Here is a 72,089-nt window from a genome sequence, read left to right as displayed (position 1 = left end):
TAAATGCCATTTGCTCTAACTCACCTCCGGAAATACACCTCCTTCAATGGTTCCTTGGGACTGCTTCCATCTTCTCTACCTGGCCAAGTTTCTTCTCATCTTTTTCTATGCTGATCAGCAGTAACTTTCAGACCCCCAAGTCACATCAGAAACCTCAGAACTCCTGCATTCTTCCTCAACACCTGGTTCAAGCAACACCCACCGCCACCCCCACCTCCCCAAATTTCTGAGGTTCTGCTCTCTCCTGACCATATTCCTCTAGAAGAAGAGACTTTGACCCTATCCTTGACTCCTCTCATCCCTGATTTTACCTTACAACCTCAAGTCCAACATTAAGCTAAAGTCAGTATTTACTTTTAGGTGCTTTAGTTGTGTGATATTGAACAATGACATGTAATGTGAGAAAGCTTCAGCCAAGGAAACTCTCACAAACATATTGAAGTCACAAGCCCATTGCTCAGAAGTAAATAAACTTTACATTGGCTGATCAGCCTGTCCCTACGAGTGACTAAATGCAATCCTTGCAGGAGTCTCAGCTTTGAAGTTGCTTCCTCAAGGACGTTTTCACAGATAGCTCCTCCCTTTCCAATAGTGGAGCACCAAATGTTCCATCAGTTTCCTTCCACCGTGCCCTGCGTGACATTTGTCATACAGTAATGTCCTGTTTATGAAGGTGTGTGCATGTGTCCATTAGAACAACTAATGAAGATGTTGTCTTCATTGTCCCAGTTCTACTTTACGCAGGCCCCCTGGATCCTCCCACCCATTCTCCTACAGGTTAAAATTACCATGAGGCCAGGCACAGTGACTTATGCTGTAATCCCAGCACTTTGGGAGGCCAAGGTGGGAGGATTGCTGAAGGCCAGGAGTTTGAGACCAAACTGGACAACACAGGAAGACACTGCCCCTATCAAAAATATATACATATATTTATATTATAAATATTTTATATATTAACATAACGTATATATGTGTGTGTGTATATACACATGAATACCTATATACATGTATATATAGGTATATATGAGTGTATGTGTGCATACATATATCTACATATATATACGCACACACACACTCACATACTCTTATATATTATGACCAGGAGATACTTCCTGAAAGTTGTTCTTCAAAGTTCTGGGGAACGAGAAAGCTTGTACATAAACCATCACTTCTCCTGTCTGATCAGGGTCCACAAAAAATGTGCTAAGTTGTTTAATTAACTAAACTCTACATTTCTTAGCATGGATTTAGCAGTATAGAAGTTCCTGGGCCCTGAATAGTGATATCCCTGCCTCCACAATAAGGCAGACTTTCCTGCCTCTATGTTCCAGGCTCTGCCTCCTCTCTCCCCAACTCCTCCGCTCCTCTTTATTTCTTTTTTTTTTTTAGCCTGAGGCTGAGGTGGGAAGAGTGCTTGAGCCCAAGGGGTTGAGGCTGTAGTGAGCCATAATCACGCCACTGCCTGGGTGACCAAGTGAGACCCCATTTCAAAGATAAAAAGGAAAAGAAACAAAATTTCAAAGTGAAATTTAAAAAAGAACCAAACAAGAGCTATTTATGACAAACGCACAGCTAATATCATACTGAATGGGCAAAAACTGGAAAAATTCCCTTTGAAAACTGGCACAAGACAGGGATGCCCTCTCTCACCACTCCTATTCAACATAGTGTTGGAAGTTCTGGCTAGGGCAATCAGGCAAGAGAAAGAAATAAAGGGTATTCAGTTAGGAAAAGAAGAAGTCAAATTATCCCTGTTTGCAGATGACATGATTGTATATTTAGAAAACCCCATTGTCTCAGCCCAAAATCTCCTTAAGCTGATAAGCAACTTCAGCAAAGTCTCAGGATACAAAATCAATGTGCGAAAATCACAAGCATTCTCATACATCAGTAACAGACAAACAGCCAAATCATGAATGAACTTCCATTCACAACAGCTTCAAAGAGAATAAAATACCTAGGAATCCAACTTACAAGGGATGTAAAGGACCTCTTCAAGGAGAACTACAAACCACTGCTCAGTGAAATAAAAGAGGACACAAACAAATGGAAGAACATACCATGCTCATGGATAGGAAGAATCAATATTGTGAAAATGGCCATACTGCGCAAGGTAATTTATATATTCAATGCCATCCCCATCAAGCTACCAATGAGTTTCTTCATAGAATTGGAGAAAACTGCTTTAAAGTTCATATGGAACCAAAAAAGAGCCCGCATCTCCAAGAAATCCTAAGCCAAAAGAACAAAGCTGGAGGTATCATGCTACCTGACTTCAAACTATACTATAAGGTTACAGTAACCAAAACAGCATGGTACTGGTACCAAAACAGAGATATAGACCAATGGAACAGAACAGAGTCCTCAGAAATAATACCACATATCTGCAGCCATCTGATCTTTGACAAACCTGACAAAAACAAGAAATGGGGAAAGGATTCCCTATTTAATAAATGGTGCTGAGATAATTGGCTAGCCATAAGTAGAAAGCTGAAACCGGATCCTTTCCTTACTCCTTATACGAGAATTAATTCAAGATGGATTAGAGACTTAAATATTAGACCTAGAACCATAAAAACCCTAGAAGAAAACCTAGGTAATACTATTCACGACATAGGCATGGGTAAGGACTTCTTGTCTAAAACACCAAAAGCAATGGCAACAAAAGCCAAAATTCACAAATGGGATCTAATTAAACTAAAGAGCTTCTGCACAGCAAAAGAAACTACCATCAGAGTGAACAGGCAACCTACAGAATGGGAGAAAATTTTTGCAATCTACTCATCTGACAAAGGGCTAATATCCAGAACCTATAAAGAACTCAATCAAATTTACAAGAAAAAATCAAACAACCCCATCAAAAAGTAGGCAAAGGCTATGAACAGACAGTTCTCAAAAGAAGACATTCATACAGCCAACAGATAAATGAAAAAATGCTCATCATCACTCACCATCAGAGAAATGCAAATCAAAACCACAATGAGATACCATCTCACACCAGTTAGAATGGCAATCATTTAAAAAATCAGGAAACAACAGGTGCTGGAGAGGATGTGGAGAAATAGGAACACTTTTACACTGTTGGTGGGACTGTCAACTAGTTTAACCATTGTGGAAAACAGTATGGCGATTCCTCAAGGATCTAGAACTAGAAATACCATTTGACCCAGCTATCTCATTACTGGGGATATACCCAAAGGATTATAAGTCATGCTGCTATAAAGACACATGCATATGTATGTTTATTGCAGCACTATTCACAATAGCAAAGACTTGGAATCAACCCAAATGTCCATCAGTGACAGACTGGATTAAGAAAATGTGGCACATATACACCATGGAATACTATGCAGCCATCAAAAAGGATGAGTTTGTGTCCTTTGTAGGGACATAAATGCAGCTGGAAACCATCATTCTCAGCAAACTATCGCAAGAACAGAAAACCAAATACCGCATGTTCTCGCTCATAGGTGGGAACTAAACAATGAGATCACTTGGACACAGGAAGGGGAGCATCACACACCAGGTCCTATTGTGGGGAGGGGGTAGGGGGAGGGATAGCATTAGGAGATATACCTAATGTAAATGATGAGTTATTGGGTGCAGCACACCAACATGGCACATATATACATATGTAACAAACCTGTGCGTTGTTCACATGTACCCTAGAACTTAAAGTATATATATAAAAAAAAAAGAACCAAACGCTATGTATATTTGTGTGGTTTCTTGTGTATGTTTGTATGTATGTGTGGGTGCTGTCAGAATCTCAGGCTTGGGAGACCCTCTGGAACCCAGCAGTTTCTCCAGCCTTACAAGCTGGCACTCCTTAAACATAGGCTCCATTCTAAATTTTCATTTACATCTACATAGTAGGCCACATTACTCAATAGCAATTCTGGGACTTAGAATATTCTTCTACATGTTGAGAGGAAATTTCTATTCTATAGATCTCATTTGGTAGAATGGGGTATAAAAAATGAAGGATTTGGATTAGATTAGCATTGAAGTTCCATTTTGCCTCTTATTAACAAATAGACCACTGACATCTAAATTTCATTCTTTTCAAATTAGGAAATACATATAGGTAATAACATATTTGAAAACTTCCTACCTTACCAAAATTTAAAATGCAAATTAACATGTTTTAATTCGTTACTAAACGAATATTAAAGAAAAGAGTTAACAATATCTGTGCTGTTAAGAATGTGGTAAAAGAGGTATTTTCACACACTGGAATGAAAACGTGATTTAATTTGCCTTTCAGAAAAAAACAAAATACATCAAAAGACTTGAAAATATTCACTCTCTGTGTCTCAGAAATGCCACTTCTAAAAATCTGTCCTAAATAAAGGATAAATTAAAAATTTAGGATGTAAGCTACTTGTGGCAAAATATTTTTCCTGTTTGCTCACAGTTCTAAATCCAGCTCCTAAGTCAATGATCAATAAATATGTGTTGAACTATTTAATAAGTGAATATTATAATTTAATTGTGTTATTGTCCATAATTTTAAGAATGTAAGCACACAAAATGTCTAGAACAAAAATGTTACATAAATCAAAGCATATTCATTTGATGCACTATTTATTATTAAAATGACATTTAAATGCTTAGGAAACTGTTAGCAAAATATTAAATGAAAAACAATAAGCAAAATTATGTACAGAACAATCACTATGTAAAAGGTTATAAATATTTGTATCAAAAGAAACACAGCTGTGATATATCTTATTTTCTATATGTATTTCTCTAACTTTGCCTTATACCAATTTTCTGAAGAAGATATTTCAGTTTTATAATCTAAAAAGAGCATTTTACAATGACTATAAAAGGTTATATATTATGCTGAAGATGACAGTGAAGATGATAATTGTGATCATGATAAATGCTAATATTTATTAAGCATTTAAGTCACGGTAGAGAGTGCTGAGTACTTTTTTATTTTTATTATTTTTCATTATTTCATTTAATTTTCTCACCAAACCTGTAAAGTAGGGACGTATTATTATTTTCAATGTTTTAAAATTAGGAAACTGAGGTTCAGAGAGGAAAGGAACTTTCCTTAGTTAAATCACTAACATAAGTCAGAACTGAAATTCAATATCAAGCATGTCTGATTTTCTTAAACCATTATGCTGGACCTCCTCTCCAAAAAGGGCCACTCGATTCAGGGCTGTGTTTTCCATGTCATACTGAAGGAAGTCCCATCACCTGGCTTCTCCCTAACTTTTTTGTTCTCTTTCCTAGAATATATTATCTATTTTTCCATTTAGTATCAGGAAAAGATAGCAACAGAAAACAGTAACATAAAATTATTGTATTAAATCCTTTTTAAATAGACTTGACTTTAAGAGTTATAGGTTCACAGAAGAACTCAGTAGAAGGTACTGAGTACCTTCTATTTTGCATATAATAGTTTTTAAAGCATATATTATAACCTAGGTATTATTCTAAGGGCATAATACACTATAAGTCACTTTATCTTGACAATAACCTTATGAAATGGGTACTACTAGATTACCCATTTTACAGATAAGTACACTGAGGCTGAGAGACAAAATATCTTGCCCAGTATTATACCAAGTTTGACAGTTCTCTCTGACTGTGGTGCTTGTAGTTTTAACTATGCTCCACTGATTCAACAACAACAATAAACAAAATAAATAAATAAATAAATAAATAAATAAATAAATAAATAAAATCAGCCAAAGCTATACATATTCCTGCTAATGACAGTATCTGCTTTAAATGGTCTGGTCCATTCCTCAGCACAAGCCTATATTCCTGCAGGCAAAAATCTTTACAACTATCCCCTGTTATTTAATATCCACAAGCCTCTGTAAGCCTTTGAAATTGATATGGCTTATCAATTCAAATACAGATGGCTCATGTAATTGAAGTTCACATAATTTTATGTCTTTGTTTGTGACAACTCTGAGCCTTTGTACATGTTTTCCCCTCTATTTAAAGTGTTCCCTATTTTGAATGATAGTGCAGACATGAGTAAGGAAAGCTTGCTAAATATTTGTATTACCTGGGAAGTCTGTTTTTGCTTCATCAAGGAAAGTTTTTTCACATGAACCTCCTGCAGAAGACAATGCTTTCTGAAAGATAGACTTTGTGTCTTATTATTAATGCTTGCATTCAAATATCCGACCCAAAGCTTGTGATCTTTACATATTTGCTCAGTGAATGACGGTGAACCTGGTTGTAAAGACAGACTCAAGGGGAGTTTTGTCTGGGAAAAGAAAAGAAAGACAAAAAAAAGAGAACTGAGAAGCACCCAATACATTTTCTTACAAAGTTGGCAGCTGAGGAAAGAAGAGAGTGAAAGATCATCTGGCTCACTGAAATCCCTCTTAGGGGTGCTCATGGTTCACGAAATTTCCATTTAAGATAACTGGGCATCTCAAATGCTTTGATCTAAGAGGATGCTAATCCCTCTTTGGCATTCATCAAGCCTGCCTCCATCTAGGGAGACTCCTTTGAGGGCCAAAGACCTAAGGGAGAGAGACAGTTTTATAAGTGCCAGTGCAGCCAGTGTAGAATGGCATCCCCAGAAGAGGCTTAATATCATCGAGTTAAGTAAATAATTAGATGGCATTAATTAAAACAGTGCAGAATTCAGAGAAGGAGTTTAGACTGCTTGTGAAGGCAGTGGATAATTAAGGGGCAACAAAGTCCAGGCAGTACAGAGAGGCTAGACCATCCAGCAGGAGACTGGTGTCCAGTTATAGCAGAAGCCATTGTGCTAACTGCCCTGTTAACCTTCAAACACATTGCCACCTTCCCCAGAGTGAATAGGCCTCTTGAAATTGATGATGCCCTCTCTATCAAGTGTCAACTTGAGCTTCTCTACATTCCTGCTGATGGGCTTCCCAGGCCTGGAGTGGGCTCACCAGTTGATCTCACTGCCCATTTTTGTAGGATACCTTGTGGCCCTTGTGGGTAATGCCACCATCTTGCATCTGGAACTGACCCTTCCCTCCACCAGCCTATGTACTACTTCCTGGCCATCCTGGCTGTGACAGACTTGGGCTTGTGCATGTCCACACTGCCCTCTGTGCTGGGTGTGCTGTGGTTTGATGCTCGCACAGTGAACCTGGTGCCCTGTGTTCTGCAGCAGCATTTCCTCCACTCCTTCTTCATGGAGTCAGCCATGCTCTTTACTACGGCTCTGGACCTCCTAGTGGCCATCTGATTCCCACTGTGCTATGCATCTGGGCTCACAGGTCCCCGCGTAGCATTGATTGGGGTTGTGCTGAGCGTGCGATGTGCTGCTGTCACTGCTGCACCTTCATTGCACCTATTAAAATTTGACTACTGTCGACCTGGGGCACTCTCCCATGCTTACTGTCTTCACCAAAACATGATCCTCCTGGCCTGCTCTGACACACATTTCAACAGACTCTATGGGCTGTGCATCATTATGCTGGCCATGGGCTCTGATGTTCTTTTTATCCTACTCTCCTACACTGTCACCCTCTGCACTATGCTGGCCATCGTCTTTGCAGGGGAGCGGCTGAAGGCCCTCAACACTTGTGTCTCCCACATCCTGGCTGTGTTCTGTTTCTATGTGCCTGTGTTAGGCTTGTCCATTGTCCACAGGCTTGGGCGCCACACCTCACCCTTGGTGCACATCCTCATGGGCACTGTCTCTGTGCTCTTCCCACCCTTGATGAACCCTGTTATCAACAGCATCAAGACCCAGCAGATTCGCAGGGCCATTCTCAAGGTGATTTCACTGGGGAAGATAAAATGACAAATTGGGGATGGACTACAGCAATTCAAAATAAGGAATTAGTTAATAACTCTTTCTAGAACCCTCTTACCACAAAGCAATTTTTATTTACTTCTTTTCATGTGACCAGTTGATTACACATTGTGAACTGACTCTACTGTTAAAATAAAGTTGATACTCATTACTTCTTATGTATATATGTGTAAATATGTCATCACTGTTTTCTTACATGAAAAATAATTAGTTTTTCACATAAATGTTTGCGAGTTCAAAGATGCTGTTTTATTTTTATGAATCCATAATAGGAGTACATAATTTTATAAGGCATATGTGATATTTTGATACAAGTATACAATGTGTAATGATCAAATCAGGGTAACTGGGATATCTATCACCTCAAGCATTTATCATTTCTTTGTGACAGGAACATTCCAATTCTACTTTTTGTTATTTCAAAATATGCAATAAATTATAACTGCAGTTGCCCTGTTGTACTAAAGAACACTAACTTTATTTTTTATTTCTCCATCCTAACTTTATTTTTGTACCCATAACCAAACCTTCTCTATATTCCCCTTTCAGATTCTGGTAACCATCATTCTACTCTCTATCTCCATGAGTTCAATTTTTTTTTTTAATCTCCCACATATGAGTAAGAACATGTGATATTCCTGATTCTGTGCAAGGCCTAGTTCACTTAAACAATGTCCTCTACTTCCATCTATGTTGTTTCAAGTGACAGGATTTCATTATTTCTTATGGCTGAATAATATTTCATTATGTATATGCACCACATTTTATTTATTCATTCATGTGTTGATGGACCCTTAGGTTGATTCTATACCTTGGCTATTGTGAATACTGCTGCAATAAACATGAAAATGTAGATATATCTTTGATAGACTGATTTCTTTTCTTTTGGATATGTACCCAACAGTAGGATCACTGGATTAAATAGTAGTTCTATTTTTAGCTTTTTGAGGAACCTCCATACTGTTCTCCATTGTGGCTATACAGATTTATGCTCCCATTAAGAGTGTATGGGGTTTCTTTATCCACATCCTCACCAACACTCATTATAGCCTGTCTTTTTTTTTTTTTTTTTTTTTCACCTTTTATTTTAGATTCAGCGGGTCATGTGCAGGTTTGTTACGTGGGCAAACTGCATGTTGCTGAGGTTTGATGTATGAATGATTTCATTGCCCAGGTAGTGAGTGTAGTACCTGATGGGTGGTTTTTCACCTTTGCTTCTCTTCCGCCCTCCCCCTCTGGTTATCCTCATTGCCTATTGTTCCCATCTTCATGTCCTGTCCATGTGTACTCAATGTTTAGCTTTCACTTGCAAGTAAGAACAGGTAGTAGTTGGTTTTCTGTTCCTGTATGGTTTTTTTTTTTTTTTTGAGACGGAGTCTTGCTCTGTCGCCCAGGCTGGAGTGCAGTGGCCGGATCTCAGCTCACTGCAAGCTCCGCCTCCTGGATTTATGCCATTCTCTTGCCTCAGCCTCCCGAGTAGCTGGGACTACAGGCGCCTGCCACCACGCCTGGCTAGTTTTTTGTATTTTTTAGTAGAGACGGGGTTTCACCGTGTTAGCCAGGATGGTCTCGATCTCCTGACCTCGTGATTTGCCCGTCTCAGCTTCCCAAAGTGCCGGGATTACAGGCTTGGGCCACCGCTCCCGGCCTCTGTTCCTGTGTTAATTGACTTAGGATAATGGCCTCCAGCTGCACCCATGTTACTGCAGATGACATGATTTTACTGTTTTCTGTGGGTTCATAACATTCCATGGTGTACATGTACCATATTTTCTTTATCTAGTGCACTATTGATGGGCATATCTTTTCCACCATTGATGAGCATTGATGCCATATGTTTACTATTGTAAATACTGTTGGAACAAACATAGGAGTTCATGTGTCTTTTTGGTAGAATGATTTATTTTCCTTTGAGCATATCACCCAGTAGTGGGATGGCTGGGTTGAATGGTATAGTTCTAAGTTCTTTGATAAATCTTCAAACCACTCACCAGAGTGGCTAAACTGATTAATATTCCTGCCAACAATGTATAAGAATTCTGTTTTCTCAGCAACCCCATCAACATTTGCTATTCTTTTTCATAGTGGGCATTCTGGAGGACTCAGGGCAAGATGGCCAACTAGATGCAACCAAGAAGTGCTGCATTCTGACTGGTGGGAGATGGCATCTCATTGTGGTTTGATTTGCATTTCTCTAATAATTAGTGATGTTGAGCATTTTTATGTGTACTTTTGGCCATTTGTATGTCTTTTTCAAGAAGTGTCTCTTCTTGTCCTTGGCCCATTTTGTAATGGGGTTATTTGCTTTTTGTCATTGTTGAGTTGTCTAAGCTCCTTATAGATTCTGGATATTAGACCTTTGTTGTGTATATAGTTTGCTAGTATGTTCTCCCACTCTGTACGTTATCTGTTGATAGTTTCTGTTGCTGTGCAGAAGCTCTTTAGTTTGATTTCCACTTGTCATTTTGTGATTTTGTTGCAATTGCTTTTGGGGACTTATTCATAAAGTCTTTGCCAAGGTTAATGTCCAGAATGGTATTTCCTAGGTTTTCTTTTAGGAGTTTAACAGTTTTGGGTTCTACATTTAAGTTCATAATGCATCTGGAGTTAGTTCTTGTATATGGTGAAATGTATGGGTCCAGTTTCATTCTTCTGCAATTTGCCTATCTTTTGAATAAAAGCCATTTTAACTGGGGTGAGATGATATCTCACTGTAGTTTTGATTTGCATTTCCATAATGATTAGTGATGTTGAGTATTTTTTAATACCTATTGGCCATTTGCATGTCTTCTTTTGAAAAACATTTATTCAGCTTTTTTGCCTACTTCAAATCAAATTATTTAGGTTTTGTTTGGGTTTTGTTTTGTTTTCTGCTGTTGAGTTAGTTGATCTTTTTTGTATATTCTGATTATTAATTCCTTATCAGATGGCTAGTTTGCAAATATTTTTTCTCATTCTGTGAGATATCTCTTCACTTTGTTGATTGTTTTCTTTGCTGTGCAGAAAACAATTTTTTGTTTGATGTGATCTTATTTGTCTAGTTTTGCTTTGGTTGCCTATGCTTTTGTGATCTTACTCAAGAAATCTTTGCCCACAAGAGTCCTGGAGAATTTCTCTGATGTTTCCTTCCAGTAATTTTATAGTTTTTGGTCTTTGATTTAAGTCTTTCATCCATATTTTAATATGGCAAGAGATAAGGGTCTAGTTTCATTATTTTGCATGCAAATACCAGTTTTCACAGCACTATGTTTTGAAGAGACTGTTCTTTCCCCAATATATGTTCTTGGCACCTTTGTCAAAAATCAGTTGAGCGTAAATGAGTGGATTCATTCCTGGGTTATCTATCCTGCCATATTGGTTTATGTATCTGTCTTTATGCCAGTACCATATGGTTTTTGTTACTATGTCACTGTAGTATAATTTGAAATCAGATAATGTGATGTCCCTACCTATGTTCTTTTTGCTCAGGATTGCTTTGACTATTGTGAGTCTTTTGAGGTTCCATATAAATTTTAGAACTTTTTTCTCTCTTTCTGTTAAGAATACCATTAGAATTTTGATATTGCATTGCATCTGTAGACTCAATGAGGGGCCACACTTACACAATTTCCCCTGGTGCACACCCTCATGGGTCCTGTTTCTATGCTCTTTCCACCCCCGATGAACTGTGTTATCTGTAACATCAAGATGCAGAAGATCCATGAGGTCAGTTGACTCCCATAACAAAAACCAAAAAAGTTCTTTTTGATTTTTACCTACAACATATTCAGCAGTTCTTTTTGAAGATAATTTATGCTTTGGGCAGAAAGTTGTCTATTTGCGGTACCAGGCAACTACCAAATGTATTGTCTTGCAAGTGGACAAGTGCCTTTGAACATAAAATCACAGTCCTCTGGATCTACACATAATGACACTGGGATGGATTGTCATGAGTAGTATGCCCTATCAAAGACCTTTCTTTCAGACATTGAATTTCTACATTTATATATCACGAACTTCATAAAGTGGACAATCCTTAACCTAAGGAGTAAATCACTCATCTCTGCCTCAGTTGCCAGCTTCTTCGGGTCTTGCATGCTCCAAATGATCTTTGAAAGTAAGAATCTCTTGTTTCCTTATTCCCAGAAATGGTATTTCCACCTAAGGAATAATAATAAGTAATTCTTTCAAAACTACAGGCTGGGTTCTTTCTTCATGTGCAGTGCACACTAAATATGTCCCCAGCCCTCTTGTAATTCACAGCTATCATGCCCTGGTTCTATACCTGCTTCCTATTAATGCTCATCTGCCAAGTGTCTGCGCTTCAACACCATGTCTCATCTTTGATGATCTGATAAATTCGCCATTTAAGAGATGATTGTGAGTATCAACCCTTATAATTCCAAGACAATTCAGCAGATAAGTGAATTGTTGCTGGAGGGTTGTCTGTGGTTTACTTTTAGTGAAGTAAATGTCACATTGAGATAAAGAGTGATTTTATGCACTTATTTGATATTTTTAAAAAGAATTACCAATCATATATAAAAATAAAAACGTCAAGAATGATTTCATTTTGGCAAATTGTTTATTGATAGATGAATGACTCTACATCATTCCCATTTGGGGATGCAGGGAGTGAAGGCAGCACAAAAACTGAAGAAAAATAAAATAACAGACACTAAACTAAAAACTTTATAGTAAAGAAATCTAAAGGCATGATATGTGTTGCACATATGTAACAGTGATTTAAACTAGGTGCCGTAACTGTTAGGCACTCTGAGTCTATTTCTATCTTATATAACAAAAATATTCCAGTCCTGTTCCAGGTTCCATGCAGTATTATTTGGAGTAGAGAGATGAAACACACTTGTTCTCTGATCCAAGAAGTATCCTGATACAGTAAAAAAGGTAAACAAGCAAACAGACCATTACTACATCCTACATCTTACACATACATCGTACAGTCCAATTATGAGAGGCAGGTCTTTGCTGCTCTCTCCCAAATATTACTTGGGATCATAGTCTTGAGAATGTAGGCCTTTTTAAACTATTGTCTACTCCTACTGAATTGTGGCCTCTTTGTATCAGCCATGGTATCTTAAGTGTGGAAAAAAGAAAAGATGAGCCTATATCTGATTGGTTTCAATATTCAGTGAGTCTTGAATCTTACAGTTCAAAGGTAATACCCCCTTTTCAACTCCTTCCTACACAGATTTTGGTCTCCAGATCCTATCAATTTTTTTAAATAATTTTTTAGATTTGCCTATCATGGGAATTGATCTAAGCCTTCCTTGAGTTCCCTCCATACCTTTCATTTGTAAATTAAATATGAAATAAAGGTGAGTTTCTGCTTACTTGTCAACTATCTCTTGTCCAAAACTTCATATTTTGTAATATACTACCTAATCACTTATGACCCAATTTCTACTCATTATTTAAAGAAGAAATTAATAGATTTCACACAACCAAGCAGCAGCACTATACTTAAAAAACAGAAAGTATGGGCCAGGCGCAGTGGCTCACGCCTGTAATCCCAACACTTTGAGAGGTTGAGGTGGGCAGATCACTTGAGGTCAGGAATTCAAGACCAGCCTGACTAACATGGAGAAACCCTGTCTCTACCAAAGAAATACAAAAATTAGCTGGGCGTGGTAGCACATACCTGTAATCCTAGCTACTCGGGAGACTGAGGTAGGAGAATCACTTGAACCTGGGAGGCGGAGGTTGTGGTGAGCTGAGATCACACCATTGCCCTCCAGCCTGGGCAACAAGTGAAATTCCATCTCAAAAAAAAAAAAAAAAATTATGCTTTTTCTGAATCTTATGTGCTCAACTAGTTTCTAAGAGATTAGTAATCTTTTAATATCTAGCAACGATTTTATGTGATAGTTGTGTGTAATAACTGATATTTGAATAAATAAAATTTCTTACTACCAGAACTCAAACAAGGTTAAGAAAATCACCAAAAATGAGGTGAACAAATGTTCTATGACTTTTCTGGTGCCATATATATTTCCTGAGTTGTGAAAACAAGAATGCATGTCACATTATCCATGAAAAAAAACTAAAAGAGTAATAGTTTATATGAATTTCAAACTGTTTTCATTATTAATGTTACTACATCAAAATGTGATCCAGCTATGAAAGCATAAAGAATTCTGCAAATCATCCTCCAAAATATAAAGAATAAAATGGGATAAAAATGTCAAAAGCAACCATCTCAGGAATCAAAAATTGAAAGTCAAACAACAAACTGAGAAGTATCTATTCCTGAGAAACTGTTAGAACATTTAGTAAGATCAGTGAGAGTCTGTGCCATCTTGTCAGGGCTCCTTCTACATCCCCAGCATTCAGGGTGGTTTGTGAGAACTATTGTTTCACTAGCATTGAGCTTGGGATTCTCCTTGGCTGAAAAAGCAAGTATGATTTAAGTGGAAGGTGAAAATCTGCATTAGCATTCTCAGTAAAAAGTAGCACAGTAAATGTTAAATGATAAATTAATGGGGAAAACCCACAGACCTGATTTTCTAAAACTATGGTCCATGTTGGGGTAAGTAGCACACTAGGCTACATTTACAGAGAGATCCTGGAATTGGTAGAGCCAGAAAAAGCCTATTCCCCACACCTTCACGTCTCGCCAGAAAATTATAAGCATGTGCAAGAGAGATGCAAGGAGGCCCAGCATAAAGTAAAAGTCAAGGCAGATTTGAGAGCTGGCTCATCTTTTAATGCAATCCCCACCCCACAAAGAAATGCATTGCCAAAGAGTAGAAACCTTACTGAGTCAAGGTGTTTGAGCACAACCTATGCCAACATAAATTGCTAACTACTAAAATATGCCAACACAAGGGTGACACCACAGAAAGACATGCTAAAAAATAAGAACTAAGGTAATCTGAGCAGAGACATTAGTACCAATATGTATTACAAGAGACACAATTTTTAACAAAATTTTAAGTTTAGACAAGTTATTTAAAAATAATAAATAATAGCACTCCAGGAAAAAATAATAAAATTCAGACGTGCTGCAACATATTACTTTAAATGACCAGTTTTCAGCAAAAATAATTACAAAACATGCCAAGAAATATGAATGTGTTTAAGTCATGCTTAAGAAAAAAGTCAAAGGAAATTTATTTGAAGTGAGAACAGAATAATTTAATAATGTAAATTGCTACAATTACTTTATTTCAATGTGTAAATAATGCAATACAATAAATTGACAGTTTGGTTGTGATATTGGTTACCATTGTGAGAGTAAATTAAAATGATTTTAATTTACCTATTCTCTCTAAGACCCATGCGCCTCATTCAAAAATCAAATTAAATGGTAAATATAGTGGGAATTAAAGAAGAAAATGCACGTAAAACACATAACAACTTAATGGCAACTGCCAAATATTTCTAATTGCTTTTTTCACTTATATAAATAAGCATTGTTAAGTCTACAGAAGTAATAATGGCTCCCTCCAGCCAGGCCCCTCAAATGTGATGATTGGAAAGCAGCCAGATAAATAAAATAAATTAAAATGCCTTGTTATTATGAAATGTGTTTGCTTCCTCTCCTACCATGGTCTTTCACCCATGACATATTTATCCTTTCTTGATTCCCATTTACAAAACATATGTTCTAATTTGACAGTTTTTCCTGTTTACATAAAGAAGGTGGGCAGAGTCAGGACAGGACTATAAGCCATCTCTGGAACATAAGGGCTCGGCACATATAGACTGTCGTAAAAACTGAGATCACTTAATCCCTGTTAATTTCAGAGAAAATAGAAAGAAATTCTTCTGGGGTACAAGTTAAGGTAGTTATGGCACAGAAGCAGGAAATCTTATCTTTAAATATTATTAGAGAACTTGAATGTTGACCAAGTATTTGAATATTGACCAATTCGTATTTACTAATTTTGCCAAGAGATTTCCTCACCCCAATGTGGTTGCTTAGCCATCACTTTCTCCATATTTGGGAAACAAGGGATCACACACGACACACAGAGCTTGGAAAGCCTATGGGAAGTGTGGCTGATCTACATGCAACCAGCGTGCTTATGTCGGAAGAATCTCTGGGTATTTCCTGTGGCAACTGGACTGGGTCAGGGATCCTACTCATGAGCCTTTAGAGGACAAAGTGATCACAGGAACACTGTCAAATAATGAGTGTTTCTATGGTCAAGTTTATCATTATGTAATGAGAATTCAAAAGATGGGAGCAACTGAGCAGCTGAAAATGAAGGAATCACCCTGGCGACTCTGGACTGGAAAACCTCCCAGATCTATATATGGCAGATACTGCTCAGGGCAGGCTGGGGAGATGATCATCTTTGGAGAATGTGGTTAAGACTACAATTCAGGCTGATGGCTGAGGGGCCACCAGGGTAGTGCCTGGTACAAAACAAAGTATCAATGGTGAGTCTCGGGGCAAGAGCAAGAGGAAGAAGAGAGCCAGAGAAGGCCAAGGGCTGCTTTGTTAAGGTAACTGTTGCAATGATTTCTTTTGGAGTGGAATTCTGCTTGCAATGAAGTACAGTCAAATAACATTTTAAATATCTACTGTTTTTTTGGAGTTCAGACACCATTCATATACTCACAACTAAAAAGTAAAGTTAGGAGAAGCAGAGAGCAAAATCAGGTGCTTTGACTTCCTGTTCTGTGAGTGATTCAGGAAAGGTCAATGCAGAGGGTAACATGACATGGATTCTGAGCTAGAATAATGCAGTGAACAAGGATCCAGCTTCTTCTTGAGCCCATATACCAAAGAAAACATACTCGGGAGAAACATAGAAGCTTAGATTAAAATCACAGAGCAAAAAAATTGATATTAAAAGTATGTCAAAACTGTATGTGGTAATATGATTGAGGTATAACCTTGAGTCACTAATATAAGAAAAAAAAACAGCTCTAAGCAAAAGGTGTAAATTTAAAGAGTTTCTTAGGTTACACTTTACCAGATTCAGCACAACATAGTTTCTGCCTATGCCCATAGGACACAAGAATGTTCCTGACCAACAAGATTCAGCATATTAGAATGAGTAGGGAACAAGCATTAGGATATTAAGAAGGATCTATAAAAAATACATATCATACAAACATATGTGTGTATAGAAAAACGAAATGTGTGCATACACAAAGACATGAATACACACACATTCAATTGGTGCATGTATACATGGGCTCATAGATTCATGGAAACTTGCAAACAAAATTCTACATAAAGGAGCATGGTTATGCATATACCTGCATATAGATACATGCATACACATGTGTTCATGTGTATATTTATATAAATTTACAAATGTGCACATGCACATGACATATGCTTACCCAGAAACACACACACACACACACACACACAGACACACACACGTTCTGTATTTTCTCAGAATTTGACTTAGGATTCCCTAGAGAGTACTTCGGAGAGCCTCTGGTTTTGGTCCAATTTTTCCTGCAGGCCCAGAAGCAGCACATCCTTCTAAGACTAATTTGTCTGTGTCTCCCAGAGGACTGGCAGCAAAACTGGAGGGACTGGTTCTAGAGTCATAGTAAATATGAAAACCAGTTGGCCCCTGCCTTCAGTTGGGGCACTGGAGAACAGGTCTGAGACAAACTAGATTGAAAGGTAGGTGATTAACTACATACATGAGTGGGAAAAAAAAACATCACCGAAGAGTTGACATCTGAGCTTGGTAAGATTCACAGAGGAGGGGTTGGGTTCACCCTTAGAAGCCCAGGCTTTGGAATCAGTGGGACAGAAAATCTGTTCGGGTAAACAAAACCTACCTAGGGTTTTTGTTCTGAGTTGTAGCTCATTTCTAATATACATTTTGTTTTCTTTTCCTTGTGTCATGAGAGCCCTTCTCCTTTGAGGCACAGACAAGTTGTGCGTGGCAGAAATTCTTATGGTAAAAGAGGAACACTTAAAACCTGGGGTAGGGAAGCTTCTTATTTGTCTTCAAACCCAGTTCTTTTTCATCTAAACACTTGATTTTGTTTTTAAATGTCTTTCTTTTATAGGTCTGTTTACCCTCCACTTGTTTGCTTTTTGTAGCAAAGTCCTTGGCCCCTTCATCCCATGCAGGCAACTACATTACTTTGACCTGCTCACCCTCAAACCCAACTCTCCTGACGACCGACACGTCTCACTTCTTCCTCATTTCTCTCTTTCTGACCCAGTGTCACCTCCACCTTCACCTCTCATTTGCTGTTACTGCTTCCCCTGTATGGCTTTTGCTCAGACTCTTTCTCTCCTAACCTTAACTTCAGTTTTGCCACAGAGTAGTTCTGTGACTTTGGTAAGTCACTTGAACTGCCAATTTCTGATGCTTCCAAGTTTTAAAATGGTGTGATTAGATCATTTTGAGAAGTTTGAGGATGAAAAAGATGACATATACAATGATAATATACTCAAATCACCCTTTTGAAGTGCCTAATACATAGCACTAAATTAATTCGTTCTATTTCCTCTTCTCCTTGCCTCCTTCCCAACCAAACACCAGTTTTAACCTCTCCTTATGATACTTCCAAGTCTAGTCTCACACCTCATTCATTAGCATTCATTCCTGACTTTCTACAATAACAACTCCTCATTTATAGTGAAGTAAAAATATATATATTATTTTTATGTCCTCAAAGAGGTCCTCATTCGATAAAGGAAGACAGTCTTATTTTCATCAAACTCCCAGCTTAGACTAACATCACTATATATAAGTGTTCACCTTCCTTCCTGTTACCTTCCTTCCCTTTCTCCCTTCTCATGTATTAACGCTCAGTGTTATGCTGAAAATATAGGCTCTAGGTCTTCTCTAGAAGAAAATCACATAAATAACTAAACTGCAATTGCTGAGGGAGGTTGCTATTGAAAGTGATTCACTACATGCATGGTTGAGGAAAGACATCACAAAAAAAGTTAACATTTGAGCTGGATTTCATCAAATAAAGAAGGTTGCATTTGCCTTAAAATGTAATTTTTAGTTGAACTGAATTCCACAGCGCTAAGGAAAGAAAAAGAAAAATAACTAATAATAACAGCAATCAAGAAACAAACAACCAGAGAAGTAAACAAACAGAATATCCAAGAAAATTAGGAAAGGAAAGATAATCCTGTGTTGGGATTTATAGAGTAGTCAAGTTAGAGAGTTAAATATCCTCAGCAACATTTCACAGGCATTAAGAAGTGTAATTCAAAGAAGATGTGCATATGAGAATTTTCCTTTCATCTTAAACAGTGGCATAGAACAAAAAAATTACTGTTCTCCTTAATTCAAATTTATGGATTATGTTCAGATGACACTAACTTCTCCTCCACCAGACCATCCTGAAATGCCAGAAGATGCATATTTTAAAATCAGTTTTATTCACTTTTTATTGGTGTTCCTAAAATGAACATACCAGCAAACAGTCTATAAAGATGACAAGCCCAAGTTTAGGCTGGATTCCAGACACTTCTGCCTCCCCTTTATCCCTGTCATGAACAGGCATATTGTCCCTCAAATATTTTCTACTCCCTTTTACATGGCAGTTGATACTCAGTACTCTGACAGTTCTACACAGTTACTAATTTCTTATGCAAATGTTTTGTTTGTTGTTAATTCTCATAAAAAATAGTGAAACTTTTTAATATGTGTGAGAACCAGTGTCTTCTCTTCAGGAAGCAGGGTCAAATTATTTCTTGGAGTCATTCTAGATACTTGAAAGGTATTAGTATCATAAGGCTAGGTTAAGGATCAACACTGATATCATCAATCCAGAACATTTTAAACAATTAAGAAATTGCTTAATTTCAAAAAAACTGAATGTTATCTACAAAGATGGAGATAAAATGCCTAAATATTTAAAAACTTGTATACAAATTAAATGTTTGACTTATAGTGATATTATTAATACTATTATTTCAACTAACAATAAGTGCATAGAGTGAAAGTATTGTATGCTGACTGTGCCATATATATTAGCTTGTTTAAGCTTCAAGCATGCTTACAGGGCTAGATATTGTAACCCTGCTCTACAGATGGAGAAATCATGAGCCAGACACAAAGTGACTGAATCAGGGTTTCCCTGAGGCAGTATGATGTAATAGCCTGCAATGCTACTTCTTAAGCATACTGCTCTGAAATCTAAAACTTCAAGACATAAAATCTGGTAATGTATACCACTAAAATATTTACTAATATGCTGAATTGAGGCATGGGAGGATGGAGTTGGAAGAGAGGATGTACACCCAATATTAATTAGAGAAGAGCAAGACCTGAAGTATTAGAGTGGTTCCAAGTTAAGGGACCCCTTTTATTAATCCCTCAGTGAGATGTCATGGGACCACCCTGAAGACTCAATGTCTCTCACAATAGACAATATTACTCTCTTGTAACTAGTGACTACTGTATAGCATATAAGGCTCTTTTGTACATGTTTTTATATTCACTACCCTTAATTTTTATTATAGATATTATCATCCCCATTTTATATATTTAAAAGGTCAAGCTCCAATATTTAGTCCACTAGAAAGTAGAGATGGGGGATTTAATGCCAATTCTGTAGATTCCATTCTATCCCACAGCTTAATACCTTCAGCTTTTTCATCTCCAATAAGTTTTCCCCATGTCATGTGTTTTAATTGTTTCCAGCAAGGAGTTCGATGTTTCCTTCATATAGTAAGAGAGATATGATTTACTTTTCTCTATAATTTTTTTTCTAACACAGAGATTTTGAATAACCTCCCATCCTGAGGTGTGGAGGTTTCCTCACAGATACATCTTGATATACAGAGGTCTCTCCCTCTCTCGACAGGTATATTTATCTTGAGTGATGTAAAGAGATCCAGATTGCCTTCCCAGGTGGGGTTACAGAAGGCATCCACACTTCTGCTATCATAGATTAAAGTTATATGATGGATTAAGCTTTTGGGACCATCATGAACTTTTCAAGAAGTCATCATTTTTGCAGTTTTAGAAACATAGTCTGTAGGGTTCCATACTCCTGTCCATTATGCCACACACACAGTAAACATGGGTTAAGTATACTCCAATATGTGAATTGGAAATTTGAGAGGAATTTTCCAAAGGACAGAACATTGCTTACCATTAACAAGAATTCCAGTGGGGGAAAAAAAAACTTCTTTCCATTAACCTTTGTTATCATAAACTCATTTCTACTCCTTCCCCTCCATGTGTAAAAACCAGTGTGATTATCCAAGGGGTTGTGAAATGAACATGGAGAACTGAGCCCTTTTTAGAGATGTTTTATCTAGGTAAAACCTGATAATTCTATCCTCCAATGAAGAGAGGTATTTGATGTTGTTTGGAGTGGCAGGGATGGACATTTAGAGTCTTTATCTCTTGGGCAATTCTACACTAACTTTGAGGTAAAGTTACTCTTTAATTATTGTCCCTATCAGTCACTGAAAATTCACCATGCTCTAATCGGGATGTGTAGAATGTCGGATAGATTACAGTTTTTTTATGCCAGTATCTTTCCAACCATGTCTTTTTTATTTATTTATTTATTTTTATTTATTTATTTTTGAGATAGGGTGTGGCCCTGTCACCCAGGCTGGAGTGCAGTGGCACCATCTCGGCTCATTGCAACCTCCACCTCCCAGGCTCAAGATGTCCTCTGTCCTCAACCTCCTGAGTAGTTGGGACTACAGGCATGGACCACCACACCTGGCTAATTTTTGTATTTTTTGGAGAGACAGGGTTCTGCCATGTTGCCCAGGCTGGTCTCAAACTCCTGAGCTCAAACGATCTGCCTGCTTCACGGCCTTCCAAAGTGTTGGGATTACAGGTGTGAACCGCTGTGCCCCGCCTTATCTTCTTTTTTTTTTTTTTTTATTTTAATTATTATTATTATACTTTAAGTTGTAGGGTACATGTGCATAACGTGCAGGTTTGTTACATATGTATACTTGTGCCTTGTTGGTGTGCTGCACCCATCAACTCGTCATTTACATCAGGTATAACTCCCAATGCAATCCCTCCCCCCTCCCCCCTCCCCCCTCCCCCCTCCCCATGATAGGCCCCGGTGTGTGATGTTCCCCTTCCTGAGTCCGAGTCATCTCATTGTTCAGTTCCCACCTATGAGTGAGAACATGCGGTGTTTGGTTTTCTGTTCTTGTGATAGTTTGCTAAGAATGATGGTTTCCAGCTGCATCCATGTCCCTACAAAGGACACAAACTCATCCTTTTTGATGGCTGCATAGTATTCCATGGTGTATATGTGCCACATTTTCTTAATCCAAGCCTTATCTTCTTTAAATTACTCAGCCCTATCTTTTGCTAGAGAAATGGGAAACATTAACCATACATATGTACTTTGAAGTCATTATGGGAATTAGTTTAAATTGTGATAGTACAATTTGTTATATTATTTTATTTTAGTCATATACATATCTGTAAGTCATGTCTCCACACTCTCTTGTTGTATTGAAGACCAAATTGAACTAGTCATGGAATGGGAAAAGATAAATTACTTGGTTGATAGTACTAGGCAGATGAATTTACAGTCATTCTCAGTCAACAGTCTATTAATTTGAGGTTTTTCACCACAGGTTATGTTTGTGTCATTTGCCTAAGCCAAAGTCCTCAGACTCCAGACACGAGAGAATGTTCAGCAGCAGTCAATTCACCCCAGAATATTTTCTGCTGACTGGTTTCCCTGGTCTGGAGGAACAGTATCCCTGGTTCATCTTTTTATTCTGTTCCATATATCTTGTGGCCCTCATGGGCAACAGCCTGATCCTGACTGTGATCAAGAAAAACATCTCTCTGCACCAGCCAATGTACTTGTTCCTAGCTATGCTGGCCTTTGCAGAGCTTGGTGTCTCTGCCTCTACACTGCCCACTGTGCTGGGCATCTTCCTTTTTAGTGCCAAAAAGATCTGCTTTGCAGCCTGCCTTTTGCAGATGTTCTCCATACATTTGTTTTCCATCATGGAGTCAGGAGTTCTGCTGGCCATGTCTGTGGACCGCTTTGTGGCCATCTACAACCCACTGCAGTACACTGCTATCCTGACCTTGCCCCGTATTGCTGGTACTGGTGCTACCCTTGGACTGAAGAGTGTGATGCTCATGTTCCCATTGCCCTTTCTCCTGAAGCGTCTGCTTTTCTGTGGCAACATCACCCTCTCTCACTCCTATTGTCTGCACCCAGATTTAATTCAGCTGCCCTGTGGGGCCACTCGTCCCAACAGCATTCTGGGGCTCTGTATCATCACTTTCACTTTTGGACTGGACTCACGGCTCCTCACAGTCTCCTATGTGCTGATTCTCTACACGGTGCTGGGCATTACTTCTGGAGAGGGGCAGTGGAAAGCCCTCAACACATGTGTATCACACATCTGTGCAGTCCTTGTGTATTATGTGCCCATGATCAGTGTGGCTATACTGCACCTGCTGTTTGCCTCCTCCTGGCCAGTGTCTACTTCTGGTACCACCTGTGCTCAACCCCATAATCTATAGTGTTAAGACCAAGCAGATTCGCCAGGGGTTGATCCAACTCTTTCTTCAAAGAAAATAATAATGGAGTTAGGGTTGATGAGATGGTGTTCCTCAAGCCAATCAGTTTCATTACCAAAGGCAATCTAGGGAGGGAGAATGTGCTCATCGCCTTGTCAACGTTAAAGAGCATTGAAAATGCTGCATATCAGGAGAATCGTCTGAGCCCGGGAGGTGGAGGTTGCCGTGAGCCAAGATCATGCCACTGCCCTCCAGCCTGGGCAACACAGCGAGACTCTGTCTCAAAAAGATTTTAAAAATGCTGCATATTGATGAATGTGTGGGGAACACTTTCATAAGTTGCAATCTAAATTAGTCTTTTGTACATATGCTATTTAGTCCAGAAATTCCAAATCTTAGCACCGCACTAGTTTCATACTCTAACGTTTGTTGATGGTCACAGAGACTCAAATGAGAATTTTCACTTCAGAAATATTTGAAATAGAGCTAAAAAAAAAACACAAAAAATTTAACAACTAGCAATTATTATATAAATAAGTAAATAAACTAGAATTTATCTGTACTATGGAATATGCTTTAGTGGTTTAAAAACGATATAGATTAATAGGTGTCCAAGGCTTAAATAGCAAATTATTGAATTATATTTATGTGACTTATATATGTATGTGTATAGAAATACCTACGACAATGATTTTTTGTAAGATTGTTTAAGCACATAATAACTAATTTGTTTATGCATGCAAAAACAGACCAAAAATTAATAAAAATAAAGGTTCTTTTGGAGAATTCTTTGATGGTGAAGAGAAAAACAAAAGGAATTCTCATTAACCTGTATTTAAAACTTTTCAAAAATCATACATTCAATACTATCTTTTGTAATTAAAATTTTATATTTTATTATGGGTTTATATATGTGTGTTACAGATATTTATCTGTGTGTTACAGATATATGTGTATGTTACAGATATACATACATATATGTGTGTATATCTCCATATATACATATATATCTGTAACACACACATATATGTAATACATACACATCTATATATGCACAATAAAATATAAAATTTTAATAACAGAAGGCTTTAATAGGTTTTCAGTATATATTGAAAACTTTGGAAAATTAGAAGAAAGCTAGGTATTGAGAGCAAAACCCTATACCTGAGAACATACACTGAGAATAAGCCCAGAGGGAAGAATTTTAGAAATTAGCAATTTATATCTACAGGAATGCTGGCTTTGGGAAATAACACTAACTCCTCCTGCTAAGACCTTATGGAAAGAACTTATTGTAGATAGCCTTTGAGATGAAGAAGTGGAGGGCAGGGAAGATATGTTGTTCATAATAGATATCCTTAATCACTTGAGAATTTAAAATTTGAGGTTTCACAAATTGTACTGAATTGAATCCACTGTAACACAACAGACTGAATGTTAGTAGGATAAGATAGGAGGGGCAAATTTTTTGAGAGCCTTGTTTTCCTTGGATTTGCAGGGGCCTGAATTTACAAGTGTCCCTGTCTCCCTCCTAGTAGTCTTCAATGTCTCTGAAGACTAGATTGTCCCTCCATCTCCATTCCATTATGCATTCTAACAATACTTTTTGCTTGTCTCATATCACATGATATCTGTATTAAGATAATTATCTGCATACTGCCTTTTCTTGTCTTGTCTTGCCTTTTTTTCACTGCATACACCAATTGACCTCTATAGTGCCTAAATCAGTCTAGGTACTCAATAAATATTTGGGAAATGAAGAAATGAATTACTGAGTGTATAAATCCAGGCAGGCCTACTTCCCCAGACCCTTGTGTTTATTTCATAAAAGTCTAATATTAACCATTAACCTCTTCTATTGTGTCCATTAACCCCACTTGATGATACTGTGGGTATCCCTTATTCTTTCTCTCCCCTCTGTTTCTATGATGACTACAATTTTATTTTCATTCTCTGACTTCTTCTGGTTCACATTTTAAGGATATCCTCAAAACCTTAGAAGAGTCTCCTAGAAAATATTAAACTCTAAAGTTCTCAGTAACACAGATTGTCTTAATACAAACCTCATCCTCAGGGTCAGTACCTGTGCTAGGGTTAAACATTCCCAGTGACAGATGGGAGACTTTTAGAAAAACATGTGCACGTTTTAATGTTAACCATTATATAGAAAATCTATAGTAATAGTTTAGGTGTGGTATGAGTTGAAAGAGTACATTTGGAAAAAAGTTTGAAACTAGAAAGAGGATGTGCGAGGCTGTTGCCAAAGTTACAATGGTTTGAATATAATAATTTATACAATCTTTGTATCTCTATGAAGTGTATTGTTCACATTATAAAGGAAGTGGTAAGTCATGAAAATAGACTCGAATTCACATATCTATAACTTTAAATTCCTCACCCTAAAATGACTTGATACTTCCCTCAAAATTTAATAGAGACAAATTCAGACTGAAGATTTGAATATGGGTTCCCTTCTCCTTACAGAGTTTTATATTATTTTAACAAGTTTTTCATACATGTAGTTTCTTTTTCCTATGGGAATATCTCCCTGTTGCTCATAATTCTACTTCTTTCCTTCATAAGCACATCAATTCTGCCTAGTAATCATCCTCTCTTCCATCTTCATCCCACCCACTAGTATCTCTCCGTAGGGGAGAGAATCTGATAACTGGTAACACTCCAGCTCTTTTCTCTTTTTCTCAGGCTTATTGAAATTCAGGTTAGCATTTCATGATGTAAATGTGTTTTACCCTGCACAAAATAGGGAGCTTCTGAAAGGGATAGGAATAAAAATTTTGTCTGTCTTTCCGTTCTGTAACCTACAATCTATTTGTACCATCCCCTACCTTATAGATGTAATTTTATTTTTTGTTATTTTTTTTATTTTTTTTTCAAATGGATATTTGTTTTTTATTATTTTTCTTTTTTTTAAATTTATTTATTATTATTATACTTTAAGTTGTAGGGTACATGTGCATAACGTGCACGTTTGTTACATATGTATACTTGTGCCATGTTAGTGTGCTGCACCCATCACCTTGTCATTTACATCAGGTATAACTCCCAATGCAATCCCTCCCCCCTCCCGCTTCCCCATGACAGGCCCCTGTGTGTGATGTTCCCCTTCCTGAGTCCAAGCGATCTCATTGTTCAGTTCCCAACTATGAGTGACAACATGCGGTGTTTGGTTTTCTGTTCTTGTGATAGATTGCTAAGAATGATGGTTTCCAGCTGCATCCATGTCCCTACAAAGGACACAAACTCATCCTTTTTGATGGCTGCATAGTATTCCATGGTGTATATGTGCCACATTTTCTTAATCCAATCTGTCACTGATGGACATTTGGGTTGATTCCAAGTCTTTGCTGTTGCGAATAGTGCTGCAATAAACATACGTGTGCATGTGTCTTTATAGCAGCATAATTTATAATCCTTTGGGTATATACCCAGTAATGGGATGGCTGGGTCATATGGTACATCTAATTCTAGATCCTTGAGGAATCGCCATACTGTTTTCCATAATGGTTGAACTAGTTTACAATCCCACCAAGAGTGTAAAAGTGTTCCTATTTCTCCACATCCTTTCCAGCACCTGTTGTTTCCTGACTTTTTAATGATCGCCATTCTAACTGGTGTGAGATGGTATCTCATTGTGGTTTTGATTTGCATTTCTCTGATGGCCAGTGATGATGAGCATTTTTTCATGTGTCTGTTGGCTGTATGAATGTCTTCTTTTGAGAAATGTCTGTTCATATCCTTTGCCCACTGTTTGATGGGGTTGTTTGTTTTTTTCTTGTAAATTTGTTTGAGTTCTATGTAGGTTCTGGATATTAGCCCTTTGTCAGATGAGTAGATTGCAAAAATTTTCTCCCATTCTGTAGGTTGCCTGTTCACTCTGATGGTAGTTTCTTTTGCTGTGCAGAAGCTCTTTAGTTTAATGAGATCCCATTTGTCAATTTTGGCTTTTGCTGCCGTTGCTTTTGGTGTTATAGACATGAAGTCTTTGCCCATGCCTATGTCCTGAATGGTACTACCTAGGTTTTCCTCTAGGATTTTTATGGTATTAGGTCTAACATTTAAGTCTCTAATCCATCTTGAATTAATTTTCATATAAGGAGTAAGGAAAGGATCCAGTTTCAACTTTCTACTTATGGCTAGCCAATTTTCCCAGCACCATTTATTAAATAGGGAATCCTTTCCCCATTTCTTGTTTCTCTCAGGTTTGTCAAAGATCAGATGGCTGTAGATGTGTGGTATTATTTCTGAGGACTCTGTTCTGTTCCATTGGTCTATATCTCTGTTTTGGTACCAGTACCATGCTGTTTTGGTTACTGTAGCCTTGTAGTAGAGTTTGAAGTCAGGTAGCGTGATGCCTCCAGCTTTGTTCTTTTGACTTAGGATTGTCTTGGAGATGCGGGCTCTTTTCTGGTTCCATATGAACTTTAAAGCAGTTTTTTCCAATTCTGTGAAGAAACTCATTGGTAGCTTGATGGGGATGGCATTGAATCTATAAATTACCTTGGGCAGTATGGCCATTTTCACGATATTGATTCTTCCTATCCATGAGCATGGTATGTTCTTCCATTTGTTTGTGTCCTCTTTTATTTCACTGAGCAGTGGTTTGTAGTTCTCCTTGAAGAGGTCCTTTACATCCCTTGTAAGTTGGATTCCTAGGTATTTGATTCTCTTTGAAGCAATTGTGAATGGAAGTTCATTCCTGATTTGGCTCTCTGTTTGTCTGTTACTGGTGTATAAGAATGCTTGTTATTTTTGCACATTAATTTTGTATCCTGAGACTTTGCTGAAGTTGCTTATCAGCTTAAGGAGATTTTGGGCTGAGACAATGGGGTTTTCTAAATATACAATCATGTCATCTGCAAAGAGGGACAATTTGACTTCTTCTTTTCCTAACTGAATACCCTTGATTTCTTTCTCTTGCCTAATTGCCCTAGCCAGAACTTCCAACACTATGTTGAATAGGAGTGGTGAGAGAGGGCATCCCTGTCTTGTGCCAGTTTTCAAAGGGATTTTTTCCAGTTTTTGCCCATTCAGTATGATATTGGCTGTGGGTTTGTCATAAATAGCTCTTATGATTTTGAGGTACGTTCCATCAATACTGAATTTATTGAGCGTTTTTAGCATGAAGGGCTGTTGAATTTTGTCAAAAGCCTTTTCTGCATCTATTGAGATAATCATGTGGTTCTTGTCTTTGGTTCTGTTTATATGCTGGATTATGTTTATTGATTTGCGAATGTTGAACCAGCCTTGCATCCCAGGGATGAAGCCCACGTGATCATGGTGGATAAGCTTTTTCATGTGTTGCTGAATCCGGTTTGCCAGTATTTTATTGAGGATTTTTGCATCGATGTTCATCAGGGATATTGGTCTAAAATTCTCTTTTTTTGTTGTGTCTCTGCCAGGCTTTGGTATCAGGATGATGTTGGCCTCATAAAATGAGTTAGAGAGGATTCCCTCTTTTTCTATTGATTGGAATAGTTTCAGAAGGAATGGTACCAACTCCTCCTTGTACCTCTGGTAGAATTCAGCTGTGAATCCATCTGGTCCTGGACTTTTTTTGGTTGGTAGGCTATTAATTATTGCCTCAATTTCAGAGCCTGCTATTGGCCTATTCAGGGATTCAACTTCTTCTTGGTTTAGTCTTGGAAGAGTGTAAGTGTCCAGGAAATTATCCATTTCTTCTAGATTTTCCAGTTTATTTGCGTAGAGGTGTTTATAGTATTCTCTGATGGTAGTTTGTATTTCTGTGGGGTCGGTGGTGATATCCCCTTTATCATTTTTAATTGCGTCGATTTGATTCTTCTCTCTTTTCTTCTTTATTAGTCTTGCTAGTGGTCTGTCAATTTTGTTGATCTTTTCAAAAAACCAACTCCTGGATTCATTGATTTTTTGGAGAGTTTTTTGTGTCTCTATCTCCTTCAGTTCTGCTCTGATCTTAGTTATTTCTTGCCTTCTGCTAGCTTTCGAATGTGTTTGCTCTTTCTTCTCTAGTTCTTTTAATTGCGATGTTAGAGTGTCAATTTTAGATCTTTCCTGCTTTCTCTTGTGGTAATTTAGTGCTATAAATTTCCCTCTACACACTGCTTTAAATGTGTCCCAGAGATTCTGGTATGTTGTATCTTTGTCCTCATTGGTTTCAAAGGACATCTTTATTTCTGCCTTCATTTCGTTAGGTACCCAGTAGTCATTCAGGAGCAGGTTGTTCAGTTTCCATGTAGTTGAGCGGTTTTGATTGAGTTTCTTAGTCCTGAGTTCTAGTTTGATTGCACTGTGGTCTGAGAGACAGTTTGTTATAATTTCTGTTCTTGTACATTTGCTGAGGAGTGCTTTACTTCCAATTACGTGGTCGATTTTGGAGTAAGTACGATGTGGTGCTGAGAAGAATGTATATTCTGTTGATTTGGGGTGGAGAGTTCTATAGATGTCTATTAGGTCTGCTTGCTGCAGAGATGAGTTCAATTCCTGGATATCCTTGTTAACTTTTTGTCTCGTTGATCTGTCTAATGTTGACAGTGGAGTGTTGAAGTCTCCCATTATTATTGTATGGGAGTCTAAGTCTCTTTGTAAGTCTCTAAGGACTTGCTTTATGAATCTGAGTGCTCCTGTTTTGGGTGCATATATATTTAGGATAGTTAGCTCTTCCTGTTGAATTGATCCCTTTACCATTATGTAATGGCCTTCTTTGTCTCTTTTGATCTTTGATGGTTTAAAGTCTGTTTTATCAGAGACTAGTATTGCAACCCCTGCTTTTTTTGGTTCTCCATTTGCTTGATAAATCTTCCTCTATCCCTTTATTTTGAGCCTATGTATGTCTCTGCATGTGAGATGGGTCTCCTGAATACAGCAGACTGATAGGTCTTGACTCTTTATCCAGTTTGCCAGTCTGTGTCTTTTAATTGGAGCATTTAGTCCATTTACATTTAAGGTTAAGATTGTTATGTGTGAACTTGATCCTGCCATTATGATATTAACTGGTTATTTTGCTCGTTAGTTGATGTAGTTTCTTCCTAGCCTCGATGGTCTTTACATTTTGGCATGTTTTTGCAATCGCTGGTACCGGTTGTTCCTTTCCATGTTTAGTGCTTCCTTCAGGGTGTCTTGTAAGGCAGGCCTAGTGGTGACAAAATCTCTAAGCATTTGCTTATTTGTAAAGGATTTTATTTCTCCTTCACTTATGAAACTTAGTTTGGCTGGATATGAAATTCTGGGTTTAAAATTCTTTTCTTTAAGAATGTTGAATATTGGCCCCCACTCTCTTCTGGCTTGGAGAGTTTCTGCTGAGAGATCTGCTGTCAGTCTGATGGGCTTCCCTTTGTGGGTAACCCGACCTTTCTCTCTGGCTGCCCTTAAGATTTTTTCCTTCATTTCAACTTTGGTGAATCTGGCAATTATGTGTCTTGGAGTTGCTCTTCTCGAGGAGTATCTTTGTGGCGTTCTCTGTATTTCCTGGATTTGAATGTTGGCCTGCCCTACTAGGTTGGGGAAGTTCTCCTGGATGATATCCTGAAGAGTGTTTTCCAACTTGGTTCCATTTTCCCCCTCACTTTCCGGCACCCCAATCAGACGTAGATTTGGTCTTTTTACATAATCCCATACTTCTTGCAGGCTTTGTTCATTTCTTTTTCTTTTTTTTTCTTTTGGTTTCTCTTCTCGCTTCATTTCATTCATTTGATCCTCAATCGCAGATACTCTTTCTTCCAGTTGATCGAGTCGGTTACTGAAGCTTGTGCATTTTTCACGTATTTCTCGTGTCATGGTTTTCATCTCTTTTATTTCGTTTGGGTCCTTCTCTGCATTAATTACTCTAGCCATCAATTCTTCCAGTTTTTTTTCAAGATTTTTAGTTTCTTTGCGCTGGGTACATAATTCCTCCTTTAGCTCTGAGAAATTTGATGGACTGAAGCCTTCTTCTCTCATCTCGTCAAAGTCATTCTCCGTCCAGCTTTGATCCGTTGCTGGCGATGAGCTGCGCTCCTTTGCCGGGGGAGATGCGCTCTTATTTTTTGAATTTCCAGCTTTTCTGCCCTGCTTTTTCCCCATCTTTGTGGTTTTATCTGCCTCTGGTCTTTGATGATGGTGATGTACTGATGGGGTTTTGGTGTAGGTGTCCTTCCTGTTTGATAGTTTTCCTTCTAACGGTCAGGACCCTCAGCTGTAGGTCTGTTGGAGATTGCTTGAGGTCCACTCCAGACCCTGTTTGCCTGGGTATCAGCAGCAGAGGCTGCAGAAGATAGAATATTTCTGAACAGCCAGTGTACCTGTCTGATTCTTGCTTTGGAAGCTTCCTCTCAGGGGTGTACTCCACCCTGTGAGGTGTGGGGTGTCAGACTGCCCCTAGTGGGGGATGTCTCCCAGTTAGGCTACTCAGGGGTCAGGGACCCACTTGAGCAGGGAGTCTGTCCCTTCTCAGATCTCAACCTCCGTGTTGGGAGATCCACTGCTCTCTTCAAAGCTGTCAGACAGAGTCGTTTGCATCTGCAGAGGTGTCTACTGTGTTTGTTATTGCCCTTTCCCCAGAGGTGGAGTCTACAGAGACAGGCAGGTTTCCTTGAGCTGCTGTGAGCTCCACCCAGTTCGAGCTTCCCAGCAGCTTTGTTTACCTACTTAAGCCTCAGCAATGGCAGGCGCCCCTCCCCCAGCCTCGCTGCTGCCTTGCAGGTAGATCACAGACTGCTGTGCTAGCAATGAGGGAGGCTCCGTGGGTGTGGGACCCTCCCCGCCAGGTGTGGGATATGATCTCCTGGTGTGCCTGTTTGCTTAAAGCGCAGTATTGGGGTGGGAGTTACCCGAGTTTCCAGGTGTTGTGTGTCTCAGTTCCCCTGGCTAGGAAAAGGGATTCCCTTCCCCCTTGCGCTTCCCAGGTGAGGCAATGCCTCGCCCTGCTTCAGCTCTCGCTGGTCGGGCTGCAGCATCTGACCAGCACCGATCGTCCGGCACTCCCCAGTGAGATGAACCCAGTACCTCAGTTGAAAATGCAGAAATCACCGGTCTTCTGTGTCGCTCGCGCTGGGAGTTGGAGACTGGAGCTGTTCCTATTCGGCCATCTTGCTCCGCCCCTAGATGTAATTTTAATCAGTGGCTCATAACCCAAATGATAACTTCATGCCTCTAATTTGTCTCAAATATCTGTTTATATGACTGTCTTGCAAAAATGGCTTTACCTCAATAAATTTGTGAGATCTCACCTGAGATATTCACGCAGGTGGATGTCCCAGTTGGAAGACAGCATGTCTGGATCTCCAGGCCTGTACACCATAATTTTCTTCACTTCACCTGGAGTGACCATGCCTATATAAATTCACATGCCTCATCCTGAATATTTCGCCATTCGGTGAGATTAAGGTTTTTCTCCCCACCTATTTACTGTGCCAGATAACTTTCTGTTTATCATACTGAGATCAGTATTGATTTTTTTTTTCTAGGTATTCTCTAGGTTCTCTTTCCCGCATGGGTTTAATTAATCTGATAGCCATTTTAGTGGATCACTTCTGGATATTTTATAACCCACTCTTTTGCAAAAACATCCCAACATTCCCTTGAATTGTTAAATAGACATTGCCTTTGGGACTCAGGGATTTGATGCTAATGTTCCTACTTACTTTAATGACAAGTATTTATATCCACTTCTGCAGTAGCATCTGTTACATAATCTTTATTATCACCTTCACCTACAGGCTGGACTCAGTGCTCACTGTGGTCCTTGCATACTCATTTTTTGCATGATGCTAGACATTGTGCCTACAGTAAAATGAAAAAAGGCCCTCCAAATGTTTGTTTATGCTCTTGTACTTAGTGTCGACAATCATTCTCTTCCAGTTGCACTACATTGAACAGCCTGTGCAGTCCCTGCACTTCTGAAGACTGTTATTTCCAATGCCTTCTTCTCTTTTCCTACCTGCAATCAATTCAATACCTAGAGCATAAAAATGCAAGAGAGATGAAAGAGGATTTGTGCTCACTGCCTTTCCATAAAAGTATTAACAAACATCAGATTAGCAAGGGACTTTGGACTATAGACTTCTGAATCACTCTGAGCTACATTGATGCCGCATCAGGTATTCAAGCCATTGCATGGTTTTATGCTGTTACTGCTAAGCTATGAGCCATATTGAATGGAGAATGAGTGAAAGGAAGAAGGTTCCCCCTCACACGAAAAAAAAGCAAATGAAGATATTAAAACAAAAGAGAAGGTGGAATGGAATAAAAATCTGAGCTAAGATTTTTCCAGGTAGAGAGAGCAGCATCCTTGACGTTAAACCCTTCAGAAACAAATCAAATATCTCTGGAGAAGTTGTTTGTCATGTTCCCATGAGGCTTTATGACACTATATATATATATAATTGGGTTTCCCGGGTCAACCTAGGCTAATAGCTAATAATCCTAGGTTAAACCCTTTCTCCTTTAAATATTCTACCTTACTCCACAAATTAGATGAATCCACAATGTTAATGTAGATTAATGTCAACAAAAGTAGATGTGGATTGTTTTTTACTACTGCATCAAGCTGTACTTGGGTTCTGTTTGTAATCAAAATTATTGTTTTTTAATACATTCCATCTATGAGTCAGGTCACTTCATGATTCTAATCTGAATCTGATATAATATAACATATAATTTATTTAAAACTGAAATTACACTAGACTCTTTGCCTATATGCAATTTAACGTTTCATTTTATTTTAAGTTCCAGTGTATATCTGCAGGATGTGCAGGTTTGTCACATCGGTAAATGTGTGCCGTGGTTTTTTGCTGTACCTTTCAATCATCTAGGTATTAAATTCAGTATGTATTAGCTATATTTCCTGATGCTCTCCCTCGCCTGACTCCCACCCCGACAGGCCCCAGTGTGTGTTGTTCCCATCCCTGTGTCCATGTGTCTCATTGTTCAGCTCCCACTTCTAAGTGAGAACATACGGTGTTTGCTTTTCAGTTCTTGGGTTAGTTTGTGGAGGATAATGGCTTCCATCTCCATTCATGTCCCAGCAAAGCACATTATCTCCTATTTTATGGCCGCATAGTATTCTGTGGTGAATATGTGCCACATTTTCCTTATCCAGTCTATGCCATTAATGGGCATTTGGGTTAATTCCACATCTTTGCTATTGTAAATAGTGCTGCAATGAACATACGCATGCATGTATCTTTATAATAGAATGATTTATATTCCTTTGGGTATATACCCAGTAGTGAGATTGCTGGGTCAAATGGTATTTCTAGTTCTAGGTCTTTGAGGAATCACTGCGCTGTCTTCCACAATGGTTGAACTAATTTACATTCCCACCAACACTGTAAAAGCTTTCTTATTTCTCCACAGCCTTGCCAGCATCTTTTGTTTCTTGGCTTTCTAATAATCGTCATTCTAACTGGTGTGAGATACTATCTCATTGTGGTTTTGATTTGCATTTCTCTAATGATCAGTGATGTTGGGCTTTATTTCATGTTTGTTGGCTGCAAAAAAAAAAAAGTCTTCTTTTGAGAATTATCTGTTCATGTCCTTTGCCCACTTTTTAATGGGGTTGTTTGTTATTTTTCTTGTAAATTTGTTTAAATTCCTTGTAGACTCTGGATATTAGACCTTTGTTAGATGGAGAGATTGCAAAATTTTTTATCATTCTGTAAATTGTCTGTTCACACTCATGATAGTTTCTGTTGCTGTGCAGAAGCTCTTTGGTTTAGTTAGATCCCATTTGTCAATTTTAGCTTTTATTGCAATTGCTTTTGATGTTTTCATCATGAAATCTTTGCCTATGCCTATGTCCCAAATTATATTGCCTAGATATTCTTCTAGAGTTTTTATAGTTTGGGGTTTTACATTTAAGTCTTTAATTCATTTTGGACTAATTTTTGTATAAGGGGTAAGGAAGAGATCCGGTTTCAATTTTCTGCATATGGCTAGCCAGTTCTCTCAGCATCATTTATTAAATAGGGAATCCTTTCCCTATTGGTTGTTTTTGTCAGGTTTGTCAAAGATCAGATGGTTGTAGATATGCCGTCTTAATTCTTAGCTCTCTATTCTGTTCCACTGTTCTATGTGTCTGTTTTTGTAACAGTACCATGCTGTTTTGGTGGCCTTATAGTATAGTTTGAAGTTGGGTAGAGTGATGCGTTCAGCTTTGTTCTTTTTGCTTAGGGTTGTCTTGGCTATACAGGCTCCAAAATGGTTCCACACGAATTTTAATAGTTTTTTTTTTTTCTAATTCTGTGATGAATGTCAATGGTAGTTTAATGTGAATGCATTGAATTTATCAATCACTTTGGGCAGAATGGCATTTTCATGATATTGATTCTTTCTATCCATGACCATGGAAGTTTGTAAATTTGTTTTTGTCCTCTCTGATTTCATTGAGCAGTGGTTTGTAGTTCTTGAAGAGGTCCTTCACTTCCCTTATTAGCTGTATTCCTAAGTATTTTATTCTCTTTGTAGCAATTGTGAATGAAAGTTCATTCATAATTTGGCTCTCTGCTTGTCTCTTGGTGTATAGGAATGCTTCTGATTTTTGCACATTGATTTTGTGTCCTGAGACTTTGTTGAAATTGCTTATCAGCTTAAGAAACTTTTGGGCTGAAACAATGGGTTTTTCTAGATATAGGATCATGTCATCTTCAAACAGAGACAATTAGACTTCCTCCCTTCCTTTGTGAATACCTTTATTTCTTTCTCTTGTCTGATTGCCCTGGTCAGAACTTCCAATACTATGTTTAATAGGAGTGGTGAGAGAGGTTATTCTTGTCTTGTGCTGGTTTCCAAGAGGAATGCTTCCAGCTTTTGCCTACTCAGTATGATACTGGCTGTGGATTTGTCAAAGATGACTTACTATTTTGAGGTATGTTCCTTCAATACCTAGTTTATTGAGAGTTTTTTTTTTTTTTTTAACATGAAGGCATGTTGAAGTTTATCAAAAGCCTTTTCTGCACCTATTGAGATAATCATGTGGTTTTTGTCTTTAGTTCTATTTATGCAATGAATTACATTTGTTGATTTGTGTATGTTGAACCAGCCTTGCATCCCAGGTATAAAGTCAACTTGATCATGGTGGATAAGCTTTTGATGTGCTGCTGGATTCGGTTTGCCAGTATTTTATTGAGGATTTTCTCATTGATGTTCATCAGGGATATTGGTTTGAAGTTTTCTTTTTTGTTGTATCTCTGCCAGGTATTGGTATCAGAATAATGCTGGCCTCATAAAATGAGTTAGAGAGGAGACCCTCCTCTTTGATTCTTTGGAATAATTGCAGAAGGAATGGCACTAGCTCCTCTTTGTACCTGCGGTAGAATTCAACTATAAATCCATCCAGTTTGGGACTTTCTTTGGTTGGTAGGGTGTTTATTACTGTCTCAGTGTTAGAACTCGTTACTGGTCTGTTCAGGCTTTCAACTTCTTCCTGGTTCAGTCTTGGGAGGATGTATGTTTCCAGGAATTTATCCATTTCTTCTAGATTCTCTAGTTGATTTGCATAGAAGTATCTATCTCTGACAGTTGTTTGTATTTCTGTGATGTCAGTGGTGATATTCCCTTTATCCTTTTTTATTGTGTCTATTTGATTCTTCTCTCTTTTCTTCTTCATTAGTCGAGTAGTGGGCTATTTTATTCATTTATTCAAAAAACAGGTCCTAGATTTGTGGATTTTGTAAAGGGTTTTTCATGTCTCTATCACCCTCAGTTCTGATCTGATCTTGGTTATTTCTTGTCTTCTGTTAGCTTTGGGATTTGATTGCTCTTGGTTTCTCTAGTTCTTTTTGCTGTGATGTTAGGATGTCGATTTGAGATCTTTGTAGCTTTATGATGTGGGCATTTAGTGCTATAAATTTCCCTCAACACTGTTTTAGCTACATCTCAGAGATTTTGGTATGTTGTCTCTTTGTTCTTATTAGTTTCAAAAAACTGCTTAATTTCTGCCTTAATTTTACTATTTTCGCAGGTGTCAGTCAGCAACAGGTTGTTCAATTTCCATTTAGTTGTGTAGTTTTGAGTGAATTTCTCTTTTTTTCACTTTAATTACTTATTTTATCAGTGCTTTTGTTCCAAATTCTTTTAGAAATATATACTAGATTTTTTTAAATTATACTTTAAGTTCTGGGGTACATGTGCACAACGTGCAGGTTTGTTACATATGTATACATGTGCCATGTTGGTGTGCTGCACCCATTAACTCGTCATTTACATTAGGTATATCTCCTAATGCTATCCCTCCCCCTTCCCCACACCTCATGACAGGCCCTGGTGTGTGCTGTTCCCCTTCCTGTGTCCAAGTGTTCTCATTGTTCACTTCTCATCTATGAGTGAGAAGATATGGTGTTTGGTTTTTTTGTCCTTGTGATAGTTTGCTGAGAATGATGGTTTCCAGCTTCATCCATGTCCCTACAAAGGGCATAAACTCATCCTTTTTATGGCTTCACGGTATTTCATGGGGTACATGTGCCACATTTTCTTAATTGAGTCTATTGATGGACATTTGGGTTGATTCCAAGTCTTTGTTATTGTGAATAGTGTCACAGTAAACATATGTGTGTATGTGTCTTTATAACAGCATGATGTGTAATCCTTTGGGTATATACCCAGTAACAGGATGGCTGGGTCAAATGGTATTTCTAGTTCTAGATCCCTGAGGAATCGCCACAATGTCTTCCAAAATGGTTGAACAAGTTTACAGCCGCACCAACAGTGTAAAAGTGTTCCTATTTCTCCACATCCTCTCCAGCACCTGTTGTTTCCTGACTTTTTAATGATTGCCATTCTAACCCATGTGAGATGGTATCTCATTGTGGTTTTGATTTGCATTTCTCTGATGGCAAGTGATGATGAGCATTTTTTCATTTGTCTGCTGGCTGCATAAATGTCTTCTTTTGAGAACTGTCTGTTCATATCCTTTGCCCACTTTTTGATGGGGTTGTTTTTTTCTTATAAGTTTGTTTGAGTTCTTTGTAGATTCTGGATATTAGACTTTGTCAGATGAGTAGATTGCAAAATTTTTCTCCCATTCTGTAGGTTGCCTGTTCACTCTGATGGTAGTTTCCTTTGCTGTGCAGAAGCTCTTTAGTTTAATTAGATCCCATTTGTGAATTCTGGCTTTTGTTGCCGTTGCTTTTGGTGTTTTACACATGAAGTTCTTGCCCATGCCTATGTTCTCAATGGTGTTGCCTAGGTTTTCTTCTAGGGTTTTTATGGTTTTTAAGTCTAACATTTAAGTCTTTAATCCATCTTGAATTAATTTTTGTATAAGGTGTAAGGAAGGGATCCAGTTTCAGCTTTCTACATAAGACTAGTCAGTTTTTCCAGCACCATTTATTAAATAGGGAATCCTTTCCCCATTTCTTGTTTTTGTCAGGTTTGTCAAAGATCAGATGGTTGTAGATGTGTGGTGTTATTTCCGAAGCCTCTGTTCTGTTCCATTGGTCTCTATTTCTGTTTTGGTACCAGTACCATGCTGTTTTGGTTACTGTAGCCTTGTAGTATAGTTTGAAGTCAGGTAGCATAATGCCTCCAGCTTTGTTCTTTTGGTTTAGGATTGTCTTGGCAATGTGGGCTCTTTTTTGGTTCCATATGAACTTTAAAGTAGTTTTTTCCAATTCTGTGAAGAAATTCATTGGTAGCTTGATGGGGATGGCATTGAATCTATAAATTACCTTGGGCAGTATGACCATTTTCACGATATTGATTCTTCCTACCCATGAGCATGGAATGTTCTTCCATTTGTTTGTGTCCTCTTTTATTTTGTTGAGCAGTGGTTTGTAGTTGTCCTTGAAGAGGTCCTTCACATCCCTTGTAAATTGGATTCCTAGGTATTTTATTCTATTTGAAGCAACTGTGAATGGGAGTTCACTCATGATTTGGCTCTCTGTTTGTCTGTTATTGGTGTGTAAGAATACTTGTGATTTTTGCACATTGATTTTGTATCCTGAGACTTTGCTGAAGTTGCTTATCAGCTTAAGGAGATTTTGGGCTGAGACCATGGGGTTTTCCAAATGTACAATCATGCCATCTGCAAACAGGGACAATTTGACTTCCTCTTTTCCCTATAGAATACCCTTTATTTTTTTCTCCTGCCTGATTGCCCTGGCCAGAACTTCCAACACTATGTTGAATAGGAGTGTTGAGAGAGGACCTCCATGTTTCATGCCAGTTTTCAAAGGGAATGCTTCCAGTTTTTGCCCATTCAGTATGATATTGGCTGTGTGTTTGTCATAAATGGCTCTGATTATTTTGAGATACATCCCATCAATACCTAATTTATTGAGAGTTTTTAGTATGAAGGGCTGTAGAATTTTGTCAGAGGCCTTTTCTGTATCTATTGAGATAATCATGTGGTTTTTGTCTTTGGTTCCGTTTATATGCTGGATTACATTTGTTGATTTGTGTATGTTGAACCATCCCAGGGATGAAGCCCACCTGATCATGGTGAATAAGCTTTTTGATGTGCTGCTGGATTCGGTTTGCCAGTATTTTATTGAGGATTTTTGCATTGAAGTTCATCAGGGCTATTGGTCTAAAATTATCTTTTTTTGTTGTGTCTCTGCCAGGCTTTGGTATCAGGATGATTCTGGCCTCATAAAATGAGCTAGGGAGGATTCCCTCCTTTTCTATTGATTGGAATAGTTTCAGAAGGAATGGTACCAGCTCCTCCTTGTACCTCTAGTAGAATTTGGCTGTGAATCCCTCTGGTCCTGGACTTTTTGGTTGTTAGGCTATTAACTGTGTATGTGTACTGGAATTTATCCCTTTCTTCTAGGTTTTCTAGTTTATTTGCGTAGAGATTTTTATACCATTCTCTGATGGTAGTTTGTATTTCTGTGGGGTCGATGGTGATATCCCCTTTATCGTTTTTGATTGCATCTATTTGATTCTTCTCTCTTTTCTTCTTTATTAGTCTTGCTAGTGGTCTGTCAATTTTGTTGATCTTTTCAAAAAATCAACTCCTGGATTCATTGACTTTTTGAAGGGTTTTTTTGTGTCTCTATCTCCTTCAGTTCTGCTCTGATCTTAGTTATTTCTTGCCTTCTGCTGGCTTTTGAAGTGTTTGCTCTTCCTTCTCTAGTTGTTTTAATTGTGATGTTAGGATGTCCATTTTAGATCTTTCCTGCTTTCTCTTGTGGGCATTTAGTGCTATAAATTTCTCTCTACACACTGCTTTAAATGTGTCCCAGAGATTCTGGTATGTTCAGTCTTTGTTCTCATTGGTTTCAAAGAACATCTTTATTTCTGCCTTCATTTCGTTATGTACTCAGTAGTCATTCAGGAGAAGGCTGTTCAGTTTCCATGTAGTTGAACAGTTTTGATAGAGTTTCTTAATCCTGAGTTCTAGTTTGATTGCACTGTGGTCTGAGAGACAGTTTGTTATAATTTCTGTTCTTTTATATTTGCTGAGGAGTGCTTTACTTCCAATTATGTGGTCAATTTGGGAATAAGTGTGATGTGGTTGTGAGAAGAATGTATATTCTGTTGATTTGGGGTGGAGAATTCTGTAGATGTCTATTAGGTCTGCTTGGTGCAGAGCTGAGTTCAATTCCTGGATATCCTTGTTAACTTTCTGTCTTGTTGATCTGTCTAATGTTGACAGTGGGGTGTTAAAGTCCCCCATTATTATTGTGTGGGACTCTAAGTCTCTTTGTAAGTCTCTAGGGACTTGCTTTATGAATCTGGGTGCTCCTGCATTGGGTGCATATATATTTAGGATAGTTCGCTTTTCTTGTTGAATTGATTCCTTTACCATTATGTAACGGCCTTCTTTGTCTTTTTTGATCTTTGTTGGTTTAAAGTCTGTTTTTTCAGAGATTAGGATTGCAACCCCTGCCTTCTTTTTGTTTTCCATTTTCTTGGTAGATCTTTCTCCATTCCTTTATTTTGAGCCTACGTGTGTCTCTGCACGTGAGATGGGTCTCCTGAATACAACACATGGATGGGTCTTGACCCTTTATCCAATTTGCCAGTCTGTGTCTTTCAATTGGAGCAGTTAGCCCATTTACATTTAAGGTTAATATTGTTATGTGTGAACTTGATCCTGTCATTATGATGTTAGCTGGTTATTTTGCTTGTTAGTTGATGCAGTTCTTCCTAGCATCAGTGGTCTTTACGTTCTGGCATATTTTTGCAGTGGTTGGTACCAGTCGTTCCTTTCCATGTTTAGTGCTTCCTTCAGGATCTCTTGTAGGGCAGGCCTGGTGGTGACAAAATCTCTCAGCATTTGCTTGTCTGTAAAGGATTTTATTTCTCCTTCACTTATGAAGCTTAATTGGCTGGATATGAAATTCTGGGTTGTAAATTCTTTTCTTCAAGAATGTTGAATATTGGCCCCCACTCTCTTGTGGCTTGGAGAGTTTCTGCTGAGAGATACACTCTTAGTCTGAAGGGCTTCCCTCTGTGGGTAACCCAACCTTTCTCTTTGACTGCCCTTAACATTTTTTCCTTCATTTCAACTTTGGTGAATCTGACAATTATGTGTCTTGGAGTTGCTCTTCTCAAGGAGTATCTTTGTGGTGTTCACTGTAGTTCCTGAATTTGAATGTTGGCCTGCCTTGCTAGGTTGGGGAAGTTCTCCTGGAGAATATCCTGCAGAGTGTTTTCCAACTTGGTTCCATTCTCCCCATCTCTTTCAGGTACACCAATCAGATGTAGATTTGGTCTTTTCACATAGTCCCATATTTCTTGGAGGCTTTGTTTGTTTCTTTTTACTCTTTTTTCTTTAAACTTCTCTTCTTGCTTCATTTCATTCATTTGATCTTCAATCACTGATACTCTTTCTTCCAGTCGATCAAATCGGCTACTGAAGCTTGTGCATTCATCACGTAGTTCTCATGCCATGGTTTTCAGCTCCATCAGGTCATTTAAAGACTTCTCTACACTGGTATTCTAGCTAGCCATTCATTTAATCTTTTTTCAAGGTTTTTAGCTTCTTTGCAATGGGTTCGAACTTCCTCCTTTAGCTTGGAGAAGTTTGATCATCTGAAGCCTTTTTCTCTCAACTTGTCAAAGTCATTCTCTGTCCAGCTTTTTTCCATTGCTGGCAACGAGCTGCATTCCTTTGGAGGGGGAGAGGCACTCTGATTTTTAGAATTTTCAGCTTTTCTCCTGTTTTTTTCTCCATCTTTGTGGTTTTATCTACCTTTGGTCTTTGATGATGGTGATATACAGATGGGGTTTTGGTGTGGATGTCCTTTTTGTTTGTTAGTTTGCCTTCTAACAGTCAGGACCCTCAGTTGCAGGTCTGGTGGAGTTTGCTGGAGGTCCACTGCAGACCCTGTTGCCTGGGTATCAGCAGCAGAGGCTGCAGAACAGCGAATATTGCTGAACAGCAAATGTTGCTGCCTGACTGTTCCTCTGGAAGCTTCATCTCAGAGAGGTACCCAGCCATGTGAGGTGTCAGTCTGCCCCTACTGGGGAGTGCCTCCCAGTTAGGTTTCTCGGGGTTCAGGGACCCACTTGAGGAGGCAGTCTGTCTGTTCTCAGATCTCAAGCTCCGTGCTGGGAAAACCACTACTCTCTTCAAAACTGTCAGACAGGGACATTTAAGTCTGCAGAGGTTTCTGTTGCCTTTTGTTTAGCTATGCCCCACTCCCGGAAGTGAAGTCTACAGAGCAGGCAGACCTCCTTGAGCTGCAGTGGGCTCCACCCAGTTCGAGCTTCCCAGCTGCTTTGTTTACCTACTCAAGCCTCAGCAATGGCAGGCACCCCTCCCCCAGCCTCACTGCCACCTTGCATTCAGATCTCAGACTGCTGTGCTAGCAATGAGTGAGGCTCTGTGGGTGTGGGACCCTCCGAGCCAGGTGTGGGATATAATCTCCAGGTGTGCCATTTGCTAAGACCATTGGAAAAGCACATATTAGGGTGGGAGTGACCCAGTTTTCCAGGTGCCATCTGTCACAGCTTCCCTTGGCTAGAAAAGGGAGTTCTCTGATCCTTTGCACTTCCCAGGTGAGGCGATGCCTCACCCTGCTTCAGCTCACACTCGGTGGGCTGCACCCCCGTCTTGCACCCACTGTCTGACAAGCCCCAGTGAGATGAACCTAGTACCTCAGTTGGAAATGCAGAAATTTACCCGCCTTCTGCCTCACTCACGCTTGGAGCTGTAGACTGGAGCTGTTCCTATTCGGCCATCTTGGAACCTATATCTTGAGTGAGTGTCTTAGTTTTGAGTTCAAATTTGATTGTACTGTAGTCTGAGAAACTATTTGTTATGATTTCAGATCTTTTGCATTTGCTGAGGAGTGTTTTACTTCCAATTATGAGATCAATTTTAGAGAAAGTGCCATGTGCAGAAGTTGCAGTGAGCTGAGACCATGTCACTGCACTGCAGCCTGGGCAATAAAGCAAGACTCCATCTCAGAAAAAAAAAAAAAAAAAGAATAAGTGCCATGTGGCACCAAGAAGAATGTGTAGTCTGTTGTCCATTGTTCTTGGGTGGAGAGTTCTGTAGTTAGCTATTAGGTCCCCTTGGTCCAAAGCTGGGTTCAAGTCCTAAATATCTTTGTTAATTTTCTGTCTTGATCTGTCTAATATTGACAGCGGGGTGTTAAAGTCTCCCACTATTATTGTGTGGGAGTCTAAGTCTCTTTGTAGGTCTCTAGGAACTTATTTTATGAACCTGGGTGCTCCTGTATTGGGTGCATATATATTTAGGATAGTTAGCTCTTTTGTTGAATTGATCCCTTTACCATTATGTAATGCCCTTCTTTGTCTTTTTTTATCTTTGTTAGTTTAAAGTCTGTTTTGTCAGAAACTAGGAATGCAACCCCTGCTTTTTCTGCTTTTCATTTGCTTAGGAAATTTTCTTCCATTCCTTTATTTTGCACTGTGTGTGTTTTTGCATGTGAGATGGGTCTCTTGAATACAGCACACTAATGGGTCTTGACTCTTTATCCAGCTTGTCATTCTATGTCTTTTAATTGGGGCATTTAGCCCATTTACATTTAAGGTTAATATTGTTATGTGTGAATTTGATCCTGTCATCATGATGCTAGCTGGTTATTTTGCAGACTTGTTAATGTAGTTGCTTCATAGTGTCATTGGTCTGTGTACTTCAGTAGGCTTTTGTAGTGGGTGGTAAAAGTTTTTTTTTTCCTTTCCATATTTAGTGCTTACTTGAGGAGATCTTGCACAGCAGAACTGGTGGTGACAAATTCCCTCAGAATTTGCTTTTCTGAAAAGGATTTTATTTCTCCTTTGCTTATAAAGTTTAGATTGACTGGATAAGAAATTTTAGATTGGAAATTCTTTTCTTTAAGAATGTTGAATATTGTTTCCAAATCTCTTCTGTCTTGTAGGGGTTCTGCTGAGAGGTCCACTGTTAGTCTGATAAGCTTCCCTTAGTTGGCAACCTGGCCTTTCTCTCTGGCTGCCCCTAATATTTTTTTCTTCATTTCAACCTTGTGGAATCTGATGATTATGTGTCTTGGGGTTAATCTTCTCATGGAGTATCTTACTGGGGTTTTTTGGATTTCCTGAATTTGAATGTTGGCCTGCATGGTTAGGTTGGGGAAGTTCTCCTGGATCACATCCTGAAGTATGTTTTCCAACTTGGTTCCATTCTCCCCATCTCTTTCACATACCCCAGTCAGTCATAGGTTTGTTCTTTTTCATAATCCCATAGTTCTCAGAGGTTTGGTTTGTTCCTTTTCATTCTTTATTGTCTAAACTTGTCTCCCTGTCTTATTTCAGTAAGATAGTCTTCAGGTTCTGAGATTTCTTTCTCTGCTTGGTCTATTCAGCTATTGACACTTGTGGTTGTATTGTTAAGTTATCATGTTGTATTTTTCAGCTCCATCAGGTCATTTATGTTTCTCTCTAAACTGATTATTCTGGTTAACAGCTTTCAGTAATGTTTTATCATAGTTCTTAGCTTCTTTGCATTAGGACAGCACGTACTCCTTTAGCTCCGCAAAGTTCATTATTACCCACCTTCTGAAGCCTACTTCTGTCAGTTCATCTATCTCAACACAGTTCTGTGCCCTTGCTGGAGAGGTGTTGCAATCATTTGGAGGAGAAGAGGATCTCTGGCTCTTTGAGTTTTCAGCATTTTTACATTGGTTCTCATCTTCATGAGCTTATCTATCTTTGATCTTTGAGGCTGCTGACACTGGGATGGGGTTTTGTGGTGTCTTTTTTGTTGATGTTGTTGCCGTTTTCTGTTTGTTTTTCCTTTAACAATCAAGCCCCCTTCTATAGAGCTGCTGCAATTTGCTGGGGGTCCACTCAAACCCTATTCATTTGGGCCCCTCCTGCACCTGGAGGTGTCACCACTGGAGACCACAGACCAGAAAAAGATGGCTGCTGCTCCTTCCTCTAGGAGCTCCATCCCAGAGGGGCACCAACCTAATGTCAGTGGGAACATTCCTGTGTAAAGTGTCTGTTGACCCTAGATGGAGGGCGTCTTACCTAGTCAGAAGGCACAAGATCCAGGACCTGCTTAATGAAGCAGTCTGGCTGACCCTTGGTAGATCCAGTGTGGTGCCCTCTTGTCTGGACTGCCCTGACTCTTCAGAGCCCTGAATCCCTCTTGTGTGGACTGCCGTGACTCTTCAGAGCCAGGAGGCAGGAAAGACTAAGTCTGCTGATCCATGAAGACTCCAGCTGCCCCTCCCTCCAGAGACTCTGTCTCAGGGAAATCAGAGTTCTATCCATAAACCTCTGGTTGGAGTTCCTAATATTCCTTTTTTTTTTTTTTTTTTTTTTTTTTTTAAGACAGAGTTTCACTCTTGTTGCCTAGGCTGGAGTGCAATAGCAAGATCTTGGCTCACTGCAACCTCTACCTCCTGGGTTCAAGCAATTCTCCTGCCTCAGCCTCCCAAGTAGCTGGGATTACAGGTGCCTGCCACCACACCCAGCTAATTTTTTGTATTTTTAGTAGAGACTGGGTATCACCATGTTGGCCAGGCTGGTCTTGAACTCCTGACCTCAGGTGATCTGCCCATCTCAGCCTCCCAAAATGTTGAGAGTACAGGTGTGAGCCACCGCACCCAGCTCGAGTTGCTGATATTCTTACAGGCAGGCCTTGCTTGGTGATGAGGGATGAATCTGGGATCCACCTAAAGAAGGAGTCTGGCTGTGATCTGTCACAGCTGCTGTGCTGCGCTGTGGAGAATTTTTCTTGGTTCAAATCATCCAGTCTTCCCAGCACTGGCAGGGGAAAACAGCCAACTACTGCTGCAGTGATGGCAGACACCCCTCCCTCCAGGAACGTGGTTTTTTTAGGCAGTGTCCAGCCTGCTTCCACTAGCCACAGCCTGAGTGGCTGCCAAGAGTCTGCACAGCTCTGTGCTTGTGTCCCAAGGCCCTGGTGGCATGGGCTCACAAGGGGATCTCCTGATCCACAGGTTGCACAGGTGTGTGGAAAAAGCATGATTTCCCCGGTGGGGGAGCACAATCCCCTTCTCCCTTGGCTGGGGGTGGCAGCTCCCCTTCCCCCCTCTGGCTACTGGGTGGGCTGTCACTCCACCCTATTTTCCTTGCTCTCTGTGGGTCAAACCAACCACCTAGTCAGTCCCAGTGAGAGAACCGGGATACCTCAGTTGAAGGTGCAGGATTCACTCACTATTTTCATTCTCAGTGGAACCCACTAATCAGCCATCTTGGCCCCTCCCTCAAACATTTCTTAAATTTTTTTTTAAATTATTGATCTTGGAGATAAAGACTTGGGGAAAATTAGTTTTCAAGTGTGATAGAGAATGTTTCCATTTAATATTAAAATTTTCTTCTTTTGCAAAAAAAAAATACATGCAACTGTCATACTAAGTATATTTCAGTTAGATATAGAAAACATGGTTTTTGTTTTAATTCTGTAATGCTATGCAAAATAAGAGAAATGTCTTCTAACACTGGCCAAACTCTATCTTAGTCTATTTGGATTGCTATGCAAAAATACCATAAAATGAGTAGCTCATAAACAACAGATATTTATTTCCTATAGTTCTAGAGGCTGAGAAGTTCAAGATCAAAGCACTGACAGATATGGTTTCTGGTGAAGGCCTACTTTCTGGTTAGTAGTTGATGTCTTCCCACTGGGTCCTCACATGGCAGAAGGATCAAGGTGGCTTTCTGGAGCTCCTTTTATAAAGGCTTAGTCCCATTCATGAAGTGTCTGTCCTCATAACCTATTCAGTTCCCAAAGGCCCCACCTCCTCATACTGTCACATTGGTGATTCGATTTCTGCATATGAATTAGAAGAGGGGAAGAAACATTAAGATCATAGCAATCTTCTTTATTTTTATTTAGTTATAAGAAAAGGTCTAGGATTGGTTTTTGTCTTTGAATCATGATTGGTTTCAGAAGTGGGTGACAATATGGAATTGGGCTTTTTTACTCATCATTCAGAAAACCAACAGGTTTAAATGAGCATTGCATATCTGCTTTTTTACTCATCCTGAGACATATCTGTAATAGCAGTTAGATTGAGAACCAGGAACATTTTTTTTCTATTATAAAGACGCACTTACTAGATAATGTCAGGATACATTATACGTTTCTTTGCTAAGACTCAGATATGACATCCCTCTCTAGACTATGCCTAATTTCTAACATGCTTTTAATAAGCAGAAATTTTTGTACAACAGGAGCCCTAGACAACGTTTTTGTTTGTTTGCTTGGTATTGCCTCTTAATTCTCCACTTAATGGCCCACTAAACAAAATTATTAAATCACTTTGTATCCAGCCCTCTGCTTATACAAATTCTGTTTTTCTCCTATATATTCAAGCAGATCTATGCCCTCATGTTTTAGCAATAAACACAAATAATTTGGTTCACATCTAAGCATCTGCTTTAAAGGGGAGGAGTATGAGCTTTGCTAATCTATTTTATAATTCTCTTGGTACACAGATGATTATCAATGATAATAATCATATGATACATTCATTATCTTATTGAGCAAGTTCTCCTGTCCTCCTAGTACAAACTTTTATTTGTGGGCAAACTTTTCTCATGAAAATATGGCAAACATTCTTTGTTTCATTAGCTGCAATGATATGAAATATGTCTTTCTGAGAAAGGTGTGCAGTTTTTCTGGAATGACTTACTTGAGAACAATAATTAATGAACAAAACTCTAATTTTCATTTATACGTCAAAGATTATTAAATTATTGTCAAACTCAATGAATGTATAATGGTAATGGTAATAGGGCCGAAGACTGAAAAAGGAAAATATGACCAAAGTCTCCCAGAACACGATCCCAGTTTATAACAAAAATGACAACCTCTTTTATGCGTGTATTTATGCTAAATGTTTGAAGCAAGCACTGACATTTGGGAAAAAATATACCAACAGCCGAAATTCAACTTGGTGTTCATATGAATCATCCATCCATTGATCTTTCATCACAAGTTCTGATCTTTTTCAATTCCAATGAAGTTTATTTCAATACGACTTTTGCCACTCACTCCATAGTCATATTCTGTACCTCATGATCAACCAGAAGTACTTTTCTTCTCTTTTTAAACTCTAATACCCCATTTCCTAATCACAGGTATGTGTGTGTGTGTGTGTATACACACATATATTAGATCCAGATATATATATACACACATATATAATCCATACCACATGTGATATAGATCTAATCCATGTGATCTAATCTAATCTAATCTATAGATCTAATCTGTACCACATAAGCTATCATTTAAAGCATTTTCTCACCAATTCACAAAAGTCCTCTCTTGTTAAGCCAGTGGCTCAAAAAATAAGTATTTTCAAAGCAGTTTTATTAAGTCTTATAAATGGATCATAGTGGACTTTCAAGACAAATCACATTTTTTTCCTCTTTTCAGTCAGACAATTATCCAATGGACCAACCATATACAAACAATCAAAACTCATTGGTTCCACATTTTTAATTCTTCTTAACATTGAGCTGTGGAAGTACCCACTTTCTGCTAGCTCTCTCTAGCCATCATATGCTGGGAAGCTCTATTCATCACAGCTTTTTGATTAATCTTTCCCCCATCCGTATGCCAACCTAATCTAGAAACTTTTCTCACTATAGCTTAACCCCTTACATTCTGTCATCTCCTGAAATTAAACATTCTTGATGTTCTCTGGATACTAACAATTCTGTGACCTTCTCCTTTCTTAATAAATACACATTCATAAAAGTGAGAGTTGATGACACAATAGACTAATGTTTCGTTTCTTTAGGATACAATTGCCCAATAATACTTATATCAGCTAATATTTCTACTGCACTTTTTATAAGACACTTTTTAAGCAATTTACATATATTAGTTATTTAAATATACTAGATAAATACTATTATTACACTCATTTCACAAAGACATTGACTCTATATCTTTGCTTGTTTCCCTTAGGTTCTCTAGATATTGAGAGAGGGTGATGTTATTACCTAGGTAATTGCTCCTCAGGGAACCTAACTTTCTCCCTATTACTCTACTCCCAGGGACTCTTATCAGCTTTTTAAAAAAATAAGGCAGCATTCCAGCCCCAGGACTAAGAAGATATGAATGCCACAGTGGCTGGGACTTGTTGAACTGAGCTTCCCCATCCCATCTGAGGCTCAGAGGCCAGTTCTACTTGAGGTGAGTGCACAAGCCCATGATCCCTGACATGTCTTGGCTCTGTGTCCCCACTAAAATTTCATATTGAACTGTAATCCCCACAATCCCCATGTGTCAGGAGAGGGACCACGTGGGAGATTATTGGATCATGGGGTCAGTTTCCCCTATGCAGTTCTCGTGATACTGAGTCTTCATGAGATCTGATGGTTTTATAAGGCAGTTTTCCCTCTTCTTGCTAGCTCTCTCTTGCCTGCCACCATGTAAGGTGTGCCTGGTTCCCCTTCTGCCATAATTGTAAGTTCTCTGAGGCCTCCCCAGCTATGTGGAAATGTGAGTCAATTAAACCTCCTTTGTTTATAAATTACCCAGTCTCAGGTAGTATCTTTATAGCAGTGTGAGAATGAACTAATACAATCCCCAAGCCCTGCCTTCTGAAGCAGCATTCAGGAGTCCCAACCCCATGTCACAGTGTGAAGCCCTTAGCATTTTTCCTAAGACAGTAGTCAACTCCCTAGCTTCTTGAACCTGTCTGGTAGAATGAGAGGAATCATGTCCTAAATTGGTGGCAGGTGGAAAACAAAACAAAAACACCAGAGAACATCATGAATTCTTGAAATAGTTTTGCCATCATATTATCTTGGGTTACTCATGAAATGCATATGTCTGGTTTATATGCTCATCTACTAAGTGGGAAATTCTTGTCTCCTTGTTTACCTCGTAGATGTGGTCTGAGTATCAGTGAGCCAATAACAAGGAAAGACAATTTTTAATAAAAAGTTGGAAATAAGCTGACTGTGATTGACTCCTTCTGAGAATGTCTGAAAGAGAGAGAAAGTGGAGAGAATATTAACATTCACTGGTTGCTAAAGGCTCACATTAAATATTTAGAGCCAGTCCCTGAGGTAAATATTAACATCTTTATCTTTAAAAATAAAGATATGAATGTGCACAAAGGTAAAGTATGCAAAGTTATGCTGCACATAAGATTCACCTCCAATTCTGTCCAGCACCAGGGGTATAGTCGTTGCTGTCCCACATTCTATTTTTTTCTGCTGATTTGTTGTGTCCTATTATACTGGGGTATAGACTACATGATCTATTTTGTAAACTTTCAAGCTAAAATGCTCTTGTCAAACAAATCCTAAACTCAGGAGAATGATTGTTTTAAGATCTATTTCAAGTCTCTTATCTGGCAGTAGAGACTCCGGAGATGGAAACTGAGAAAGATGCAAAAAAAAAAAAAAAAAATGCAAGAAAGAAAAAAAAGAGACCACAGAGGGGCAGAGAAGGCAGAGGAGGAGAAACTCTAGTCTCAAGTGTCAGTCAAGATTTGTTTCTTCCAATATCCGTTTATTTGAGGTGTGGCAGGCAAGATAGAGGGTGCAGTGGGATCAAGGATTCAGCAAGGCAGCACACGGGAAGAACAGCTGCTCAATCCAGAGGCAGATCAATATTTGATCTATTTAAAGAAATAAGAAGGCTATATTGAGCTTTTGGAGGTGAGAAAGGAACATAAGGGCATAAGAATGGGGAAGACAAATGTTTCTCATTTTCGGCCATAAGATGTTCTGACATGTGTGATCATTCGTTAAGGTCAATAATTTGTCCCTGAATTTCCCTGCCCTACATTTTAACATAGCCCACAGCACAGAGCTTTTCCTAAACTGATAATCTACTCTGTTACATTGTATCAGAGCATGATAAGTGTCCAGAGATCTTGTATTTAGTCTATTTAGCCAGGCAATTAATTTTTTTCTTTCCATATTTTTATGATAGGAAAAATACGAAAACATCAATTATTTTAATATCCTATTACATCTACAGTATTTATTTTCCCATATTTTATTTTAGCTTTTGTCAAAGTGCCATCTTATATACCCACTGCCATGGTAATCTCCTTTTTTTTTCCTGCACCACATTGCATACAACCTAGCCTGGAAATTTTCTACTAATTCTTAGGTCTTAGCTGAAATGCCACTTTCCAAGGAAAACTTTTCCTGACTTTTAAGAATAAATTGGGTTTTTCCCTTTAGGACCCACTCAAAGTATCTTGAACATTTCCTTTGTAGTACTCAATATAATTGTGACTAGCTTGGAGATAAGACTTCAGCATAGGTGACGACTATTTGAATATTTGTGGAAGAAGATTTGTTCTTCATGAGCTGTGGTTGAAAGTTGCAGAGATTTTCTGAGTAGGTCTAGGACTCTGCGTTGCCTAGGTCCTGCATGGTCCGTGACATAGAGGTGCGCTGACTGGTCCTAGATCTGCAGAGCAAAGAACTTAATAATAACCATCATGGAATAGTGAGGTCCCTGTTGATGTGTAAGTTCAGCAGTGGCTGAATGGAAAGTTCATAGAAGAATCAGATTTTCAGCACATGTGGGAAGCATGTTTGCTCATGTGTGAATAGGTAAGCAAGTGTGTCTGTGTGTGTTTGTGTGCATCTGGGTGAACGACTTGAAAACAATCTTCAGAGGTCCTTCCTACTATGCTCGTCCAGGATTCTAATGTAACTGCTGACCTAGACAATGCTTATCTCAAAACACACCCAATTCAGGCAGGTGGTTTTCTCTTTCCCTCGACTGCCTTCCTCTCCTCCCCAGGAGAATATCCCTTGAAAATCTGTTTAGATTTCCAGTGTTGTTGCTGTAGTGTATTCAGCAGTGTGTCTGAGCTAGAAAGAAAAGGTCCCAATGGATAAGGTAAGTTTCTTTGAGAACTGTTGAGTCAACAAATTGTGGATGTCATCATTGACAGAATATTTTCATGAACCTTAAAGTCTGCACACACATCCACAAATGTAGGTTCCTTCTCCTTCCTGAATCTTCCATGCCTTTGCACATAATCTTTCTAGTTGACTCCTAGAACTTTCAAAACATGGGACGGCTAACCCAGTGTGGGTCCAAATTTCTTGCTTTTCTATTTTAATTCTCTGCCACTTGCTCCAGACTCTGGCCACTGCCACTATCTCAGCCTTGCTTAATTATTCATACAATTATATTCATTCATCAGGTAATTTTTAGCTCTTTTTATATACCATGCTATGGACCTCATCTTTATATATTTACCAATAAAATATTTTCACCTATTCCTGACATTATTCCATCTCTCATTTTGGGATTGCTTACATTTGTCTCTTTCCCCAGCAGCTTTTTACGGCCACACATCTCCACACCAATGCAAGGCAGTCATTTCTCTCTGAGTTGATCCAAGGTGCACTACACCTTAAATGCATAATCTTTCTTTTCTTTCTTTCTTCCTTTCTTTCCTTTTTCTTTCTTATCCTTCCTTCCTTCCCTCCTTTTCTTCTTCTTCTCCTTTTCTTTTCTATTTCCTTCCTTCCTTCCTTTACTTCCTTCCTTTCCTTCCTTCCTTTACTTCCTTCCTTCCCTTCCCTTCTTTTCTTTCTCTCTCTCTTCCTTCTTTTTCTTCCTTCCTTCTTTCCTCACCTTTCCTTCCTTCTTTACTCTCTTCTTTCCTTCCTTCTTTCCTCTCTTCTTTCCTTCCTTCTTCCCTCCTTCCTTCTTTCCCTCCCTCCCTCTTCTTTTATTTTCTTTTTTCCTTCTTTTCTCTTCTTTTTTCTTTTCTTTTATCTCATGTTGTTGCCCAGGCATAAGTGTAGGGGTGCAATCTTGGCTCACTGCAATCTTTGCCTTCTGGGCCCAAGTGATCCTCCCGCCTCAGTTTCTCAAATAGCTAGGACTACAGGCACACTCCACCAAGTCTGGGTAATTTTTGTCTTTTTTTATTAGAGACAGAGTTTTGCCATGTTGCCTAAGCTGGTCTCAAACTCCTGGGCTCAAGTGATCTGCCTACATTGGCCTCCCAAAGTGCTGGGATTACAGGCATAAGCCACTGCATCTGATCAGAGGCATAATTTTCTTTCTGTCTATAACATAATGTCATTTTCTATAACATAATTTTCTATCTGCCTATGACAGAGGCTGTAGCACTCTCCATATTGGAAATTTCTTGATGGTGGTCATTTGTCAGTTTTTAGAAATAAATTCGGCCACATAAATCTGTGAGTTTGCTTTTTTCTTCCCTTCCCTCAGCGCCGTTATCTTTCTTCATAATGATGTCATCTCACTAATTTGTTTCTAATTTTCAAGGTGGCACTGATACCAGGGGATGATATGTCAACATGAAAAATTCCAATAACTCTTCAGGGTTTTTACCTACGACATTCATTTTGGTTGGCATCCCAGGGTTGGAGGCAGAGCACCTCTGGGTATCCGTCCCCTTCTGCCTGATATACATCATCATTTTCCTTGGGAATGGAATCATTCTTCATGTCATCAGAACAGATGTTGCCCTACATCAACCCATGTACCTCTTTCTTGCCATGTTGGCACTGGCCGAGGTTGGTGTCTCTGCATCCACCCTGCCTACAGTGTTAGGCATATTCCTTTTTGGAAATACTGAAATTAGTTTTGAAGCTTGTCTTCTCCAGATGTTCTCCATCCATTCTTTATCTATTATGGAGTCAGCTGTGCTGCTGGCCATGTCTTTGGACCGCTTTGTAGCCATCTACAGCCCACTGCGTTATACAGCTATCCTGACACTGCCCAGGGTCTTTGGCACAGGAGCTATTATCGTACTGAAAAGCATTATGCTCATGACTCCATTGCCCATTCTCTTACAGCGTCTGTCCTTCTGTGGCCACAATGCTCTCTCACATTCCTATTGTCTGCACCCAAATCTTATCTATCTATCTTGTGGGAACATTTCTGTTAATAATATCTATGGGATTTTCATTGTTACCTCTACTTTTGGGCTGGATTTGTTGCTGATTGTGATCTCCTATGGGCTCATACTCCACACTGTACTGGGTATTGCCACTGGAGAAGGGCGGAAGAAGGCATTCAACACATGTGGCTCACATACCTGTGCTGTGCTTGCTTACTATGTGCCTATGATTAGCTTGTCTATAGTGCACCGCCTTAGACATCGTGTGTCCCCTCTGCTGCAAGCCATGATGGCCAGTGCCTACCTCTTCTTCCCACCTGTTGTCAATCCTATTGTCTATAGCATTAAGACCAAGGAGATCCGTGGTGCCATTTTCCGAATGCTATCAGAAAAAAGACCCAGAGTGTAGCCAAAAACCATAGTAGGAAGAAATGTTTTTGTTTGTTTGCTTGCTTTCTATAATAACAGGTGGCCCTAGATTGCATGTTATGTAATTGATATCACCTTAAAACATGGCGTCTAACAGGAGGTTCTCTACAGTCTGACCATGAACTGAGGTGAGGGTGCAGGTAGAGGTGAATTATGTGTGACAGAACAGTACACGAAAGTGAGGCTATTTTAAAACATGTGGTATGAGGTTTTCTTCATTACCTTGTATACCTGGAGCAGGAATGCAGAAAAGATTGTAACACAGCACTCCTCATAAGGAAAAGGCACCTGGGAGTTGGAAGGTATAATGGGAACTCTATTGAGCCCTCTGTGCTAGGGAGAGAGGAAGTAAAGTGTATTATATTGTCTTCAGTTATTGCTCTCTGAATTCAATAGGAGAGAAACATACCAGCTAGTTCAAAGGAGGCTTCCACTACAGGCTATGATGTGGCATTCACCCAACCTTACCAAGGCCCCAAGTTGGAAGTCTCAAAGATTAAAAATCCTGTTTATTATGCAAACTTGAGACTCTCTCATCCAGGTTGCAGAAACTTTTAGAGGCAAACATCCTCTTTGTAGATATTCATACTTTCTACCTCGTTGGATGCTCTTTTGCAGGCGTTTAAAATGATACAGTTTATACTTACATTTTCAGGGAAAGAAATTAAGATTTTTAACATAAAATATATACTAAGAATTTTATTATTTTCATCACTTCCTATAGCAACCCTAAGAAATAGGATTAATGGGCCGGGCGCAGTGGCTCAAGCCTGTAATCCCAGCACTTTGGGAGGCCGAGACGGGCGGATCACGAGGTCAGGAGATCGAGACCATCCTGGCTAACACGGTGAAACCCCGTCTCTACTAAAAAATACAAAAAACTAGCCGGGCGAGGTGGCGGGCGCCTGTAGTCCCAGCTACTCCGGAGGCTGAGGCAGGAGAATGGCGTGAACCCAGGAGGCGGAGCTTGCAGTGAGCTGGGATCTGGCCACTGCACTCCAGCCTGGGCGACAGAGCGAGACTCTGTCTCAAAAAAAAAAAAAAAAAAAAAAAAAAAAAAGAAAGAAATAGGATTAATGTAATTATTACTTTTCAGATGAAAAACTGATGTTTACATACAGTAAACATCGTGCTTAAATCTATGCCTCTAAGACCTAGCATTGGAATGTACCTGGGTAAGACTTCAGAGTCTGAGCTCTTAACCCCTAAATTGTGTCAACGAAGCAAGAAATAAAGCTCTTTGATCTCATTAGTAGTCAGCCAAGTAGAATTTATTGAGGTTACTCAATGGGTCAGGTATACTTCTAGGCCCTAGAGATAAAGCAGTGACAAAAGACACAAGGTTTCTTCCACTAAAAGAACTTAGAAAGAACTTTTTCTTCTACATTCTCCATCTCTGCTGTACATTTCACTTCCTGGAATGATGTTTAGAAACAACTTTTAAATTGACCTTATAATGATCCTTTTACAAATAAGCACACACTGATAAAGCTTATGAATATAAATTTTAAACATTTTAAATAGTTTGCTTGCATTTTGCATTGTAAAGATGTCAATAATTGACAAAGAGTGCTTTTACAAGAAGTCTTAATTTCTTGCACAGTTAATAGTGTGAGACTGCCTCCAAGTTTCCATATACTCTGTTTCTAGAGATTCTGACCTGGGGATCTGCAGTTGCCTATAGCCATACCCTAAATTAATAGCCTGCTGATAGATGACACAACTCTGTAGAGGACAATGCCTCAAAATTATCAATGGAAACCAAGCAAGTAAATCCACAAGAAGAATCATTTCATCAGTGGCCAGATAAATAAGACAGTGATTATTTCCTGGGATGAGAAGAGAAGAAGGAACATCTGAGTAACATTAGAGTATCTGTAAAAAGACATCCCACAACCAGGTAGGTACAGGAAAAGATGTTAGGACCAGATTGTTAAATGACTTAACATAAAATGAGAATCTTAGGAAGTCACTTCCATTTTCCCTCTGAGATTGCATAGTGAATTATCAGCCTTCTTAAATATTATTACCATATTATATTTAGTAAATGTAAGGCCATTGGAAATACTGAAGCTCTGTAAAGATAACTTGTCCTTAGATGTTTCTCAGATTATAGCCAATTTACTGAATATCTTCGGCTTCATTCTAGAATGGATTTCTTTACATGTAATGCTCCTTCTAGTTCTATTTTTTCCAATCTTTACCCTGAAGTCCAGTCTCAGAGACAACATCAGGTTCAGGAAGAATCCTAGAAAATCACACAGTGAAAAGAATCTTGGAAACTCTTGGTGTCTATGAAATTGTGTAATAAGCAGAATCTCAAGACTCTCTGGGATTTTCTACCTTTATATTCTGCTATTTTAACTTAAAATTTATACTTTTGGAACTATCTTTTATGTTCTCAACAAGACAAAGTTACAAGTCATTATATTCAGCTATGCATGGAGCTAAATTAAAAATTAGGACACTAAATAAACACTTTCACATTTATCAAGGGAATACGAGTTTGCTTCAAGCCAATTCTCCTGCCAAGAACAATTAGAAAAGATATAGAAATAGTTTTAAATGACTTCAGAGAGCACTCAAGGCAATGAGGATGTAAAGATCAAGATTCCAAACAGAAGTGAAGCCTAGAGAAGTATGCCTGATATTTATGGAGATTTTTCCCCTGAACAATGAGATCACTTGGACTCGGGAAGGGGAACATCACACACCAGGTCCTATTATGGGGAGGGGGGAGGGGGGAGGGATTGCATTGGGAGTTATACGTGATGTAAATGACGAGTTGATGGGTGCTGACGAGTTGATGGGTGCAGCACAGCAACATGGCACAAGTATACATATGTAACAAACCTGCACATTATGCACATGTACCCTAGAACTTAAAGTATAATAAAAAAATAAATAAATAAATAAATATATCAATTTAAAAGTAATAGATGAGGAAGTAAGAAGAGTTTACAGCAAACTCAGAGAGTTGGAGTACAAGAAGACAATTGTCAGAGCTACAAAAATAAGCAGTCAAATGCATAATGACAATGAAAAATTTTATTACAGCTTTTCTAGGAAATAACACAACTAGGCCAAAACCACAAAATTAATTATTTAAAATATTTGAAAAACATCATTAAAAATATCGATCTTATTAATAATTAAAAAACAAGAAAATAACAATTATGTACTACCCATTTTTTAACTGCATGTGGAACACCTACCAAAACTGACATTACTGTGGGGCATATTTCCTGATCTGTATTGAGGGAACAGGATGTATTCATTTTGCAATAATTTTTGAGCTATACACTTATAAGATGGACACTTTTATCTCTTAATATTATATGCACATAAAAAAGTATATAATAATAATCACCTGCCTTTGTGGTGATGAGGAGTGAATCTCTGCACATTGACTTTCAAGAAATCTCCTGTTTTGAGTTCCACACGATATCATCCCCTCTTCCTGAGTTTCAGCTGCCTTAAATACATGAAACTTTCTGACTTAGCAGAATTGCATGGTTTCTTGTTCACTTCTTCCTCTGTAATCAGTTGGGTTCTATATCTCTTTGCTTTGCAAAATCAGTTGTCATACACATCCATGTGCTTCCTATTTTCATTTTTTGAAAATTTCTCACCCGCTTTTGCTTTCTCACACATTATACTATTCACCATGAGTTAATAGTTGTATTAATATTAATACTTAAATAAATACATGTGTTCAGTTTACCTGCTTTACATATTTTGATTTACACAGTTTTTCTCCCTTTCTGTCTCCCATCAGATTTTTTTTTTATTATTCCCCCTGTTTATTCTAGAGTTATAAACTGTACTTCTATTCTCATGGGTAAAGTTTTAATATCTGTACTTTATAAATTTCAATGATATTCAAAATATCCTTCATTCTCTTCAAATAAGCAAATAATTTAATATATTTTTAATTACCATATATTTCCTCCTCTGCCATTTTTTCTATCAATAATGATTAATTTTGTATCCACATTTTAATAAAATATTATTGACAAAGATTAAACATTCACATGATTGAAATTTCAAAAGATTTGAGAGAATATATATTGAAAATATTCACCTTGTCTACATTTCAATAATTCTGGCTTCTCTCCCCAAAAACATATTTTCACAGGCTTATGATACTATCTTTTCAATTTTTCACTGATCTTCCCTGAAACTACATCTTACATCACTCTTTTTCTCTCTGAACTACAGCAATATCAAATATCTTTCATTTTCTGCAGTTCCAAATTAGCTGTTTATAACAAGCTGCTTCATCCATCTGTAATGATTATTACCCTTCCTTGCTCACTGCAGTCCCTTCCTCCTCATCCTTTAATTTTATCCCAATAATTGCTTCCTAAGTGATACCTTATTTTATCCCATGTATTAGGAAAAACCTCCTAGCTTAACACTGTCAAAATTCTTTCCTTCCTTCCTTTCCTCCCTTGTTCCCTCCCTCCCTCCCTTCCTCCCTCCCTTCCTCCCTTCTTTCCTTCCTTTCTTCCTTTTCTTTCTTTGCTCTTTTCCTGCAATGGCCTTGGATATGTACTAATAAATTTGGAAAAAATGTAGCAGTCAGAGCAACTGTTCTAATTCCTCATATTCTCCATCTATTTGTTAAAACAAGAAAAGTCATTCATGACATCCAATTGCTGATCTGGTGCTATTTGCTAGAGACTGGTCTGGCACTCACAGCTGAAGTTTGGTGCTCTTTTGTTACATACAAACCATTCAGAATGTCGTTTACAAGACCAGCCTGTGATCACAATGTATCCAGAAAAAAAAAGACCATTTTATAATCCAAACATAAACATTGTCCAAGCCTCAAACTACCGAGCAATCCCCCTCAGTTAATTAGAGTGACTCCAGGTTTATTATCAACTCAGACTTAATCTCACTTTCTATAGATAAGATTTGTGAATTTATCAAAGGAAAATTAAATGCTACTTCCTGGAAGCATTTAATTCATAGAAAAGCATCAAATCCTTAAGCCTTCTTCAAAATCACCTAAAACAAGCCCATAACCTATAATAATATTTTTGTAACACCCTCCTAATTCCAAATGTTGTGCATTCTTTATCACTACAAGTAATAAACCCAACTTGTTCATCTATAGGTATGTTCTTGGTGGTATTAGCCTTTTTTAAAAAGGATGCCCTGACTTCTAAGCAGGATGTAAGTCTATGTAAGACCAATACTCCTGCTGAAAATAACTAGAAAAGTTGTATTTTAAAATCACTGTGTGTGTCTGTGTGTGTTCAAAGGCATTAGGAAGCTATGAAGCAAGGGCAACAAGAGGTTGCCCTCTCAGACTCTGGAGAGTGGAGAATCTTGGAGAGGTAAACTGACATCTAGAGCCATTTTCTTTCTTTTTTTTTTTTTTTTTTTTTTGAGACGGAGTCTCGCTCTGTTGCCCGGGCTGGAGTGCAGTGGCCGGATCTCAGCTCACTGCAAGCTCCGCCTCCCGGGTTTACGCCATTCTCCTGCCTCAGCCTCCCAAGTAACTGGGACTACAGGCGCCCGCCACCTCGCCCGGCTAGTGTTTCGTATTTTTTAGTAGAGACGGGGTTTCACCGTGTTAGCCAGGATGGTCTCGATCTCCTGACCTCGTGATCCGCCCGTCTTGGCCTCCCAAAGTGCTGGGATTACAGGCTTGAGCCACCGCGCCCGGCCGAGCCATTTTCTTTCCCTGGAGGCATATGTCAATTCCCTGCAAGAGGAAAAAGATGAGGATATGGGCTTTGCCCAGACAGAGGGAAAAAGACACACCAACAGAACAGAAAAGAATTTTGAATTAACTAAAGTAAATCCAATTAGCATTTTTCAAAAAGTAAAGGAAAATGGGGAAAAGCTGATGAAATAATGGAAAAATTCACCAAAGAATTGGGATATATTAATAAATAATTCAATGTAAATTCTAGAACTAAAAAAATCTATCAAAATAAATGCATTTAAAAGAATATTAAAGGTAACAGAAAGCTATTCCAAGAAAAGAAAAACAAGTCAACAGAAATAGCCAAATGAAAGCACAAAAAATGAAAATATAAAGATATGTGAAATACATGTAGGACATTTAAAAGATGTAACATTCATAGAAACTTAAACGGTAGAGGAAAAGGAGGTACAGAAGCAATATTTCAAGAGACAATGGTTGAGAATTCCCCTAAACTGGTAAAACACATCAACCCATGTATTCAAGAAGGTCCACATAGTTTATGAAAGCCCTGAATAAGCATATCATATTTAAATTAACAGAAACAAGTAACAAAGAGAAATACACTGAAGTCAATCAGAGAAAAATGTCTCCTTATCTTTAAATGGTCAAAAATAGTACAAACAACTGGATTCTCAGTAGAAATGAAAGAAGCTGAAAGATAATAGATTTATATATGTAAAATAACCACCAACATCCCATTCTATACACAGTGAAAATATTCTTTTAAAATGAAAAAGTAGTTTTCAGATAAGCAAACACCGAGAGTATTTGTTAGCAGCAAACCTGCATTATATCAAATGTGTTCTTTAGTCAAAAGAAAAATGATCCCAGAGACACGCACAGAAATATAGAGCGAAATTAAAAGCATTGGAAAAGGTAAATATATAGAAAAAAGCAAACATTGACTAAAAAAAAAATAATACTCATGTTGTATTGGGGTTTGAACATTCTTTGAACTATATTTGTGGCAGGAATAATGCAAAAAGAAGGAGATATAATTTGAGTTTTTAAAGTTCTGAACTTCTGTCTAGCATTATTGGGAAAATGGAAAAATGGTAATTTATAGTAGACAATAAGATGTCAAGACGCAATTTGTTATCTACAAGATAATCACTAAAAGAATAGTAAAATACAGTCATGTTCCACATAATGACTTTTCTATCAACAATGGATTGCATGTAGGACAGTGGTTCCATAGATTATAATGAAGCTGAAAAATCCTATCACTTGTTACTTACTATACTTTACCTTTTATTGTTATTTGAGAGAGTACTTCTTCTACTTAGAAAAAAAAAGTTAACTGTAAAAAAGACTCAGGTCCTTCAGGAGGCATTCAAGAATAAGGCGTCATTATCCTAGGAGATGACAGCTTCATGTATGTTATTGTCCAAAAGATCCTCCAGTGGAAAAATGTGTGGAAGTTGAAGATAATGTACTGATGATCTTGATCCTGTCTAGGTCTAGGCTAATGTGTGTGTTCGTGTCTTTATTTTTTTTTTAATTTATTTATTATTATTATACTTTAAGTTGTAGGGTACATGTGCATAACGTGCAGGTTTGTTACATATGTATACTTGTGCCATGTTGCTGTGCTGCACCCATCAACTCGTCATTTACATCAGGTATAACTCCCAATGCAATCCCTCCCCCCTCCCCCCTCCCCATGATAGGCCCCGGTGTGTGATGTTCCCCTTCCTGAGTCCAAGTGATCTCATTGTTCAGTTCCCACCTATGAGTGAGAACATGCGGTGTTTGGTTTTCTGTTCTTGTGATAGTTTGCTAAGAATGATGGTTTCCAGCTGCATCCATGACCCTACAAAGGACACAAACTCATCCTTTTTGATGGCTGCATAGTATTCCATGGTGTATATGTGCCACATTTTCTTAATCCAATCTGTCACTGATGGACATTTGGGTTGATTCCAAGTCTTTGCTATTGTGAATAGTGCTGCAATAAACATACGTGTGCATGTGTCTTTATAGCAGCATAATTTATAATCCTTTGGGTATATACCCAGTAATGGGATGGCTGGGTCATATGGTACATCTAGTTCTAGATCCTTGAGGAATCGCCATACTGTTTTCCATAATGGTTGAACTAGTTTACAATCCCACCAACAGTGTAAAAGCGTTCCTATTTCTCCACATCCTCTCCAGCACCTGTTGTTTCCTGACTTTTTAATGATCGCCATTCTAACTGGTGTGAGATGGTATCTCATTGTGGTTTTGATTTGCATTTCTCTGATGGCCAGTGATGATGAGCATTTTTTCATGTGTCTGTTGGCTGTATGAATGTCTTCTTTTGAGAAATGTCTGTTCATATCCTTTGCCCACTTTTTGATGGGGTTGTTTGTTTTTTTTCTTGTAAATTTGTTTGAGTTCTTTGTAGGTTCTGTATATTAGCCCTTTGTCAGATGAGTAGATTTCTGATAAGCAACTTCAGCAAAGTCTCAGGATACAAAATTAATGTGCAAAAATCACAAGCATTCTTATACACCAGTAACAGACAAACAGAGAGCCAAATCAGGAATGAACTTCCATTCACAATTGCTTCAAAGAGAATCAAATACCTAGGAATCCAACTTACAAGGGATGTAAAGGACCTCTTCAAGGAGAACTACAAACCACTGCTCAGTGAAATAAAAGAGGACACAAACAAATGGAAGAACATACCATGCTCATGGATAGGAAGAATCAATATCGTGAAAATGGCCATACTGCCCAAGGTAATTTATAGATTCAATGCCATCCCCATCAAGCTACCAATGAGTTTCTTCACAGAATTGGAAAAAACTGCTTTAAAGTTCATATGGAACCAAAAAAGAGCCCGCATCTCCAAGACAATCCTAAGTCAAAAGAAAAAAGCTGGAGGCATCACGCTACCTGACTTCAAACTCTACTACAAGGCTACAGTAACCAAAACAGCATGGTACTGGTACCAAAACAGAGATCTAGACCAATGGAACAGAACAGAGTCCTCAGAAATAATACCACACATCTACAGCCATCTGATCTTTGACAAACCTGAGAGAAACAAGAAATGGGGAAAGGATTCCCTATTTAATAAATGGTGCTGGGAAAATTGGCTAGCCATAAGTAGAAAGCTGAAACTGGATCCTTTCCTTACTCCTTATACGAAAATTAATTCAAGATGGATTAGAGACTTAAATGTTAGACCTAATACCATAAAAATCCTAGAGGAAAACCTAGGTAGTACCATTCAGGACATAGGCATGGGCAAAGACTTCATGTCTAAAACACCAAAAGCAACAGCAGCAAAAGCCAAAATTGACAAATGGGATCTCATTAAACTAAAGAGCTTCTGCACAGCAAAAGAAACTACCATCAGAGTGAACAGGCAACCTACAGAATGGGAGAAAATTTTTGCAATCTACTCATCGTGTCTTTATTTTTAACAAAAATGTTTAAAAAGTAAAAATAAACACATTTTAAAAATGAAAAAATGTGTAAAATAAGGATATAAAGAAAAAATATTTCTGTACCACTGTACAATGCATTCATGGATTTAGCTGTATTATTACAAAACAGTGAAAAAGTCAAAGTATATAAAGTAGAAAAGATATAGTAAGCTAAGGTTAATTTATTATTGAAGAAAGAATACTATTTTTTATAAATTTAGCATAGCCTAAATGTCCAGTGTTCATAAAGTGCATAGTAGCAAACAGTAATGTCCTAAGACTTTTCATCCACTCACCACTCACTCACTGATTCACTCAGAGCAACGTTCAGTCCTGCAAACTCCATTCATGGTAAATGCCCTATTCAGGTGTATCACTGTTTATCTTTCATAGCATTTTTTACTACACCTTTTCTATGTTTAGATATGTTTAGATACACAAATACCTCTGTGTTACAATTGCTTACAGTATTCAGTAGAGCAGCATGTACATGTTTGTAGCCGAGGAAAAATAGGCTATATGATATAGCCTAAGTGTGTAACAGGCTGTACCATCTAGGTTTGTGTGAGTACAGTATGATGTTTGCACAACTACAGTATTGACTAACAACACATACCTCAGGATATATCCCTGTTGCTAAGTGACACATGCTTGTATTTCTAATAATACATTAATGAATGGAAAATGAAATAAGTCCCCATTCATGGGCATTTGGGATGATTAAAAAGAATATAATTGTGGTAGACCAAATAATGTCTCCACCCCTATAAGAAAAGTCCACATCCTAATCCCTGGAACTTCTGAATGTGTCGGTTTACGTGGAAAAGGGCAGTTAAGGCTGCAGATGGAATAAAGGTTGCTGATCAGCAAACCTTAAAATAAGGTGAAAGTCCTGCATAATCAAGTGAGCCCAACATAATCACGAGTGTCCTTTGAAGGGAAATGTCCTAAGAGGCAGAAGTGTACCAGAGAAGAGGCAGTGTCAAAAGGACTCAGCCTGATGTTGCTGGCTTTGTAGAGAAAGAAATTGACTAAAATTCCAAGAATGTGGTTGGCCTCTAGAAGCTGAAAAAGGCAAGAAAATGGGTTTCCCCTAAAGCCTTGAGTAAGCAAGGCAGTCCAGCCAATTTCTTGATTTTAGCCCAGTGAGATCTATTTCAGATTTCTGAACTACAGACTCTACTCTAAGATTTTTTTTAAAAAAAATGTTGTTTTAACCTATTACGTTTGTGGTAATTTGCTCTGGTCACCACAGAAAACTAACATAACGTCACCGACCTTTCTCTCCTTGTCCTCAAATTCAAGCTTCTCTGCTCAAGGGACATTATAATCTATGGATCTTTACAGATATGGTCGTTTTTCTGATATGCAAATCATTTGCCAGGATGTGACTGTATCTTCTTCGGTAAATCCTAGATGCCTGGTCTTTTTCAGGGCTCCAGAAAGCATTAACAGTGAAAGCATTAAAAAGCATTGAACCAATTCAAATGTCCATCAGTGATAGACTGGATTAAGAAAATGTGGCACATCATATACACCATGGAATACTATGCAGCCATAAAAAAGGATGAATTTGTGTCCTTTGTAGGGACATGGATGCGGCTGGAGACCATCATTCTTAGCAAACTATCACAAGAACAGAAAACCAAACACCGCATGTTCTCACTCATAGGTGGGAACTGAACAATGAGATCACTTGGACTCGGGAAGGGGGACATCACACACCTGGGCCTATCATGGGGAGGGGGGATGGGGGAGGGATTGCATTGGGAGTTATACCTGATGTAAATGACGAGTTGATGGGTGCTGACGAGTTGATGGGTGCAGCACACCAACATGGCACAAGTATACATATGTAACAAACCTGCACATTATGTACATGTACCCTAGAACTTAAAGTATAATAATAATAATAAATAAATAAATAAAAGAAAAAAAAAAGAAAATGTGGCATATATACACCATGGAATACTATGCCGCCATAAAAAGGATGAGTTCATGTCCTTTTCAGGGACATGGATGAAGCTGGAAACCATCATTCTCAGCAAAATATCGCAAGGACAGAAAACCAAAGACCACATGTTCTCACTCATAATTGGGAGTTGAACAATGATAACACACAGACACAGGGAGGGAAACATCACACACCTGGGCCTGTTGGGAGGTGGGGGGTTAGGGGAGGGATAGCATTAGGAGAAATACCTAATGTAGGTGATGGGTTGATAGGTGCAGCAAACCACCATGGCACGTGCATACCTATGTAACAAAGGTGCACGTTCTGCACATGTACCCCAGAACTTAAAGACCACAGTATCCTTTGGTGAGTGTTTCTTAATATCGGTAATAGGGTACTTTCTGATTATTTCTTGAGGCATGTGCTCATTTTTTGAGTCATGTGCAGGTATATGAATTCTATATCCTAATAAGACTTCTGAGGACTTACTTTTGATACATCTTCACTCTCCTTCAAATTGTCTAAAATATTCCCCTCTTTATTTTTTAAATGATGTAAGATTTCTTATCTTCTCTTTGTTTGCCATAATGAGACTTTTGGGGGCACACTTGTGTGTCACAGACATCCCAAGATCATGATGATAAGCTAATGCTTTACTCATAGTGCCCAATTTATATCTATATCCAGGAATGAAAATGTCTTCAGCATCTCAGGTAATAAGGAGTTATCAGGCATGCCTAGAAAACAGAAGTGCTTTTAAGAACATACTGGTAATGTACTTTGGCTTTGGAATTCAACAGAACTACAGTTGGTCCTCCATATTTGTGTATTCCACATCCATGGATTCAACCAATCTTGGGTCAAAAATATTGGAAAAAAACTTCCATCTACACTGAACATGCACAGATTTTTTCCCCTGTCATTATTCTCTAAACAATATAGAATATCAATTATTTACATAGCATTTACATTGTATTAGGCATGATAAGTAATTTAGAAATTATTTAAAGCCTGAAACCAGTAAGTGGCTGATCTGGGACTAGAATCTAGTTCTTCCAATTACAAGTCCCATGGTCTTCCCTATAAGGTCCAGCAGCCAACCTTCTGAAGCAAAAGACATCTAAATGAGAAAAATGGGAAGATGCTGGAGAAGTTGGTCATCTTTATTTTTCCAGGCAGAGAAAAAGACTGAATAGCAGATAGACTTTTTTTCTAGCCTCCTACGCAAACTGAAGGTCAGGTGGTAAGGAACAAGGGTTAAGTCACCTTTAAAAATAGCCCCATCTCAAAAGTCTATATATTCAGTGATCAACTTAATAGGCTCTCTAGAATCTGAAACAAGAGTCCAATCCTGTACCCACTGAGAGAATGTCCATCTTTATACAATTGTCACCCATGCTCAGCTTCAACATTCCCAGTGATGGGGAGTTTATTGCATCCCTAAATCACTGTCCTGGTCAGATCTCACGGATATGAAGCGCTTTCTTATATTGGTCTTAAACATGCTTTCTCCACATTACAGATAATGTTGCAGACTCAGGGCCAAAATAATCTTAATCAAGTATTAACTGAATATTGCTCATGGAATATGCTATTTTCTTGCAGAACATTTATGTTAATTTGTAAACATATATGTACTTGTGTAATTATTTGCCTAAAGTCTGTATCCCTACTAGATCATAAATTCTAAAAAGAATGGATAATATTGAATGTTTTTGTGTGTTTATTTGTCTGTTATCACTAGATATCCCATACTAGCACAGGGTCAAATACATAACAGACGCCTAATAAATATTTAACTGGATGAATAAGTAACTGAATGGATAAATAGTATCTGAGGTTTCCATGGTGATATCCTGTAATCTTTCCTTCTTCTCTTAACCTGTCCTAAATCCCTTTAGCTATTTCTCCAAGTGTCTGAATTTTAATTTGCACACCACAAAAGTCCTCCTGTCAGAGTGGCCAATCAATAGTCCAGTGTAATATGAATCAGCAGTGTGATACAGAGCTTACAACAAATCTGTAGTTTTTTCTAATACTATTTAGTAGAAACAATAACTTTCTCATCTATAACTTTGTAGTATTTTGTACAGACTTTTTCTATTTTATTAAAATTACATTTATACCTGCTTCCTGTCAGATTTTGAGCTCTTTTAGGATCAGACTTGTGCCTGGTTCATCCTCGCCTTCTCAACACATGACATGATTCTGACATAAAGATATGCTAAAAAAAGATTAATGAATAAAAGATGAATATACTACTTAGGCTGTAACTGGAGTACCTTCAGTTCTTGGTTCTATATTCTAAATAGGAGTTAAACTGACTGCATTACACGCAAAAAGTAACGGGAATTAAGTCACATTAAGGACATTGAAGGAATGAGTGATGCTTCATTTTGACCAGAGGAGACTGCAGTAGAGATGGGTTGGGATCAGTGTGACAGGTACTGAGCTGTAGGTGGAGATCACAGGGTGACAGTCTGGGGTTCATGTAAGAAACATTTTTCTAAAATCACAATGAAATAATAAGCTTCTGGGCAGTGAAGGTGTTCAAGCAAAGACTGGATAACTCTTTATGAAAGTTGGGGAAAAAGAATGTCAGCATCTGCTGAATCAGGATTAATGGGCGCTCAACTCTCTTTCTGCCTGCAGGCCTGAGATTCCAGACTGGCAAGGTCTCTCCTATTCAGTGACAGAACCCCATGTCTGTGGATCTCTGTGGGACAGAACAGAGGCAAGCTCTCAACCCCTGCTGTGTGATCACCCATGTGTCTTTCACTGCTAAAGCAGTCTCTGGCAGGCTTATCTGAAAGTGGCTGGCAGACCACGAGGGTATTTGAATGAATATTGTTCTTTCTACAGAAAACCTGTATAAAAGTGAGATTTGAGGATTTTAAAATTGCGGACAACTATGCAAACATACACAGGCATTGATATTCACTCAAAGATACAGAGGCATGATAAGAGAATCTGAGAGAAGCATACAGAAGCGCAAGCAGAATTGTAGCTAGAAACACACTTATTGTATACACACCTCAAAGACACAGACTGATCAAATTCACCTGAGAGAGCTTTGTGATGTGAGAGTTGGACTAAGACGCAGAGGACCAGAGCTCACAATGGCTCCAGAATGGGCCTCAGGTAGGCACCAGCCAAGAGAGGAGGTTGCCTTTATGCCTCTGCATAAGAGTTCCCAGATGCCAGAGCTCCTGGGGTCCTGCTTTGCCTGAGTGTGATGCTGTGCTGGTGATGGGGAAATGAGGGGGGTTAGATCTTGGGAATAAAAAGCTAAGAAAAAGCAAATAAACAAACAAAGAAGAAACCACTTCACCTGGAGATACTGCCCTCTCCCCACTGAGAAAATGAAATTTCAGCTCTTTCCTTATAATGAAGAAGTTGGAGACAAATTCTCCAAACTTCATAGCAACACCCTCACAGTTATCCAGCCTCAAAACTGCAACTCTGTGCCCAGAACAGAGTCTAGATCCCTGAATTCTGAGCTTAAAACTCAGATCTCAGGCAAAACCTAAAGCTTAGATTCCAGTGGGAAAATTCCAGAGCTCAGATCTCAGAGGCCGGAGCTTGAAGGCCAGAGACAACACCAGGATTTAAGCCATAGAGGATATGACCTGACTGCCTCAATCCACTTAGTCCTATACTTCCCTCCTAAATTCCCACTCCCATGGTCTGCCAAGTTACAAGTTCAGGGCCTCCTCCAAAAGAAACATTCCAGGATACTGAAGGACCACGGGTTCAAAATCATACAGACCTAATTTTAAGTCCTGACTTTGCCACCTGATTTTAGAAGATTAACATTCCTTTAACTTTGAACCTGATTTATAAAAAAAAGGAGAGTACCTATATACAAGCGATTGAAATCCAAATGAGAAGAAGAAAGTAATAAGTTTTTTTCTTTTTATTGAATTTATCACACATGTTAGTTATCATAAGTGTCCTTGCAGGTTTCAATTTCAGGTCTCCCAAACAGATTCTTTTTCCCAACATCTGAACTTCCCGTTAAATAATCCATTTTACCTCCTGTTCATCTCAGTTTTAGAGTGAGGGTGTATTGAGAGAAAGAACAGCAGGAGGGCTCTCTCCCTTTTCCATCAAGTGGTAGGATGGTTCAGGGAGGGAAATAGAAGATGTAATGTTCTCTTCCCCATGTAGAGCACTGAAATACCAAAGGAGCAGAGGAACAGTGGCAGAAGAACACCTTCTACTTTTCATTATTGTTATAGGATTGGTTGGATCAAAAATAATGAGTTGGGAACCAGGAGATGAAATTCAGGAGTAATCATGAATCATGACCTTGTAAGTTAGGTAACAGAATCATGGACAAAGACGGAAACAGATGATGCCTCATGCTGGGCATAAATTTCTGCCTTCCAAGTAAGACACTAATCTCTTTAAGGAAGCAACTGGGTTCTAATCGTTTTTGTACCACCAGGACCCTGCTCACTAGTAGAAACTCTGTGGTTTGATGATCAAATGAGTTCCCATAACATAGCAAGGCATAATAGGAGACAACATTAATTGTTCCTGGTAGACCAGGAAGAGGAAATACATCTTAGGCTTTGGAAAGTCTTTGGTAGATAGCATAGATGGAACATCTACTACTATAAATTTACAGATTCAATAACCTATACTCAGATTTCACCCCAGCCTCCCAATCCCAATGGCTGCCCCTGAACTTGACATAGTCAAAAACTTCTCTATCTCTGAAATCCTGAATTTCCTGTTTTCATATCCTTGCTATAGGCTTCTACCTTCCAACCTTCTCATGCCCATGCACTTGCTCTTGAGTCCCCATGATCCCCTAATTTCCCTCTGGTCTATGAACTCTTCTTCCTCACTTTTCCCCTGAACTACTCACCCACACCAAGACTGATATTTTCATCTCCTCTTTACCTCTCTTTCACATTCACATAGTAAACTCCAACCTTTAATAAATTCTACAATCAAACCAGGTATGCAGCTGGATAAAACCAAAGAAGAAAGTATTTTATGGGAATAAAAAAGAGAGAATTATTACTTAACCATTACCAAAATTTTAAACTTATGCGCACCTTTATTGATTCTTAATCTCTATTTTCTGAGAAAGAGATTTCTCTCCTTCTCCAAGGACAAGCTCTCCACCTTCAGGATTTCATTTCTTGTCACCTTCTTCAGAGCCTTTTTCACTAATCCAGTGCATATTCATTTTCTCCCTTTCTGCCTCTTTTCCTTCAGGCAATAAGTGTGTGCAAGACTGTTCCATCATAAATATGCAATAACATTCTTCTCTACCCACCACTCTATGACCCTTTCCCAATTCTTAACCAAATTTCTTGAAAAATTGTCTCTCCAGGTACCTGGAAATAGGAGTTTGTATTGTTTAATTATTATTTTTTAGTGATTTGCCTGCTTCTCCAGCTTGTTTCTGAGATCTTCAATGTCAGGATTCAATCTTACATTACCTTCTATCACTGCTCATTTCATTATATTGTGGCTTCCACACTCCCCTCCTCTGAGTTGAAACAAATTTCTCTATGGTCACCAAGTGACCTCTTTGTCTCTGAATCTAATGCAAACATTCTCTCTCCCAATTCACTTGATCTTCCTGCTACAGTTAACACTGTTTTTAACTCACCTTTTTAGAAACACCTTCTTCATTCAAGAGTACTATTTGTCCACAATTGTATTTCTTCCTTGGCTTCTCCTTCTCTACCTTCTTTACTGAATTCTCTTTTCTGTCTTTATTTTAAGCAGCCTCAACCTAACTTCAGGCAAAATAAACAGTAGTCAGAATGATGCAAACTGAGAAGTCACACCATAAGAGACTTCAACGTAACCTTTATTTAAAGTAGTTCTTCTACTATATTTTCATGGTATTTGATATCTCAAAATTAAACCTTCATTCTGGAATTTCAGCATAATGTCTCTTTTATTATCTTTCTCATTTTAGAGTTCCCATTTTATTCCTACCACTCCTCATAAACAGAGTGAAATTAGATGGTGACACGGTGCTGAATAATATCCAGATATATCAGTCATAATCCCAAATATATATAGGTAGTGAGAAGAGATTCCTCTATTCTTTTGGTTTCTTTCTCCTTCCAATGAAAAGGCAAAGCATCCATTTAATGCGTAGTATTTTCTCCTCATGGGTTACT

General features: G+C 38.5%; 1 protein-coding gene and 2 pseudogenes across 1 annotated transcript; all 3 read left to right on the top strand.

The window, feature by feature from the left end:
• Positions 1-6,824: 6,824 nt before the first annotated feature.
• LOC105468615 (olfactory receptor 51L1-like) lies at positions 6,825-7,765 on the top strand (annotated as a pseudogene).
• A 14,588-nt stretch (positions 7,766-22,353) lies between these two features.
• Positions 22,354-23,201, top strand: LOC105468614 (olfactory receptor 51I1-like; annotated as a pseudogene).
• A 30,661-nt stretch (positions 23,202-53,862) lies between these two features.
• Positions 53,863-54,816, top strand: LOC105468612 (olfactory receptor 51J1). Its single transcript, XM_011718812.3, has one exon. The coding sequence runs from the start codon at positions 53,863-53,865 to the stop codon at positions 54,814-54,816; it is 954 nt and encodes a 317-aa protein (XP_011717114.3).
• Positions 54,817-72,089: the final 17,273 nt, after the last annotated feature.

The sequence above is a fragment of the Macaca nemestrina genome, chromosome 12 (genome assembly GCF_043159975.1).
Source record: "Macaca nemestrina isolate mMacNem1 chromosome 12, mMacNem.hap1, whole genome shotgun sequence".
Taxonomy (NCBI): Eukaryota; Metazoa; Chordata; class Mammalia; order Primates; family Cercopithecidae; genus Macaca; species Macaca nemestrina.
The sequence above is the reverse complement of the archived record's forward strand: the minus strand, read 5'-3'. Positions and strand labels throughout refer to the sequence as shown.

Bases quoted from the DNA above. Each gene is read 5' to 3' on its own strand.
- LOC105468612 (XM_011718812.3), top strand. From the start codon at position 53,863: ATGAAAAATTCCAATAACTCTTCAGGGTTTTTACCTACGACATTCATT.